General features: G+C 52.2%; 1 protein-coding gene across 1 annotated transcript; it reads right to left on the minus strand.

Annotated features, from left to right (window-relative positions):
• Window positions 1-23,046: 23,046 nt before the first annotated feature.
• PTPRC (protein tyrosine phosphatase receptor type C) lies at window positions 23,047-51,940 on the minus strand. Its single transcript, XM_059677319.1, has 30 exons — window positions 51,737-51,940; window positions 51,166-51,270; window positions 49,860-50,000; window positions 48,757-48,834; window positions 47,503-47,529; window positions 46,174-46,398; window positions 44,433-44,567; window positions 42,685-42,822; window positions 41,340-41,462; window positions 40,640-40,801; window positions 39,064-39,275; window positions 38,049-38,109; window positions 37,046-37,154; window positions 36,336-36,370; window positions 35,779-35,888; window positions 35,574-35,664; window positions 35,134-35,210; window positions 34,738-34,774; window positions 34,547-34,644; window positions 33,632-33,757; window positions 32,915-33,072; window positions 32,602-32,737; window positions 32,067-32,216; window positions 31,126-31,216; window positions 29,603-29,736; window positions 28,302-28,436; window positions 26,995-27,117; window positions 26,363-26,541; window positions 25,201-25,336; window positions 23,047-24,510 (listed from the first exon to the last, which is right to left on the minus strand). The coding sequence occupies exons 1-30, from the start codon at window positions 51,918-51,920 to the stop codon at window positions 24,235-24,237; spliced, it is 3,792 nt and encodes a 1,263-aa protein (XP_059533302.1). The 5' UTR covers window positions 51,921-51,940; the 3' UTR covers window positions 23,047-24,234.
• Window positions 51,941-70,892: the final 18,952 nt, after the last annotated feature.

A 70,892-nucleotide genomic window follows, 5' to 3' on the forward strand; every position in this document is an offset into this window, starting at 1 on the left:
CAGTGGTCGGCAAACCCATTCGTCCACAGAGCCCAATACCAACAGGACAACGATTGAAATTTCTTCTGAGAGCCAAATTTTTTAAACTGAAACTCTATAGGTAGGTACATTGTTACTCACCGAATTAAGGTCCTCCGAAGGCTTAGGAAGAGCCACACTCGAGGGGCCAGAGAGCCGCCTGTGGCTCGAGAGCCGCAGTTTGCCGACCACGGCACTAGGGCCGTGGTTCTCAACCGTGGCTGCCCATTAGAATCCCCTGGGAATCTTTTCAAAATCCTGATGTCTGGGCCTCCTCCTCCGGAAATTCTGTTTCTCTGTTACTCATGTTGTGGCCCCGCCCCATCACAAAGAAACAGAATTTCCGGAGGACGAGGCCCAGAAATCAGGATTTTGAAAAGATTCCCAGGTGACTCTCATGGGCAGCCAAGGCTGAGAACCACGGCCCTAGGGGAAGATCTGAGGAAATACAGTTTTCGGTCGGCCGGACGTGTCCACAGGGAATATTTCCTTCTGTTTCCAGGTTCTGATCTATTCTTCTTCATCTCAGATATTGGAAAGTGACTGAGCTGCTATTGGAAAGAAAGGAGGGGGAGGAGGAGGAGGGGATGGAGGAGGGGGAGGAGGAGGAGAGGAAGGAGGCGATGAGGAGGAGGATGTACCCAGAGGTTTAAGAAGGAGATAAAAAGTTTTATTTGTTACAAAATAAAAAGCATTCAACTCCTCGTCTGGGGCAGAAGAACAAAGGGAAAAGCCATTAAACCTCCAGGCTCTTCGAAGGGACCAGGATGGAGGGTTATGTGTTGTGACAGATTGAGATCAAATGAATTTGCGGGGCGGGCGGCGGGGGGGGGGTGGGGGGGTGGGGGGCTTTGGGGACCTGGGAGGAGAGGTCTGGCTGGGGAGACCACATGGCACCAGTGGTGACCCTGAGCTGGGGGGACTGCCGAGTTCTCGGTTCTTAAACGCACTTTACAAACAAACAAACAAACAGAAAAAGAGATTTAAAACAATTAGAACAGGGGCCTGGCCCGCGTGGCTCAGGGGTTGAGCATCAACGTATGAACCAGGAGGTCAGGGTTCGATTCCCGGTCAGGGCACAGGCCCGGGTGGCGGGCTCCATCCCCAGTGTGGGGCGTGCAGGAGGCAGCCGATTCATGATTCTCTCTCATCATGGATGTTTCTCTCTCTCTCTCCCTCTCCCTTCCTCTCTGAAATCAATACAAATACATATATTTTGAAAAGACTCGTTTTATGCCGTTTCAAGGGTAGAACATGGAATACAATGTGTTCTCCCTCAGCCAGCTCCACCCACCCACGGACATTCACACACACACTCACACACACACACTCTCTCTCACACACACACACACACACTGTCCTAAATAAGAAATGTCACGTTATGGAAAAATATACTATTTACAAGTATATAAATACCCTGCATTTTGGGAGACATCTGTTTTGTATTTCTCAGAATGCCGTGTATATGTTTTCCCATTATTTCTCTTAAAGTTACTCCAGACCCACGACCACAGATGCACATCTAGTTTGAAACGTTTACCGTCCATTCCTGTAAGAAATCTTTAGCAACCGCAGAGCTTTACAAAAATTGTATCTCCAGCCCGGCCGGCGTGGCTCAGGGGTTGCGCGTCGACCTAGGAACCAGGAGGTCAGGGTTCGATTCCCGGTCGGGGCACAGGCCCGGGTGGCGGGCTCCATCCCCAGTGTGGGGGCGTGCAGGAGGCAGCCGGTCCCTGATTCTCTCTCATCATGGATGCTTCTACCTCTCTCTCCTTCTCCCTTCCTCTCTGACATCAATAAAAATATATATATATTTTTTTTTTAAAAAGGAAAGAAACGCAGTTTGAGGCCCAATCTCCGGAGCTCAGGTGACCGCAGCGTCTCCGCCAGCTGCACCGAGAGATAAACCCGGAGCGAGAACAGGCCAGCGAAGCCGCCAGCTCTGTAGACGCGGATGCACCTGCAGTTCATGACAGCCAAGAGGTGTCGGCGAGAGAAGCCTGGAGAATACATTCACTTAGGATATTTCTAAAGGTCGTTCTCACGGTATGTTTTTTCTGGGGGGAAATATCTTCTCGAAAATGATTTTAGTAAAAAAACAAACAGACAAACAAAAACAAACGAGACAGCCAAGTAGTTGGGCGTGCAGGAGGCAGCCAGCCGATCCCTGATATTTGTCTCGCATTGATGTTTCTATCTCTCTCTCCCTCTCTCTCTAAAATCAATAAAGATTTATTCTTATTTTTTTTTACACTTTTTTAAAAAATATATATTTTATTGATTTTTTACAGAGAGGAAGGGAGAGAGATAGAGAGTTAGAAACATCGATGAGAGAGAAACATCGATCAGCTGCCTCCTGCACATCTCCCACTGGGGATGTGCCCGCAACCCAGGTAAATGCCCTTGACCGGAATCGAACCTGGGACCTCTCAGTCCGCAGGCCGACGCTCTATCCACTGAGCCAAACCGGTTTTGGCAAGATTTATTCTTTTTAAATATTTTTTTTTTAAAAAAAATTCTTATAAAGGAGGTTTTGTGGGAGGGAACCAGCATCTGTGTCATGAGTATCAGGACTCAATATCGAAAATGTGTATGAACTTTCCATATCCCCCGACGACAGTACTTTGTGTAAGATTAAAGCCCCAAGGAAGACGCGTTCAGTCAAGAGCTGCCGCTCAACTTAACGTTCTCCAGTTCTGCTAACCTCATTAACGTTAAAACGGCCGCGTAGCCTCGAACCCGAGACAGTTACCGTAACTACTTTTCACATCCTGAATTCTTTTTTTAAAAATTCCTACAGATGGTATTTTGTGATACATTTAAAAAATATATATATATATATTTTATTGATTTTTCACAGAGAGGAAGGGAGAGGGAGAGTTAGAAACATCGATCAGCTGCCTCCTGCACGCCCCCCACTGGGGATGTGCCCGCAACCCAGGTCCGTGCCCTTGACCGGAATCGAACCTGGGACCCTTCAGTCCGCAGGCCGGCGCGCTATCCATTGAGCCACACCGGTCAGGGCTCTGATACATTTTTTTTTAAACGTACTGTTTCTCACCCTTCTTCCGCCATCCTCATCGTGCAGACATTCATTTTACTATAGAGTCGGGTTTCCTAAAAGCTCGTGTCACACACATTGTTCCGCACGGGCTGCGTGAAAGGCCACACGGCCTCCTGATGTCGGAGAGCAGCTGCCGGTGGGACCGATGAAGCTGGGGACGCGTGCGCGAGACCTTCCAGGAATAGCCAGGTTTGCAGATCACCCCGTCCGCGGAGAAGGAGGTGGAGGAGCTGGGGGGGCGGCGGGGAGGGACTCTGGGTGGTCGGCTGCGTTCTGAACGGAGCCTGGAACACGGGACAGATGCCGTCGATATTCTAAAAACACGACGGTAACGCTCGGCCCGTAACGCCGCGGGCTAGAGCCCCGAAGTCACCTCTGATTGTTTCCCAGGAAAAAGCCATAAAACCCCGGCAGGTGTGTTTCGGATTAGGCGTATCCGGGGTCCTCCACGGAGACACTTTTTTAAACAGTCGGATACGTTTTTCCTGGAAAAATGCTTATTGCCTGTGATGCGCGTGTCACTCTGAATTTGCCCAGGTGGAAGCACACGATTTTAAAAATCCCCACGGAACGAGGCAAGGGGTGCTCCTGCCGTGGCCCTGTGGACTGGGGGTTCATGTTGAAGCTATTTTTTGAATATTTTTATATTTCAAATATGTGTTTTTATTGATTTCAGAGAGGAAGGGAGAGGGAGAGGGGGAGAGAAACATCCAGGTGAGAGGGACGACACATGGATTGGTTGCCTCCCGCACGTGGGGACCCTGCGAACGGAGGTGCATGCTCTTGACCTGGAATCGAACCCACGACCCCTGGGTTCCCGGGCGGGCGCTCTAACCATTGAGCCACGCGGCCACTCTTCCTCCCGGAGTAGCCGGAGCCCCATCGTGACAGCGTTTCCTGAGATCCCGCATCCCGGATGGAGGGGAAGCCCTCCAGGGAGGTGGCCATGGACGTCCGACAGGGGTCACGGGAGGGTCACATTCATCTGGGGATTCAGGGAGGGAGCTATTTCCTTCCATGGTGGGGGGTGAGGAGGGGCAGCGAGGGCATTGTTCCCAGGGCTGCCTTCCTCACGATTCGTTTGCATGAACAGGAAACGGACCGGCCCTGGCCCCTGTGGCTCAGTGGTAGGAGCGACGGCCCGCCCCCCAAAGGGTCGCAGGTTCGATTCCCGGTCAAGGGCACGTACCCGAGTTGCAGGTTCAATCCCAGGCCGGTGGGAGCACAAGTGGGAGGCAACCAATCGATGTGTCTCTCTCACGTCAATGTTTCTCTCTCTCTCCCTCCTTCCTCCCTTACACCGTTTCTTTTTAAAAAAATAAAGTAAAAGATCAATGGAAAAATATCCTTGGGTGAAGATTTTTTAAAAAATGAAAGAAAATGAAACAGGCCAACCCGGCTGGTGTGGCTCAGTGGTTGAGCGTCGACCTATGAACCAGGAGGTCAGGGTTCGATTCCCGGTCAGGGCACAGGCCAGGGTTGCAGGCTTGATCCCCAGTGTGGGGCGTGCAGGAGGCAGCCGGTCCATGATTCCCTCTCATCTTGGATGTTTCTCTCTCTCTCTTCCTCTCCCTTCCTCTCTGAAATCAGTAAAAATATGTCTTTTAAATACAGTAAATGAAACGGGTTAAACTCTGAATCTCTCCACAGCTACGCTCTGTCCCGAAACTGTTCAAACGGACGAGAACGAACAATGAACGCCGCCTCCTTCCCCCGCCCGTGTCCGCATCAGCGCCCGCGCGCTCCATGTAGGTCACGGCGGCCGCGGGGGAACGGGCCGGTGCCGGGGAGACGGGAGATGCTCTAGTTCACACGCGTGCCCTCCGGACGGCCCGGAGGAGGCAGCCACTTAGATTACACACGGCCCGTCACACGGGAGGGAGCATCCAGGCCTGAGACGGACAAGTTCAGCGGCCGAGTCCCCGCGGGCCTCCCAGAGGCACAGCCCACCGCTGCCTCCCGCCCCCCTGTCAGCTCGCGTCAGGCTGGCCGTGTGGAAAAAGTGCTATTTCGTGTATTCCGTGACCCTCTGGCTCGAGGCACAGAAATTGCTTTGGTTTATTTATGATCCACTAACCTTAAGCAGCACCGAAATGCCGGATGGTCTCCCAGGCCCAGGGAGGAAAGGGCAGAACTAAAATAAACCTCACGGGGATGCACAATGGTCTTTAAAAAAAATCCTATATAATAAAAGCCTAATATGCAAATTGACTGAACTGCAGAACAATTGGCAGAACAATCAGTTGCTATGACATGCACTGGCCACCAGGGGGCAGACGCTCAATGCAGGAGCTGCCCCCAGCCCGCAGGCCCCAGGCCAGCCAAGGCGGGTGCCAGTGGGGGGCCCCCCAATTACCCCCACAGGTCACCCTATGGCTGGCCAGGCCTAGGGACCCTACCTGTGCATGAATTTCATGCACCAGACTTATAGCATATATATGTATTTATTTATTGATCTCAGAGAGGAAGGGAGAGGGAGAGAGAGATAGAAATGTCAATGATGAGAGAGAACCATGGATCGGCTGCCTCCTGCACGCCCCCGACTGGGGATCGAGCCCGCAACCGGGGCATGTGCCCTGACCGGGAATCGAACCCTGACCTCCTGGTTCATAAGTTGACGCTCAACCACTGAGCCACGCCGGCAGGGCTGTTCTTATTCCCTTTGGAAATGGCTTGAAGCTACCCTGCTGTTTGTCCCCACCCCCCTCCCCTCCCGACACCTGCAGAGACGGGGACGTCAGCCGGATCCTGAGCTTGAGGTTTGCTTCAGTGAACATTCAACGCTGTCGGTGAGTTTGGAATTAGAGTCAAAACCATCGACCGTTGATTGTACCCTATGGCTAACCATCACCTGCCAACCTACCTACCTACCTACCTACCTGCGCGACGGCTTCCAAATCCGCCGGCCACAGGACACCCAAGCCGGGCCCGCCGGGCAGAGACAAGGCGGTCAAAGGTCACAATCAACATTCATTGCTGTCGGTGGGTTGAGCGGTGCGGACGAGCTCACTGAACAATGAATGCAACTGTGGCCCCGTTTTCTCCGGCTCGGAAGACGCGTCGTCCGGAGGGAGAGTGTCAGGAAGAGGTCCCCGGGCTTATGTCCTGGTTTTCTGTCGCGTGTGCGGGATTTGAGGGAAAAGGCCCGCGTTCAGACAAAGAGGAATGATAATTCTCTGCATTTCTGTGTGTTAGAGAGAGAGAGAGAGAGAGAGAGAGAGAGAGAGAGAGAGAGAGAACTTTGGGAGAAAAGGTTGACGTTTTGTGCCGGATCCACCGCATAACCGTCTAAGTTAGCGACCTCGGGGCTGTCGCAGGGGTTGAAGGAGGAGGCAGACGGGCCATCTGAGAGTTAGTGACACGGAGGGTTTATTCTCAGAGCTCCACGGGCAATGAGTTGATTCTCTCTCTCTCTCTTTTTAAAAATAATTTTTATTGATTATAGAGAGGAAGGGAGAGGAAGAGGGAGAGAGAAACATCAGTGATGAGAGAGGATCATGGATCGGCTGCCTCCTGCACACCCCCTTCTGGGGATGGAGCCCACAACCCGGGCCTGTGCCCTGATGGGGAATCGAACCCTGACCTCCTGGGTCATAGCTGGACGCTCAGCCAGGGAGCTAAGCTGGCCACGCCGATATGTTGACTCTTTAAGCGAAACAACAGGTACAATGAACCCTGCAAAGGTAATGCAAGTTGAGGGAGGGGGGGAAAGGGGGGATGGAAAGGTTTGGGGAATGGTTCTAATTCTTTTCCCCGCCATGGACCAGAAATGAAACGCGTGCTTTGAACTTTACAAGAGTTTAAAGGATTTTCTAGGGTTATTTTTGGCTGTGAATGATTCTTCTCTTCGATGCTGACTTTAAAACCCAGCGTTCCCCTGGACCTTAAGGTAAGAAAAATTCCTCATTGGAAACAGATTTTTCTTTTATTTTCGTAAGATTATAAATTATAGCCAGCCAGCAAGAACAGCGGCCATTTACTGAGTGGTCAAATTGGTATTTTTCACGAATCCTTTCTTTTACTTCCACAATGCCGTGACAATCATATAAAATATATATTAATGTATTTTTATTGATTTCAGAGAGGAAGGGAGAGGGAGAGAGAGATAGAAAACATCCACGATGAGAGGGAATCATGGATCAGCTGCCTCCTGCACACCCCACACTGGGGATGGAGGGCAACCCAGGCCTGTGCCCTGACCGGGAATTGAACCCTGACCTCCTGCTTCATAGGTCGACACTTGACCACTGAGCCACACTGGCCGGGCCTCACTGGTTACGATAGAATCCCAGTTAAATAATTTTTCACGCACGCAGGCCTTAAACCGTCTGGAAGAACTGAAGACACGTATTGTTTTTAAATCTTACAAACGGCCAACTAGCAACAAGTCACAGAGCACAGAACTCATCAGGGGTTTTACGAGCTGCCCTAGGCTTGGCTCGGTGCCGGCAGCCGCCTGCCCCAGCCCGGGACTGCTGTCCGAATGGCCAGCTCCAAGCCGGGCCGGAGCCCCCGGGACCCACACCCCCTGTGCATTAATCCCGGAACCGACTGGCATCGCCTCCGGGAGGTGCCCCGTCTCCCCGAGCGACTCCTCGCTGCACCTTTGCCGTCAGGAAACGGAGCGGCCGGCCTCCCTGACCTCATCGGCTCCGTCTCAGGGCATCTGAGCTGCTCAGCAGCTTGTGGGTCTTCGTGAAAAAGAGAAAGAGAACTTGGCAGAGCGGAGCTGGGATGGGAGACACGTGTCGGGAATCGCCCGGCTTTCCGGGTGAGCGTGAACGTGCGGCTGGAACACGCGGAGACGGATGCGGCCGGTGAGCTATGACGTGCCGACAGCGCCATCCTCGCGGGATCACGTCTTCGTGGGCTTGAGCGTCAGGGAGATGCATTTTCCAGAGAAATTCTGTCCTCAGGAGAGGCAGGAAGCCGCCGGTAACCCAAGAGAGTGAGCGTGTGCAAGTGTGGATGGCCCTTGTGCCTGAAAGTGTCTTTTTAAAAATATATATTTTTTTATTGATTTTATTGATTTCAGAGAGAGGAGGGGAGAGGGAGAGGGGGAGAGAGACACATCCATAATGATGACCCCAGAGACCAGGGTGCCGAGTGCACAGACCAGGGTGCCGAGTGCACAGACCAGGGTGCCCAGTGCACAGACCAGGGTACCGAGTGCACACACCAGGGTGCCGAGTGCAAAGACCAGGGTGCCGAGTGCACAGACCAGGGTGCCGAGTGCACAGACCAGGGTGCCCAGTGCACAGACCAGGGTGCCGAGTGCACAGACCAGGGTGCCGAGTGCACAGACCAGGGTGCCGAGTGCAAAGACCAGGGTGCCGAGTGCACAGACCAGGGTGCCCAGTGCACAGACCAGGGTGCCGAGTGCACAGACCAGGGTACCGAGTGCACACACCAGGGTGCCGAGTGCACAGACCAGGGTGCCGAGTGCAAAGACCAGGGTGCCGAGTGCACAGACCAGGGTGCTCAGTGCCAAACCAAGGTGGCAGAGGGGCTTCTTGGGCAGAAAAGGGCCGTGAGCAGAAGGGCTGAGGCAGCAGAAGAAAACTAAGCACCTGGAGGGACTTAGTCCCCCGTGGCCGAGTAGCTCAGTTGATGAGGGCGTCGTTCTGATACCCCAGGGCTGGGGGTTCAGTCTTCGCGCGGGGCACATGCAAGAACCAGCCAATCATGCCTAAGGAAGTGGACCCACAAACGGACGCTTCTCTCGTTCTCTCTCTCTCAAATCAATAAAAAAAAATATATTTATTTTTAAATCTTAGTCGCCATGGCCACAGCCCATAAATACGGGAGGCTCCTCCCAGCCGGGGAGACGGCGGTGCGAGACTTGCCTCTCAACCCCTTGCTCCAAGAATGACGCATTTGCTCCGAATTCAGTCTCGTTCTATTGGTGCGAACGTACGTTTGAGAACAAACACACACAAAACGTGCAGGGCTTTTGTTAGGAGCGTGGAGACTTTTTAAAAACACGCTTCCCAGCGCACGCACTGTCCCGCTGCGGGGCCTGGCCGGCCGGCCTGTCTTCTCGGGCTCCCTGGCCTGTGGGAGCCCTTGGGCCGCTCAGGGCCAGCACTCACCAGGAAGCGTTCGCTTCCGAGAACCCAGGGCCCTGCGTCTGTGTCTCTTGTTTTTACTAAAATCGTCTCTGCTCCACCATAAAAAGAAAGAAGAGGAGAGAAGGGAATACGGCAGTGGTTTCCAACCCTGGCTGCACATTAGAATCACCTGGGAATCTTTTTAAAATCCTGATTTCTGGGCCCTGTCCTCCGGAAATTCTGTTCCTTTGTGATGGGGTGAGGCCACACATGAGTAACAGAGAAACAGAATTTCCGGAGGACGAGGCCCAGAAATCAGGATTTTAAAAAGATTCCCAGGTGATTCTAATGTGCAGCCAGGATTGAGAGCCACTGAAAGAAGGGAACAGGTGGAACAGGGGGTGGGGGGGGATAGAACGCCGTTCAGAAACACTCAGGGGCCAGAGCGAGAGCTGGAGGCTCCGGCGTGAACACCCAGCACCTGGCTCTGCGAACAGGCGCAGCCCCCGATGGCGCAGCTGCTGCGAGGCTCCGAGGGCAGAGAGGAGGCCGCTGGCCGGGCGGACGGACGGAAAGTGATCGCTCCCCATGCACCAGCTCGGGGCTGGCCACCCACCCAAACCCCAAGACCCAACCCTGTACCCGGCGCAGCAGCGAACGCTTCCTGGTGAGTGCTGGCCCTGAGCGGCCCAAGGGCCTCCCACAGGCCGGGGAGCCCGAGAAGAGCAGGCCGGCCGGCCAGGCCCCCCAGCGGGACAGTGCGTGCCTGGGAAGCCTGTTTTTAAAAAGTCTCCACGCTCCTAACAGAAGCTCTGCACGTTTTGTGTGTGTTTGTTTTCAAATGTACTTTCATTGATGTCAGAGAGGAAGGGAGAGGGAGAGAGAGAGAAACATCCACGAGGAGAGAATCACGGATCGGCCGCCTCCTGCAGGCCCCGCGCTGGGGATGGAGCCCGCAGCCCGGGCCTGTGCCCTGACCGGGAATCGAACCCTGACCTCCTGGTTCCTACGTGGACGCTCAACCCCTGAGCCACGCCGACGGGCAAAGCTTCGTACGTCTTAATCTCTGAGCAGAACGGGGGCCCGGGTTTGGGGTTCGTGTAACAACCACGCTCTCGATTGGGAATTAACAGCCCCCGAGCGCACGGGAGTGAACACCTCAGGGCGATTTGGCAAATATCCGGGGGAGGGTTATGCCTGTTTCGAGTTAAAGGTGAGCTTTTCTTGGAGACGGCTGGCCGGCCAGAGCGGTGCCATTTGCCTCCGCGCCCTGAGGCCGGGCAGCTTGCTGCAAATCTAAGGGGGGAAACAGGCCTCCTCCCAGCCCAGGGTGTGTCTGCCCGCACCAGCCATCTGCTGCCTGCGCTGGTCAGCGAGGAGTCGCGGGCGTCCAGCAGGACGGGAGAGGCCTTGAGTGTGTGTGGGACTCTCTCCCGCAAAATCATTCCACCGGTTCCCCCCGGGGGGAGGTGGACAAGGGGCTCTTTCCCTGCAGGTCCTGCTCACGGGGCCCTGGTGGTGGTGATGTTTCCCGTGTGACGTTACCATGCATGGCAACCGAATGCCCTATGACAGCGGTTCTCAACCTCCTGGCCCTTTCAATACAGCTCCTCATGTGGTGGCCCAACCGTAAAATTATTTTCGTGGCGACTTCATCACTGTCATGTGGCTACTGTGATGAATCGTCGTGGAAATATCTGATATGACCCACTGTGAGAGGGTCGTTCGACCGCCAAAGGGGTCGCGACCCACAGGTTGAGAACCGCTGCCCTAGGAAGACACATTTCTGGCCAGAAAGGTGTCCCTTTATTTTAAAATATATTTGTATGGATTTCAGAGAGGACAGGAGAGGGAGAGAGAGAGAGAAACATCCATGAAGAGAGAGAATCATGGAGCAGCTGCCTCCTGCACGCCCCTACTGGGGATCGAGCCCACAACCCGGGCATGTGCCCTTGACCAGGAATCGAACCCTGACCAGGACCCTGGTTCCTAGGTCGATGCTCAACCACTGAGCCACCCCGGCCGGGCAAAAGACGCCCCTTTAAATGACCAAAACAGCAAGTTCATCTTTCCTTTCACTTCCTCTCCATAAAAAGGCACAGCGTCATCACGGACGTGGATATCGCCTTATTTTTTTCTGAGCATCAGGAGGGCTTTGCGGAACCGGGTAGAGTTTAAGCTCCGACCAGGGAAGGACCCCCCGGGAGCCCATCTCGTCTCCTCGTTGCTGTGTTTGCCGCCGTTCGCCTGTTTTCCATGTCGTTTCTGGCTCGCGTTCCTAAATAACACCAGCTCCGAGGAGCGGAGGGAAGCATCTCGGTTTCCCGGCTGCCGGCTTATAAAACCCGCTGATGGCCAGGAATAGACATCAAAGCCGTTTCTTTCTTGATGTGAAATTACAGGGGCCCGCGTTGAAAAAGCACAAGTTTCCCCTTTGAGTCCGGGCAGCCCTCCATCCTGAGGGCTGTAAAGTGAAAGAAAAAAAAAAAAAGGCAGGTCTCAGAGGGGACGCGGGGAATTTCGGGCTCATGAATGCGGCTCTGTGTGTTCGCGTGAAATCGAGGAGCGGTTCAGGCCCCGGCGCGGCTTGCAGGGCCGCTGCTTTCTCCAGCAAAGGCCGAGCCCCGCGACCGTGAACTTGGGGAGCTGAGACTGAGGAGCGCTGGGCTGGCAGGCGCTCGGGCGGTTGGCTCGGCGCGGGGCAACGGAGCTGCAGCATAATTTCGTGCTCATTTGTTCGCAGGAAGCACCAGTTCTGTTCGCTTTTGCCATGCAACCTGTTGGTGCTGTTAATCTGGGGGGAAATTGGGGGAACCCCAGTCCGCCCAGACGCCAGCGGCTCCCAGGCCCCACGTAGACACGGCAGGGTCACCCCCCCGCCCCGCCAGGCCACCTTGGGCGGAGGCTGCAGGGCAGCCGGCTCTGCCCAGACCTCAGCTGAACCCGGGTGCCAGCCAGGCCAGGGCTGCGGTGGGAGCCACGCTGGGGGCTCTGGCCCGGGTGTAGAATGCTCTTGCTGGATGGAACTGGAAGATCCGGGTCCCTCCCTTCAGTTTTTTTTTACTTATTTTTTATTTTATTTTGATTTTTATTGATTTCAGACAGGAAGGGAGAGGGAAGAGAGAGAGAGGAATATCCATGGTGAGAGAGCATCACGGATCGGCTGCCTCCTGCACGGCCCCTACTGGGGATGCAGCCCACAACCCGGGCATGTGCCCTTGACGGGAATCGAACCCAGGACCCTTCATCCCGCAGGCCCTCTCTCTATCCACGGGGCCGAATCGGTTAGGGCCCCTGAGTTTTGCAGGTTAGAAGACTAAAGCCACGGGGTTCGGCCTGGCCGTCGCCAACCCCGATCCCTGCCATCCCCGCCCCAGCCGGGTCCCAGGTCAAAGGCCCTCTGCCCTGCGCGAGGCTCTGGGCGGCCCCTCGGACGGCCTGGCCCCGTGAGGACAGCAGGAAGCGAGAGGCCGCCTGAGCCCCGATCTAGAACAAGCGAGACCCGTGCTTCACGCCGTCGCCATTCTGCGTGCGTGTCCTCGGGTTACATTTGGGGGCTCACCGCGGCTGGGGGGGACAGGGTGGGTATTCGAGGGATAAGAGCGAGAGAGAATCATGGACCGGCTGCCTCCTGCGCGCCCCCCACTGGGGATGGAGCCCACAACCCGGGCCTGTGCCCTGACTGGGAATCGAACCGTGACCTCCTGGTTCATAGGTTGACACTCAACCACTGGGCAACACCAGCCGGGCCCAGTGACCTTTTGAGGGCATCAGCCACGCCTGTAAACACGTCACCTCAGGGAACCGTCTCAGCCACCCCGGGAGGTCAGGGCTCTCCTGGTTTTCTGTTTACAGATGAGAGACCTGGGCGGGGGGGGGGGGGGGTAGGGAGGGGGGTTGGGGTCAGAAAACCGTGCCAACGAGAAAACCTAAAGCGCTGACCACGGGGCTTGGGGCAGCGCCTGGGGGACATGGTCATTGGCAAATTTTTATCCCAATTTTCAAAGTGCAAAAGGGAAGGTACACACAGCTAAGGGGCTCCTCCCAGATCGCATGACCATGTTGGTGGAACGAGACGCACCCTCCCAGCCCGGCCAGCGTGGCTCAGGGGTTGAGCGTCGACCCGTGAACCAGGAGGTCAGGGTTCGATTCCCGGTCAGGGCACAGGCCCGGGTTGTGGGCTCCATCCCCAGTGTGGGGCGTGCGGGAGGCAGCCGATCCATGATGGTCTCTCATCGATATTTCTCTCTCCCTCTCCTCCTCCCTCTCCCTTCCTCTCTGAAATCAAATAACCTCCCAGCTCCCAAGACCTCCCCTCGCCCTGCATCTCGCTTTCAGGCCACAACGGGAGGAAGAGCCCCCTGGACAGGGCTGGAGTGGCCTGTCCGTCAGCTCCCAGAGCTCAAGCAGAGGTCAAGCAGAGGTCGAGGACTCCTCCAGGCCTGACCTTGTCCTTCTCCGAGAGGATGCTTTTGTTGTTCGGTGCATCTTCCCCAGGGCAGCCAAGTGCCTCCGGTCCCAGCGCCTGCCCACCCTCCCGGGCACCGACCCCAGCCGCCCGAGAGCCCCAGGCACGTGGCCTCTCCCCACCTCTGTTTCTGGAGTTTCTGGGCCAAGAGGAAAACCAGGGGGTGTCGGATTGCACGTCGAACGCCTCCCAGACGCTGCCTCTTCCAACACGGCTCCTGCCCAGGAGCCTTAAGTAAACCCGGTGTGTTCCACGGGGGCCACGGGTGAGCCCAGAGATGCCGGGGTCATGGGGGGACCCGTGTGGCCTCTAACCGCAGACGAGACACGAGGCCTTGCCCTCCTGAGTCTCTTTGTGGGTTTTTGTTGTGTGTGTGTTTTGTTTTTTTAACAGGGGGTGGGGATTGTCAATACCCTACTCAGGAAAATAGAGAAAAATCTATGTCAAGAGGTAAATGACTATTTATTTACTAGAGGCCCGGTGCACGAATTCATGTACACGGGGGGTTGGGGGGAGACCATGGGAGATTGGCTGTGGGAGCACACTGACCACCAGGGGGCAGCTCTTGCATTGAGCGTCTGCCCCCTGGTGGTCAGAGAGTGTCATAGCAACCGGTCGTAACAGTTGCTTAGGCTTTTATATAGATAGACTAGCAGCCCGGTGCACGAAATTTGTGCATGAGGGGGGAGGGTCCCTCAGCCCAGCCCGCACCCTCTCCAGTCAGGGACCCCTTGGGGGATGTCCGACTGCCGCTTTAGGCCCGATCCCTCTCGCAATCCAGGACTGCTGGCTCCTAACCACATGCTTGCTTGCCTGCCTGGTCGCCCCCCAACTGCCCTGCCGCCAGCCTGGTCACCCCCTAACTGTCCCCCTGCCGGCCTGGTTTCCTGCCAGCTTCCTCCCTTCCAACCTGCCTGGCTGCCCCCTAGCTGCCCCCCTGCCAACCTGGCCGCCCCCTAACTGTCCAGAAGGAAGTCGGACGTCCTGGAGATGTCCCATCACCCGGTCTAATTAGCATATTGTCCTTTTATAGATAGAGCGGTGCTTCCAGGCAGAGGTGGGAGGTGAAGCCGTTTCTCCGAGGATCCCTGGACGGGCACAGCCGTCAGCAGAGAGGAAAGAAGGTGGGCACAGGAGAGGGCACAGCCAGCGCCGGGGAGACCAACTAAACACTCCCCACGCCTGGCCTCTGTGTTCGTTCGTTCTAAGTCTATTGTGTCTATGTCACACTTTCTGAAGGAAACGGGACATCCCCCCTCTTTTCAAAAATAACTCTCGCCCTGGCCGGTGTGGCTCAGTGGATAGAGCGCCGGCCTGCAGACAGAAGGGTCCCGGGTTTGATTCCAGTCAAGGGCACGGACCTCGGTTGCAGGCTCCTCCCTGGCCCGGGCCCTGGTCAGGGCTCGTGCAGTCGGCAAGCCATCGACGTGTCTCTCTCACATCGACGTTTCTCTTCTGTCTTTCCCTCTCTCTTCCACTCGCTCTACAAAGCAATGGGAAAGCATCCTCGGGGGGAGGGGGGGAGGGGGGGAGGGGATTGAAACATAAAAATAAATAAAAAGTGTCTAACCAGGTGGGATCCCGTCTTAATTTCCTGACTGAACGGCTCCCGTCCCGCCTGCCTGACTTCCCCACCACACGGTGCATTAAACTAAAGGCCTCTGACCGGGGGGGAAGCTGGGGGCAGGCCCTCCTGGGTTCCCCCGAGCTCCCCTTAACCCCCCCCCCCCCCAGAGAGAGAGAGGCTCAGGGGCGTGGGCACATCCTGCTTGCTCACGGAAATGGGGGAGATTCAGCCGGGAGCAGAACAGGGCTGGGCATTTACCTTTGAGCCGATGTTATCGTCTCATCACAAAATCCACATGGACTTAGATGCTCCGGGACCTATGGACCCGGAGGTCAGGGTTCGATTCCCGGTCAGGGCACAGGCCCGGGTTGTGGGCTCGATCCCCAGTGTGGGGCGTGCAGGAGGCAGCCGGTCCATGGTTCTCATCACTGATGTTTCTGTCTCTCCCTCTCCCTTCCTCTCTGAAATCAATAAAAATATATGCTTAAGAGCCCAGCACGTATGAACAGACCCTATAGCTGATCCACATGACAGACACAGGCCCAGCTGGGTAAACCCATCCCTGAGGTCCGAGCGCCACCTGGTGGCCATTCCACATTCCACGCTCAGTTCTCACGCGCCTCCACGCAGACACACCCGTGTTCAGAATATGACCTGATTACTGGTACGAATCCAGTCTTACCATTGTGGCATACGATATTTCATATTTGAGTGTTTGATGGGACACAGTAAATTTGTGTATAATTTAAGACGGATACTCTATTTGCTTCCGAAGATACATAAAACCCATAATTATCAGAATAATAAAGTGACATGAGAGGTCAGTTAGTATATATTTAAAAAAAATACATCGGTATTAACACCACTGTCCCAGAGAAAACAGAGGTCAACCCCGGGAAAGTTAACGATTTGTGTTGCTTCATAATAATAAAATGTAAGCGCACGCCGGTAAAATAAAACCCACGTTTTCTCACCTTTGTGTTGAGCCGGCATTCATTCAGGAAGGAAATATAATTTTTTGGGATGAAAAAGGGGTCCTGGGCTGAAGGCTAGTCTCCTGAGACTTGTTGGTTTTCCTTTGTGCTCAGAGAGTTTGTCGCTTCCACAGCATTCGCTTTAAAAAATGTTTTAAAAGTTAACAACTTGGTCTCCGTCGAAGAAAGAAGTTGGAGCATAAGTTAATGATCACCCATTTCTAGAAAGAGAAATTGCAAATGCATATGAAGACACAGTCCTGAGGTCAACCCTGCATAGGTACCTTTTGTTTCACGACTCAATGTCCATTTAATATCGCGGCATAAACAAGCAAAAATTAACTGGAGAGCGTTTTGGTCTGGTTCTTGTCACCCTCGCATCCAAACCCCAAGGAATTCATTTGTATCGTACAGAAAGGTTATACGCTTATGAAATCTTACAAAAGTTATTTGTAAAACTTTTTAAACACACATGCACACACGCACACACACACACTCACGCACACACACACACATTGTAGAGCGAGGGACACAACAGCTCCTTCGGGTGGGCGAGGGGTCAGGCTGCCGGCTTGGGGAAGATTTATTTCCCTGGATCTTTCAGGGGTCTCACTTCCTCCGACATTTTAGATGATAGATTATTGGGGTCAGAACTCTGTTAACTCTGAGAATTTGGACGCTTCTCCCAAGATTTCTTGAATAGTTTGTGAAGAAAATATTCAACCAGCACGGGTAAAGCAAGGCCAACGTTTCCATATGGCATTCAGTCACCACGAGAGGTTGGCTGTTGGCCGCAATGGAACCAGACCCTCCAGCTCAGGGCTATGGGCCCCAATAGAATGAAAGCCTCCTGCCCAGAGCTGTAGCCCCCAATAGAATGAGACTCTCTACCCAGTGCTGTTGCCCCCAATAGAATGAGAGCCTCCTGCCCCATGCTGTTGCCCGCAATAGGAGCTTGTAATGCCCAGGGCTGTTGGCCCCAATAGAATGAGAGCCTCCTGCCCCATGCTGTTGCCCGCAATAGGAGCTTGTAATGCCCAGGGCTGTTGGCCCCAATAGAATGAGAGCCTCCTGCCCCAATGCTGTTGCCCGCAATAGGAGATTTTAATGCCCAGGTCTGTTGGCCCCAATAGAATGAGACTCACCTGCCCCCTGCTGTTGCCTGCAATAGGAGCTTGTAATGCCCAGGTCTGTTGGCCCCAATAGAATGAGAGCCTCCTGCCCCATGCTGTTGCCCGCAATAGGAGCTTGTAATGCCCAGGGCTGTTGGCCCCAATAGAATGAGAGCCTCCTGCCCCAATGCTGTTGCCCGCAATAGGAGCTTGTAATGCCCAGGGCTGTTGGCCCCAATAGAATGAGAGCCTCCTGCCCCCTGCTGTTGCCCGCAATAGGAGCTTGTAATGCCCAGGGCTGTTGGCCCCAATAGAATGAGAGCCTCCTGCCCCAATGCTGTTGCCCGCAATAGGAGATTTTAATGCCCAGGTCTGTTGGCCCCAATAGAATGAGACTCACCTACCCCCTGATGTTGCCCGCAATAGGAGCTTGTAATGCCCAGGGCTGTTGGCCCCAATGGAATGAGACTCGCCTGCCCCCTGCTGTTGCCTGCAATAGGAGCTTGTAATGCCCAGGTCTGTTGGCCCCAATAGAATGAGACTCGCCTGCCCCCTGCTGTTGCCCACAATAGGAGCTTGTAATGCCCAGGTCTGTTGGCCCCAATAGAATGAGAGCCTCCTGCCCCATGCTGTTGCCTGCAATAGGAGCTTTTAATGCAAAGGGCTGTTGGCCCCAATAGAATGAGAGCCTCCTGCCCCCTGCTGTTGCCCGCAATAGGAGCTTGTAATGCCCAGGGCTGTTGGCCCCAATAGAATGAGAGCCTCCTGCCCCCTGCTGTTGCCTGCAATAGGAGCTTGTAATGCCCAGGGCTGTTGGCCCCAATAGAATGAGACTCGCCTGCCCCCTGCTGTTGCCTGCAATAGGAGCTTGTAATGCCCAGGGCTGTTGGCCCCAATAGAATGAGAGCCTCCTGCCCCATGCTGTTGCCCGCAATAGGAGCTTTTAATGCAAAGGGCTGTTGGCCCCAATAGAATGAGAGCCTCCTGCCCCCTGCTGTTGCCCGCAATAGGAGCTTGTAATGCCCAGGGCTGTTGGCCCCAATAGAATGAGAGCCTCCTGCCCCCTGCTGTTGCCCGCAATAGGAGCTTGTAATGCCCAGGGCTGTTGGCCCCAATAGAATGAGAGCCTCCTGCCCCATGCTGTTGCCCGCAATAGGAGCTTGTAATGCCCAGGGCTGTTGGCCCCAATAGAATGAGACTCACCTGCCCCATGCTGTTGCCCGCAATAGGAGCTTGTAATGCCCAGGGCTGTTGGCCCCAATAGAATGAGAGCCTCCTGCCCCAATGCTGTTGCCCGCAATAGGAGCTTGTAATGCAAAGGGCTGTTGGCCCCAATAGAATGAGACTCACCTGCCCCATGCTGTTGCCCGCAATAGGAGCTTGTAATGCCCAGGTCTGTTGGCCCCAATAGAATGAGACTCACCTGCCCCCTGCTGTTGCCCGCAATAGGAGCTTGTAATGCCCAGGGCTGTTGGCCCCAATAGAATGAGACCCGCCTGCCCCAATGCTGTTGCCCGCAATAGGAGCTTGTAATGCCCAGGGCTGTTGGCCCCAATAGAATGAGAGCCTCCTGCCCCCTGCTGTTGCCCGCAATAGGAGCTTGTAATGCCCAGGGCTGTTGGCCCCAATAGAATGAGACTCACCTGCCCCCTGATTTTGCCCGCAATAGGAGCTTGTAATGCCCAGGGCTGTTGGCCCCAATAGAATGAGACTCACCTGCCCCCTGCTGTTGCCCGCAATAGGAGCTTGTAATGCCCATTGCTGTTGGCCCCAATAGAATGAGAGCCTCCTGCCCCAATGCTGTTTCCCGCAATATAATGAGACGCTCCTGCCCAGGGCTTTACCTACAATAGAATGAGACCCTCTGCCCAGTGTTGTTGCCCACAATAGAATGAGACCCTCCTGCCCAGCGCTGTTGACGCTCCATAGAAATCACAAAACACCAGTGTCCGGTAATATTCCCGAAAAGATATCTTCTGTGGAAATCTCCACGGGATCACATGAAATCATGAATAGCCGACCACGTGTGCTGTCTTGCCATGCTGGACAGAGTTAATCTCTTCCTTTAAATTGCATAAATATCAGGTTCCTTTTATTTCGGACATTCGAATATCCTCTGAGCGACGGGAAGCATCGAACTGAAAACACTCTCAACATCTGTGGAGAGAAACTCCGTGAGCTCTCGCCATGTTGACGACACTTGTCGATGGGGCTGATTTTGACCCTTTTGAACTTCCTGCATTTACATTGTGAAGAAATATTTGGCGACCTCTTGAACGGACCATGCTAGCTTCCCACGGACTCCCATAAAAGAGAAATCAGACGTCTGGCGATTTAATGCTACTTTCAACAAAGAGAAAGCTGCCAGGGCAGGTTTTATTTACAAAAATCATTTGTTTCCTTTGAGAAGTCATCTTTCTCAAACGAAAACCAAGTGGGAGGCCCGAGGAGAAAGCTTAGTCTGTCTCAGGGGGGAAACCCACACCCCTGCACACACTCGGGGAGATTCAGGCCACAGGTGACTGCATTGTATGGAGGGTCTCATTCTATTGGTGGCAACAGCCCTGGGCATTAGGATTCCTTCTATTGCGGGCAACAGCCCTGGGCAGGAGGCTCTCATTCTATTGGGGCCAACAGCCCTTTGCATTACAAGCTCCTATTGCGGGCAACAGCAGGGGGCAGGTGAGTCTCATTCTATTGGGGCCAACAGCCCTGGGCATTACAAGCTCCTATTGCAGGCAACAGCAGGGGGCAGGCGAGTCTCATTCTATTGGGGCCAACAGCCCTGGGCATTACAAGCTCCTATTGCGGGCAACAGCAGGGGGCAGGAGGCTCTCATTCTATTGGGGCCAACAGACCTGGGCATTAAAAGCTCCTATTGCGGGCAACAGCATGGGGCAGGAGGCTCTCATTCTATTGGGGCCAACAGCCCTGGGCATTACAAGCTCCTATTGCGGGCAACAGCATGGGGCAGGAGGCTCTCATTCTATTGGGGCCAACAGCCCTGGGCATTACAAGCTCCTACTGGGGGCAACAGCAGGGGGCAGGAGGCTCTCATTCTATTGGGGCCAACAGCCCTGGGCATTACAAGCTCCTATTGCGGGCAACAGCAGGGGGCAGGTGAGTCTCATTCTATTGGGGCCAACAGACCTGGGCATTACAAGCTCCTATTGCGGGCAACAGCAGGGGGCAGGTGAGTCTCATTCTATTGGGGCCAACAGCCCTGGGCATTACAAGCTCCTATTGCGGGCAACATCAGGGGGCAGGTGAGTCTCATTCTATTGGGGCCAACAGACCTGGGCATTACAAGCTCCTATTGCAGGCAACAGCAGGGGGCAGGCGAGTCTCATTCTATTGGGGCCAACAGCCCTGGGCATTAAAAGCTCCTATTGCGGGCAACAGCATGGGGCAGGAGGCTCTCATTCTATTGGGGCCAACAGCCCTGGGCATTACAAGCTCCTATTGCGGGCAACAGCAGCGGGCAGGAGGCTCTCATTCTATTGGGGCCAACAGCCCTGGGCATTACAAGCTCCTATTGCGGGCAACAGCAGGGGGCAGGTGAGTCTCATTCTATTGGGGCCAACAGACCTGGGCATTACAAGCTCCTATTGCAGGCAACAGCAGGGGGCAGGCGAGTCTCATTCTATTGGGGCCAACAGCCCTGGGCATTAAAAGCTCCTATTGCGGGCAACAGCATGGGGCAGGAGGCTCTCATTCTATTGGGGCCAACAGACCTGGGCATTACAAGCTCCTATTGCGGGCAACAGCATGGGGCAGGAGGCTCTCATTCTATTGGGGCCAACAGCCCTGGGCATTACAAGCTCCTATTGCGGGCAACAGCAGGGGGCAGGAGGCTCTCATTCTATTGGGGCCAACAGCCCTGGGCATTACAAGCTCCTATTGCGGGCAACAGCAGGGGGCTGGAGGCTCTCATTCTATTGGGGCCAACAGCCCTGCGCATTACAAGCTCCTATTGCGGGCAACAGCAGGGGGCAGGTGAGTCTCATTCTATTGGGGCCAACAGACCTGGGCATTAAAAGCTCCTATTGCGGGCAACAGCAGGGGGCAGGAGGCTCTCATTCTATTGGGGCCAACAGCCCTGGGCATTACAAGCTCCTATTGCAGGCAACAGCAGGGGGCAGGCGAGTCTCATTCTATTGGGGCCAACAGCCCTGGGCATTACAAGCTCCTATTGCGGGCAACAGCAGGGGGCAGGTGAGTCTCATTCTATTGGGGCCAACAGACCTGGGCATTACAAGCTCCTATTGCGGGCAACAGCAGGGGGCAGGAGGCTCTCATTCTATTGGGGCCAACAGCCCTGGGCATTACAAGCTCCTATTGCGGGCAACAGCAGGGGGCAGGTGGGTCTCATTCTATTGGGGCCAACAGCCCTGAGCATTACAATCTCCTATTGCGGGCAACAGTCCTGGGCATGAGGATCTCATTCTATTGGTGGCAACAGCCCTGGGCAGGTGAGTCTCACTCTGTTGGGGCCAATGACCCTGGGCTGGAGGGTGTGGTTCTATTGGGGCCAACAGAACTGGGCAGGAGGGTTTCATTCTAATCCAGGCAAAGACTTGGGCAGGAGGATCATTCTACGGGGGCCAACAGCCCTGGGCATTAGGATCTCGTTCTATTGCGAGCGATAGCCCTGGGCAGGTGAGTGTCTCCCTCTCCCTTCTCTGAACTCAATAAAAAAATAAAATAAAATAAAAATAAAATGATCATTGCAGACATTCAGCTAGTCACATCACACATTTTATCTGCAAGGAAATATTAGAACGTATACCTCTTTTCTGCAAATATTTATTTGTAAATGATGTTTTGTGTAAAAATAAATATTTGTAAAAAAAACTAAGCAATTTCTTATCGTGCATTATATGAGAAAAAAGGAATGGCTTGGGGGCTGGATTTTAAGAACTTTGAGAATTTTCTATCTTTTAGTCCCAATGAATTCTGGTACCAAAAGTAAAACAAACTTTAAAAGGGTGTGTGATTCCCGTGTCATTTTCTTTTTTAAGATAAAAGTCAAAGACATAGATAGTCCCATGATCGCGTGCAGGGGAGCCCCCTGGTTGATCCTGGCCGATTCGGATTCATATATATTTGCACAGAGTTCATGGGCCTCCTGCCCTTGAACGCAGCGTCTCTTATGCAGAAGGAAAAAGAAATTTTCCCCAGCTTGCTCCTGCGTTTAAAATAAATCAAACATAACATAAAATGGACATAAAGCAGGCACTGTTGCTTCACTCCGAAATCTATCTAGTAACACCTGCCTAGACCAGTGGTCGGCACGTGGTATTTTGTGGAAGAGCCGCACTCAAGGGGCCAGTTTGCCGACCACTGGCCGAGACGACTGGTCGGCAAACTCATCAGTCCACAGAGACAAATATCAACAGTACGACGATTGAAATTTCTTTTGAGAGCCAAATGTTTTAAACTTAAACTATACAGGTAGGTACTTGTTATTCACTTAAATAGGGTCCTCCTAAGGCTTAGGAAGAGCCACACTCAAGGGGCCAAAGAGCCGCATGTGGCTCGCGAGCCGCAGTTTGCCGACCACGGGCCTAGACAATCATGTCAGGATCCATTGCGAACTTTGTGGGTCTGATAAAAAAAAAAAATTAGAACGGGGAACCTGAGAAGAATGTACTGCAGAGGGAAGAGACAGGCCACTAGAATATGGTATGTCAACTACACGTTCATAGAAATGTTTTTTTTAAATAAAAACAATGAACTCAGTAAGGAGAGAGAAGATACAGAAAACCAAACCAACCCGAACGCAGGGCGGAATTTAGCCAAAGGAGTTTTCTTTATTATTTTTTTTTTGAAACATACCATTACAGCTGACATTTTTTCCTAGAACCTACGTAATGATTAAACTATAGATCTTAAAAAGAAACACCACCACAAACCTTTACACCAGTTACATTGAGCTATAAATGTTAACTGCATCACCTATGTTTTATTTATATGTTTATATAATTCATTCATGAACGTGGAACACTATGTGAAGGACAAGAAAAGACCGGGTTTCCATTTTATTATGATTGATACCACTACCTGATCACAGCGCCAGCATTTGAGAAATCCAGACACCCTTTAACATGGGAACTATGCCTGGGCCACAGTATTATTACTCATATCAAAGTTTCAGTCCACAGATATGGCCATGGGAGGTTAACACACATATCATTTGGGGGGGGGGGGTCGAAAGAAACGAGCGATGAAAGTCCCACCTTATACAGAGAACACGCCCTCTTGCCAAAATATAAACAACCCTGTGAAGATAGGAAGAAAGGTTTTGCTGGAAATTCTTAAATTGGGTGAGATGAGCCGGCCAAAGAGACTGCGCTGACTGCTAAACTGCTAACATATGGGATAGAGGGTTTCCGGACGTCAATCGCATTAACTTTTCTGTGGGAGATAATACACAGTTTTTTACTTTTATGCCTATTCCTGGAAGAGAAACAGCAAACTGTAAGATCTATGTGGATAGAACAGCGAGGACACCTTCAGGTCATTGTAGGAACACACATGTTCTTCTTGCAGCCCGCACACATTCTAGGATGTAAGAAAATAGATGCTCTAAGCTAATACTTTCGGTAACAATATTGTTTGTTTCTTTAAAAAAAACACAGACATACATCCAGGTTTCCCACCAGCCGTAGATGCACTTGAAATCCCCTCACCTCTCTCTCTGCCTCAAGAAACACCACCACATACCCACGAGCACACACGCCAAGAACCATGAAGTTATTTTTGCTGGAAGATAGAACTTTAAAATAAGCAGGAGACTGTACAAAACTGTCTTAAATATTGCCTGCGGTAGCACAACAGAAGCTCCCCACCAACACTGGTCCAAGGCTCCCCCCCCCCCCCCCCCACGAATCCACTGGACACCTGCTTTGTCCTCGTACTTGTAGAAAAACAGAAATCGCCTCGGAAGTGAGGTTTGGCGCCGCCGGGTCCACGCCCCTCCTACGCGCTCTGGGTCAGCGCTGGGCTCTCGGGGCCGTTGGCCGCGTGGTCTGTCCCCGCGGGGCCGCTGCTGGGCTTGGGGTCGTCCTGCTCTTTGCCTTCTGCCTGGACCTTCTCGGGGGCGCCGACCGGACTCACGCAATTAGCCTCCGGTTTGGGTTTGTCCACTTCGTTACTGAATTGGATTTTGTCTTCTCGGTTGGGGTTCTTCTTAACTTGTCCGTTCTGGGCCGGATAGGTGCTGGCGATGACGTCATACAGGAACTGGTACTGCTCCTGGTCAAGGGAAAAGGAAAGAAATTCGGTAAAGAATGCTCCTAGCCCAGCCGGCGTGGCTCAGTGGTTGAGCGTCGACCTAGGAACCAGGAGGTCCCAGGTTCGATTCCCGGTCAGGGCACATGCCCAGGTTGTGGGCTCGATCCCCAGTGGGGGGCGTGCAGGAGGCAGCCGATCCATGATTCTCTCTCATCATGGATGTTTCTCTCTCTCTCCCTCTCCCTTCCAATAGATATTATTTCTGCAGAGCCACCACAAATTGCTGGCAAATTCTACTCAGGTATCTTATATAATAAAAGACTAATATGCAAATTGTCTCCTCGGGAGTTTAACCGGGAGACTGGGAGTTCGATCGCTTGCTATGATGTGTGCTGACCACCAGGGGGTGGCGCAGAACATGGCGGGCAACCAGCAGTGGTGGCAGAGCACAGGCAGTGAGGGAAGGAGGAGGCGGGGAGGCCAGGAGGCAGGGACCCTGAGATTACCGGTGCACAAATTTCATGCACCAGGCATCTAATCTTATTATATTGCCAATAAGTCACTGTGAAATATCATGTAAAAATGGAAGATGAAATAGAGGAATAGCAAAGTGAATAAGAAGAAAAAGGGGAGGAGAAGAGGCTAGGGGAAGACACGGTGAACATAGAAAGTGCAAAACACGTCAAAAGCCAAGGTGAGCGAGGTACTTACAAACGTAGGGACCATTCCTGGCCTGGCCTTGCGCAGAGATTTCACTACTTGGAAAACGTCGATCACGTCTTCCGTCTCGGCGCTTTCCAGAAGGTTAAACAGAGCACAGAACAGTCCTGTTTGCTGCGACCCATCTCTACAGGAAGGAGAAAGAATTTAAAAAAAATAACTCTACCCTTTATGGGCAAAACTGATAACAGAATAAACATTAAAAAGAGCGTCCCCCATAAATTTCACCTCTGCAAACCCGAAAAAATGCTGAGAAGGGCTCAATTCTAGAATATGCGATTCTGATCGTCATGGTGAGGCTTTCTGAGGAATTCTTAATGCATTTTAGTGGATTTCCACGTCTCCCTTATTGTAACGTTTTTATGCAAACACTTGACTGTAGGCCTCCTTCGACCGATAGCGCTCTTTAAGGTGGAGATGAGGCATCTGTCACAGATGGGCCCACCTGCATGAACCAGGACCACCACCTGCATGAACCAGGACCACCCACCTGCATGAACCAGGACCACCCACCTGCATGAACCTGGACCACCCACCAGCAGTGCACCAGGACCACCCACCTGCAAGAACCTGGACCACCCACCTGCAGTGCACCAGGACCACCCACCTACATGAACCTGGACCACCCACCTGCATGAACCAGGACCACCCACCTGCATGAACCAGGACCACCCACCAGCAGTGCACCAGGACCACCCACCTGCAAGAACCTGGACCACCCACCTGCAGTGCACCAGGACCACCCACCTACATGAACCTGGACCACCCACCTGCATGAACCTGGACCACCCACCTGCATGAACCAGGACCACCCACCTGCATGAACCAGGACCACCCACCTGCATGAACCTGGACCACCCACCAGCAGTGCACCAGGACCACCCACCTGCAAGAACCTGGACCACCCACCTGCAGTGCACCAGGACCACCCACCTGCATGAACCTGGACCACCCACCTGCATGAACCAGGACCACCCACCTGCATGAACCAGGACCACCCACCTCACCCACCTGCAGTGCACCAGGACCACCCACCTGCATGAACCTGGACTACCCACCTGCATGAACCAGGACCACCCACCTGCAGTGCACCAGGACCACCCACCTGCAGTGCACCAGGACCACCCACCTGCAGTGCACCAGGACCACCCACCTGCAGTGCACCAGGACCGGCACGTTCTTGTGGTGCTTGCTCCCGTCCACAGACTTCCTCTTGGGCAGCTGTTGCTTGAGGTCCCGGATCATGGAGACTAATTCCTTGGGCGCCGAGGGGAGCTCGTCCGCGCCCCAGCTGCTGTACTGATACTGGTACACGGTGCGGGGTTCTTTCCTCTAAAACCGGAAGCGGGGGGCACGTGAGCTTGAGGGCGGGATGGGGGGCAGCCCCTGGAGTAATTGCACAGTCACACTCTCCGCACCATGTCCTCTCCAGACCCCGTGTCAACCTTTCGTTCTGAACTCGGGACCTCGACGGGCGCTCTGCCCTCATGGAGTCATTGGTGTCCATTTGGACACCAGGTTGTTTACATCAAAGATTTACACCCCGGCCGGTGTGGCTCAGAGGCTGAGCATCAACCCATGAACCAGGAGGTCACAGTTGGATTCCTGGTCAGGGCACAGGCCCGGGGTGTGGGCTCCATCCCCAGTGTGGGGCGTGCAGGAGGCAGCCGATCCTTGATTCTCTCTCATCGCTGATGCTTCTCTCTCTCTCCCTCTCCTTCCATCTCTCTCAAATGAATAAATCATTTTTTAAAAAGGTATGCACCCCACGAATAGTTCATCTACCTTGGAATGTCTCAGCTCGAACACACGGAGGGTGTAGCCTGAAGACGCGGTGGTGTCTTTCGCGTGAACTTCTACGTCTCCGAATGTTTGCTTTCCTTCTCCCCAGTACTGAGCGCAGGCCTCCTGGGTGAGAAAGAACACGGTTCCGCAACAACGTCTACTCCAGCATCCTCCATCTCCCTCCGTCTCCCTCCGTCTCTCTCTCTCCTCTCTTTCCCTTCCCCCTGTTCCATTCAATGGAAAGGACTGATTGCGTTCTGACCCTGAAGGCTGAAAACTCATAAAACTCTAACACCTGTGTTAAGGACGGTGGGCACCCATTCAACCCAGGCGTGGTGTTTCCCTGCGTGGGCCACTGGCACCTGGGAAAACCCGGGGGAACCAGGACACACGGCACAGCCCTGCCGTCTCCGCTGTCGGGCATGGACCTTCCTTCCTCCCGTCCACGCCCTTGTCATCGCCTCTTCCCAATGCGTGGCCTGAGCTGCTGTGGGTCATGACCTTGCCATAAGGCAGGTCTCCCTGCCCCTCCCACGGCCCCCGGAGGAGACACTCCACGTCTTTGGAGCTTCGTCTCTGCGTCTGATGACCAGCTCCCTCGGCAGCTCAACAGACGCTGACTGGACATCTGTCTACAGGGTCGGACTGAAGAGGTGGGTCCTCTCTACAGATGGTTCTCCACCAACTACCTTCCCCCAACGATGGACACAATGGGCAGCTCTGCCTGCACGCCCGGGCCACTGACCAGCTGAAACAATTTAGACGAAGGAAGAGGTTGCTGCAAATGTAAACATATATCTCTTTTAAAAAATCCCACAGCCTGACCGGCGTGGCTCAGTGGTTGAGCATCGACCTATGAACCAGGAGGTCATGGCTCAATTCCCAGTCAGGGCACAGGCCCGGGTTTCGGGCTTGATCCCCAGTGTGGGGTGTGCAGGAAGCAGCTGATCAATGATTCTGATCATTGATGTTTCTCTTTCTCCCTTCTTCTCTCTCTTTAAAATCAATAAAAAACATATTAAAAAAATAAAATCCTATCCTATGTAATAAAAGGGCAATATGTAAACTGTCCCCTCGACGGGAGCTCAACCAGGGTGCAGGGCTGGCTGGCCAACTGCCTAAGGCCCCGCCGCCTGGCCAGCTCTGCCCCCGATTGGCCCTCCACTTACCTATCGGGGGCGGGGCTGCCGGCCAACCTCATATGCCCGCCCTCCAGCCCCCCCTACTCCCGGCCAGCCCGCCTGATTGTTCTCCCCCCTTGCATGAATTCGTGCACCGGGCCTCTAGTGAAAGATAAGCGTGCAAACCTGGTCTCCGTTCTTCAGTTCTGTCAGCATGACGATGACTTTGACTTTCCTCTGGAAGACCATCTGCCAGAAGTCCCCGATGGTGTCCTTGAGGGGCCCTTGAGCCGCAATCATCACTTCAGGTTTCCAGTAACTCTTAAAAAAAAAAGTGGGGGCTCCGTTACTAACTGACAAGAGCCGTGGGTTCTGAAAACAACCATTTAGAAACACAGCCGCTTGCTATGTATATGAATGCTGCTACGTAAAAATAGTGAGACTCTCAGGCCCATGACATAACGTGGTATCTATACGCAAAAGACCTATTAGCCAAAGACGATACTGAGCTGAGCACGTACAGTCAGGTTCGGAACATCCATCACAAAACTAACCAGTTATCCTTCCCAAAATGCCTTGTGTTTTTTTCTCTAAAAAGGTTAATGCGGTTGTAAAAGGAAATCGCATAAGCGTTTCACAGGATCTTCGTTACGTCTCTACTGTATTGGTGTCTACACAGTCTTCAGGTGGCTCACCATTGAGTTAATAATCTATGAAAGGGCTTTAGGAAAATTTGGGAAAGAAGTTAAGTCCGACTTAGTAGATATTCCAAAAGCTTTTACTGAATAACTAAAGGTTTCGTGTTTGAATTTTCGGTTTATTGAAAAGGTATGTGACACGGACGCACCCAATAATTCAGAGGATCTGATGAAAAGTTTTTAACTGTGCAAATATGCGGATTTGGATTGGCTTACAATGTGGGAATCCGAGTAAATACAACCATTTTCAAACCCTTGCACTTGCTCACATTTTATTTTGCAAATGAATACGATTAGAGTTGTGTTGGTCGTAAATGGCAAGTAATAGCATTGTCTTATGTAGTAAGACAACTTGCAAGGTTTCAATATCTTTAGGCCTTTCAATAAGTTAAAAATATAGTATTAAAAATGGAAAGTTTCATGCCAATCAACATCGTTGTTGTGGCTAAGCTCATCATTCTTTTATAAAATCCCTTAAGGCCCTGCCAGCATGGCTCAGTGCTTGAGCGTCGACCTATGAACCAGGAGGTCACGGTTCGATTCCCGGTCAGGGCACAGGCCTGGGTTGCGGGCTCCATCCCCAGTGTGGGGGCTGCAGGAGGCAGTCGACCAATATTCTCTCTATCATTGATGTTTCTATCTTTCTCTCCCTTTCCTTTCCTCTCTGAAATGAATAAAAATCTATTTAAAACATAAATAAATAAAATAAAATCACTTGAGAGTGGCCATAATAACATCGATTGAATGTTTAAAGGGCCAGATTCTGGGCTCTGGAGACGGGGCACCTACCATTACAAACGAGGCGTTGATGTATCTGCCCGCGTCCTCGGTGTCGCTGTCATCGTCCGAGGACTCGTCCGACTCGTGCTCGCTCTCCTTGCTCACGTCCAGCTCGTGCCTGAGCTGCACTCTGTTGAAGTCATCTGCGCACGAGAAATTAGGGGTAGGTCTCCCTTTAAACTGTCGCCTCTCTGCTCGGTGGCCACGTGGAATCGGAAAGCAATTGAGAAGCGACAGGCCGCCTGATGTAAATGTGTTGATCGACATGGATTGAGATCTGACATAAAACTCGGTTCTAATCGATCAGCAAATCACAAAACAGAAATCTTAGAAAGAGAAGGCTCCAAACAGATTCCAGGCAACATACCTGGGACATAGTTCAAGGTTAAACCACACACAGAGGTCATAATTTCCCATGTGATCACTCAGTCTTAATGCATACACCTGAGTTTTCCATGGGACATTAGCAGTTGCTTGATATAAATTAAAAAATACATATATATGATAATAAAATACATGGCTTAGGGAAAAACCTATTTTTTTCTATTGTATTCTATTAACAAATAATTAACATGTCAATGGAATCAGTATCTCCAATAAATTATTATTTAATAAAAAAAATAGTTCTAATTCCTCAGTTTCTCAATGGAAAAAAAATTTAATAGCCCGATCAAATGATCTGATGACCGACATCCCCATCCATTTCATATTCTCCACGGCATTCATAAAGAATTTTCCAGAAATGAACTAGGCCAACCCTGCACTGATCCGACTTATTTGGTCTTCTAATTTATTAGCTGGGGTTATATTTTCTCCAGGTTAGTTTTTAAAAATGTTTTTATTGTGGACAGTATTACAGATGTCCCCCACTTCCCCCCCGCCCCTGCTCAGCCCCTAGCCACCCCCCACCCCCACCCCAGGCCTTCACCACACCATTGTCTGTGTCCATGGGCTATGCAAGTAAGTATACACGTTCCTGGGCTTATTATTTTAGTATATTCAACGGAATAAAATTATAGCCCTCCCAGATGTGGTTCTAGCACTACGCTTGCAGAGTGGAATTCAAGTCTCGAAAACTGTGCGTAGTTTGATCTGCGAAACGGAAGGATTGGCAGTTGACAGGGCGCTACCCACCCCCAGCGATAAGGAGGGAGAAAAAGCAAGCCAGCCTCGCTCTTGGCCAGTTACCCTCGGGGGAAATAGCGGAGATGAACGGAAGGTGAGACAGGTCTGGTGGAGAAAGTGGCCCCCGTTCCCCTCCAGCGTGAGAGGTGACACCTCCCCGACACCCCACTTCTGAGACAATCGGTGGGAAGAAACCAGTGGGCGCAGTTGACCCCCCAAAGTCCCTCACGAATGTCTGGGGTTCAGAGCCGTTGCTAGACCTTCGCTTTAAAGAGCCTGTTGACCAGTGTGCGTGTGTGCGCCTGTGCGCGTGTGTGCGTGTGCGTGCGCGTGTGTCGTCCACCAATCAAATCCCAGAGAGCTTACGAGTCTCTGACACAAAGAAGACGACGACATGAGCCACCTACACGGGATGACGGAGGACGCCCTGTTTTTGCTTTTGTTCTCCTCCTTGTTCCCAGCGTGCTGTGTCCTCCAGCTCCGGTATGACGGGAGTCTCTGTGGGAACCAAACAGAAGCGGTGGGAGCCGCGGCCTCGGTCCCGGGGCGCCACGAACCAGAGCCAGACGCCTGTTTCAAGGCGAGGTGCTCCTGGCCTTGGCAGCCAAAGCTGTGCTTCTCTACTGTTACTTTTAAAAAATATATATTTGTATTGATTTCAGAGAGGAAGGGAGAGGCAGAGAGAGAGAGAAACATCCATGATGAGAGAGAATCATGGACCGGCTGCCTCCTGCACGCCCCACACTGGGGATCGAGCCCGCAACCTGGACCTGTGCCCTTGACTGGAATCGAACCTGGGACCCTTCAGTCCGCAGGCTGATGCTCTATCCACTGAGCCACACAGCTAGGGCTCTATTGTTACTTGTAGCCTTCGCTGTAGACCAGCTGAGTGAGGAATGGTGGACAGCGCTGGCTGTAGAATCAGATTTCTATGTTTGAGCGAGTCTACCCAGGGGCTAGGTGGTTCCCACAGCACGGGAAGCAGCACCCCATGGAGGTCATCTGTACGCATCATCATCATCATCACCATCATCATCATCATCATCACCATCATCACCATCATCACCATCATCATCACCGTTATCACTGTCATCATCATCATCACCATCATCACCATCATCACCATCATCATCACCATCATCATCATCATCACCATCATCATCACCGTTATCACTGTCATCATCATCATCACCATTATCACTGTCATCATCATCATCACCATCATCACCGTTATCACTGTCACCATCATCATCATCATCATCACCACCATCATCATCATCATCACCGTTATCACTGTCACCATCATCATCATCATCATCGTCACCATCACCGCTATCACTGTCCGTACCTGGAACTCAGCCTCCAGTGGGGAAGGCTCGCTGGGCGGGTCCCTCTTCTTCATGTTCGACAGGTAGGGGTGGAACTCGGACAGGCTCACTTCCGTCTCTCCAAACTGGTTGTACTCGACCAAGGCCTGGTGGATCAGGATGTACTGTGCCTACGGTTTCACAGACAAACACAGGTCACGAGTGAATCTACGGTCTTATCCATCCCATTGAAATAGTTACACTTTCCTCTAACTTGGCTCACGGGGGCGGGGGGGGGGGGTGGTGCACGGAAAAGAAAACGTTATCTCCAACATTTAAATATTCTAGAAGTTGTTCTCATAGTTCTTTGGGATATGAGCACGTTTCATGTCAGACATGTGCCCTGACTGGGAATTGAACCTCGACCTCCTGGCTCTTAGGCTGATGCTCAACCCCTGAGCCACGCCGGCCGGCCGGGCCCAGTATTTGGATCTCTTTAACGATCACCGATCCCACCACCAAAAGATGGAGGTCAGGCAGCAAAGGAGAGAACAGAGAGGGAAGGGGAGGCCGTACCTCCACCTGGACCATCAGGCACCTCTGCCTCCGCAGCTTGACCACGTAACCGTACACGTCCACCCTGTTCTCCGCCTCCAGGCCCTCCAGCATGGCGTCGATGCCGATGTAGGTGCCCGTGCGCCCCACGCCAGCGCTGGCGACAGAGACACAGCAGGGGAGGCGTGGTCCCGGCAGGGCAAGGGGTGCCAAGGCGGCGGGGGTGAAGCAGAGGGAGGAGTGTGAGTGGATGCGCCCAGGTGGTCCCCGGCGTGGCCGTGGCCAGAGGGTAGATGCCCGCCCAGCCCTGGGGCATCCCCCGGAGGCCCCTCACCTGCAGTGCACCAGGATGGGGCCGCTGAAGAAGTTGCTGAAGGCGTTGACTCTCCTGCGCAGCTTGAGGAGCAGGTGGGGGTCCTCGGGCACCCCGTGGTCCGGCCAGCTGGTGAACTGGATGTGTGTTACCTCCCGCCCGGCTATCTTCTCTTTTTTCTAGTCGGGAGAGGAGATGTTCTTTGAGCTGATTTCATTTTTCCAAAGCAAAATAAATAAATGGAAGGGGACGGGGGGGTCCGTACAATACCTCCCCCTCTCCCCCCATGCACGCTTCTTTCGGCCATGGCTGCATTGTCTTTCTTTTCTTTTTTAAAAATATATTTTATTGATCTCAGAGAAGAAGGGAGAGGGAGAGAGAGAGAGAAGCATCCATGATGAGAGAGAATCATGGATCGGCTGCCTCCTGCATGCCCCACACTGGGGATCGAACCTGCAACCCAGGCATGTGCCCTGACTGGGAATAGAATCGTGACCTCCTGGTTCCTAGGTCGACGCTCAACCACTGAGTCACGCCGGCCGGGCTAAAGTCAGTTTTTAAAAACCTGTTGATCTTCAAAGAATCAAACTTCCCAACATCAACTAAAAGGACAGTTTTGTTTTTTTCCCCCCTAGCTTTGCAAGTGGGCTTTAGGGATAAGTCGATTCTCAATCTTCCAGGATTGTATTTTTGGACGAATAGTACGAAGACAAAAGTGACGTAGTGAAGCGAACTCACGTTGGTGATGGTGAACTTCTGGATGATGTAATCTGGGCAGGTTTTGTACTCCGTGACCTTCACAAGGACATCCCCATACTCCCGGGCGCTCTCCTCCATCGATGGCCAGTACTCTGCACACTTGTTCTGCAGGTTAAAATAATCACGAACAATTCCGGTTTTCAAAACCGCAAGTATTCATGATTTTTTAAACATTCTTATATATGCACTAGAGGCGCAGTGCACAAATTCGTGCACGATCGGGGCCGGCCAGCCATGGGGGGTTGGCTCCTGCATCGAGCGTCTGCCCCCTGGTGGTCAGTGCGCATCGTAGCGACCGGTCGTTCGGTTGGTTGGTTGCTTAGGCTTTTATATATATTTCTTTTTTAAATTGATTTCAGAGAGGAATGGAGAGGGAGAGAGAGCGATAGAAACATCAACGATGAGAGAGAATCACTGATCAGCTGCCTCTTGCACACCCCCCACTGGGGATCGAGCCCAAAACCCGGACATGTGCCCTTGACTGGAATGGAACCAGGGACCCTTCAGTCCACAGGCCGACGCTCTATCCACTGGGCCACACCGGCTAGGGCCCAAGCTCCGTTATGTTTCAAGTATTCACAGGGACTTGTGAAATGGGCTCACAGAACTTATAACAATACTTACAACAGGAAATAGGAATCACATTTAAGTCCAGCAGTTAAGCATTGACACTGCATTCCCATTTACATATAGGTGCATGTGGACATCTAGGTACACACGTACAAATCTGATTTTTTTTTTTATACGTAGATGAAATGTTTCGATCCAGTGTTCCTCTGATTAAAATAGGGAACCAGCTCTCATCACCAAGCAGGTGACCGTGGCCTTTGGAAATGGGACCCGTCACTCTCTCTTCTCAGCTGCCCCCCCCCCCCAGAGTCATCGGGTCCTCACCCTGTTCCCTTCTTCGCATCGAGTGACCATGACAATGACCGTGGCTTTCTGTTCCCAGATCATCCTCCAGAAATCATCCACCGTCTCCTCCCTGGGACCTAGGAGGGGGACACATGCAACCTAAGACACCCCTTCTTTGACGCGCCCCAAAACGGTGCCTCGCAGAGAATCCGAGACGGTCGGTGGGTTACCTTGTGCAGCGATGTACTTCCTGGGCTCCTTGTAACCCTGTGCAACAGACACAAACAAAGGCATATTGTCAACCGAACGCCCGGTCATTCCTTCATGTGCAAAATCGGGGGGCTGGGGGGGGGGAGGGGCGGGGGAAGGACGGTATTTTGCCACTGTTTCTCGGTTGCAAATTTCGCTGGGCATTTCCCATCAGCGAGGATTGTAATAACTCATCCAGGCATTGGACTGGGCTAACCAGGTCAGGTGGCATTTACAAACAACAGACATGACTGGCGTGTGTCTGTGCTCTGCACCCAAAATGTTGCCGTGGCCAAGAAGGAACGGAAGGCAAAGGTCCGAGGACAGAATGGGGAAGACAGACGTCCCCTAACCCTGGCCGTGGGCGTTGTACTCACATCGATGTAGCTGGCGTTGATGTAGTTGGACCCTGCATCTCCGTTGATCTCCGACAGCTCCACGCGGTTGTAGTCATCTGCCCGGGGAACAGAAACAGGAGTCAGTGATGAAGAACCAAGTCAACGCTGAAGGACCATTTTGGCTCAGCGCGTCGAGCGCCGGCCTGCGGACTGAAGGGTCCCCGGTTCGATTCCCGTCAGGGCACAGGCCCAGAGTTCCTGCTCCATCCCCAGTAGGGAGCGTGCCGGAGGCAGCCGATCCATGATTCTCTCTCATCATTGATGCTTCTCTCTCTCTCTCTCTCTCTCTCTCTCTCTCTCTCTCTCTCTCTCTCTCCCTCTCCCTTCCTCTCTGAAATCAATAAAAATATATTTTAAAAAAATACTGAAGAACTCGGGAGCCCACCCGTCTAGAAACCCCGCTCTCGGCCCCCACATACAGGGCAGGATGTCCACGTAGCGGTTCTTGTTCTGGTTGAAGGACTTCCGAGCCTCCTTGATGGGGAACTTGCTGAAGACCCGGGGGATGCTCTGAAAGAGACCAGGACCCCGCGGTCACGGCAGGTCCCACCAGAGCGGCCTCCCCCTTGCCAGCGGCCGCCGCTGTGGCAGCGGGGCGGCCTGGGCCACGCGTCCTTTTCTCACCTGAAATTCGGCCAGGAAGAGTCTCCCTTCGTCCGCGATCTTCCTCTTGTACGTTTCCAGCAGAACGTCCGCGTGGATCGGCTCCACGTTCATCAGCTGTTTCTCGTCATCTTGAAGCAGAGGGAAGAGTCAGGACCAGCCAGGGGCGTGGCTCCCTCTCAGAGGGTCACACGCATCTCCTTACGTCTACATCTTAGGACTTTAACCCTTGCTGGTTAAGTCAGTAAATGCAAGCGTTGTCATCGTCTCTACCGAGGAGGTCCGGGTTAGATTAAAAAGTGTTGTTTTCTGATTGAAAATGAATGGATTTAGCCCGGCTGGCCTGGCTCAGCGGTTGAGCATCGACCTAGGAACCAGGAGGTCAGGGTTCGATCCCCGGTCAGGGCACACGCCTGGGTTGCGGGCTCCATCCCCAGTGTGGGGCGTGCAGGAGGCAGCCGGTCCATGATTCTCTCTCATCGTGGATGTTTATCTCTCTCTCTCCCTCTCCCTTCCTCTCTGAATGGATTCAAATGTGTGGGGAGCGTAATTCATCCGTTAAAAAAAGGCAAACTTACCCCTTACAACCAGTTCCTGTTCTTCATCCAAATTGCTGGGGAAAGAAGAAACGTACATTTCTATTCTGCAACGTAGCATCCGATTGGCTCTCAACTCATGTTTAATTAATGTGTCACAGGAAGGAGGGAATGGAGGCAGAAAAGATAAAAAGGAGAGAGGAAGGGGTGTGGGGAAGTGGCCCAGGGAGGGAAGAAAGAGGAACGGGGGGGGGCGGGGGGAGAGGAGAGGAGACGATGAAGGAGGAGAGGAGAAGGGAGCAAAGGAAAGACGAGGAAGGAAAACATACCAACGAAGGGCTGCCTGCTCCCCTCAGAGAAGAGACGGATTTATTTGAGTGTAAAACGCTTGTTTTTCATAAAATGTAGCTGCCCCTGGCCAAGGGCATGCATATGCCTTCCCAGGGCCCACCTTTCTTTGGTCCTGGCCATGCCTACGTCCCTCTGGCCCATTTGGCACGGAGATGAATATACTTTTCGTTGGTCGTCATGGAACGGGATCCATGCCGTCATCAGCGAACGTAGAAAATGTTGGTATTTGATATAAACCAATGGGACCAGGCTCAGCGGTGAGCCGGGCGTCATGTGGCCTTGTCACTTGTCCCTTCCCTGGTCCCCAACTGGCCTCCCCGGTGGGCGCCCTCCCCATTCTGACTATTTTAGTATGTCTTTCTTTCTTTTTATTTTTTTCTCACTTAGACATCAACTCTTACCTGGACCTACTCTTGTGCAGGTCGTAGATTTTATAGAGAACGACCATCAGGGCGATGGATGTCACAATGATCAGAAACACCAGGAATCCGATCAGGGCTTTGGAATTATCTAGAAGCGAATTAGAACACGCGGAGAGCGGTTACTGAGAGCACAGAGTTCGCCGGATTCTTTGAATCGTCACCTTCAGAGTGCGACACTTTCATCACGTTCTCACTTCGTTTGAGGTTTTCAATAATAATAATGATGATAATAATAATAATAACAACAACATATTCAGAATGAGACCAAGCACAGGACATGCCCAGTGTTGTGAATTTTGCTGATATTATTCAGAACCGATACAGACATTTTAGGAATATTTGCAAAACATATTTCCAACAAAAGACTTTATCTAGAATATTAAAGAAGTCTGACAATTCAATAATAATAAGACAGGCAATTCAATTTAAAAACAGGCAAAAAGGCCCGGCCCACACAGCTCAGTGGTTGAGCATCGACCTATGAACCAGGAGGTCACGGTTCAATTCCCGGTCAGGGCACATGCCCGGGTTGTGGACTCGGTCCCCAGTGTGGGGCGTGGAGTAGGCAGCCAATCCATGATTCTCTCTCATCATTGATGTTTCTATCTCTCTCTCCCTCTCCCTTCCTCTTTGAAATCAATAAAAATATGTTTAAAACACACAAAACAAACACACTTTGTTGCTAACAGGAACAAGGATCTGACATATAATCATCACTGAATAGTCTATGCAGGTTAATCCGTTTATGAATTATTTTCTGAAATCAACAACCCTTTCATCATTGAATTTCTTAATTTGCATTTAAGAGATTGTGTTTTAATATGACGTTCATCTTTTGGGGCGACTTAAAATACGATGCTGATGAAAAATGTAATTTAAATGTTTCATAGTTAAACATGATATGAATGTAAACTATTTAAGCATGGTAAGTTTTAATATATTTTAAAATATCAATATAATAAATAGCCAAGTAATGACTTACAAGATGTTGATTTAGAAACACTTCTTGGTGGTCCACCATAATTCCCATTGTGGTAGTAAACCTGAATATCCATGATAAAAGAGAAAATAGTTTTCTCATGTAAATTTTATATATCATAATGTAACATAGACATTATTTCTTATACAACAATTTTTTAAATTTTTATTAAGAGTGTACTGGTTATCTTGAATTTAAATTCGAAACTACAAGGTTATGTCAATATCTTATGAAATATTGTTAAAAAAGAATATATTTAACAGTGAACAAGATATAAAGAAATCTGAGCCCATTTAAGCCATAATGCAAGTTATAATTCACAAGAGTAAAGAAACCAAAGGAATAAAACCGAGCAAGCACATCAACACAGTCATAATTTAGAGTCAGATTCCCTAATAAGAGGCGAATGTCTTGGCATTTTACTTAAGATGGAAATATCGTCCATGTTGTGTTAACAAGAGTTATGCATAAAAAGCACACAATGGGTTGGCTGCTTTGGCTCAGTGGATAGAGCGTCGGCCTGCGGACTGAAGGGTCCCGGGTTCGATTCCAGTCAACAGCACATGCCAGGGTTGTGGGCTTGAACTCCGGTAGGAGGCAGCCGATTAATGATTCTCCCTCATCATTGATGTTTCTATCTCTCCCTCTCCATTCCTTTCTGAAATCAATATATGTGTCTGTGTGTGTGTGTGTGTGTGTGTGTGTGTATAAACTAAACTAAAAAAAAATAAAAAGCACATAAGGATGATCTAGAATAGATCAGTCAGATAAAGGGAATATATTGATATCCTATTGAAGCCCAAAAATATTCTGACAAAATTCTTGCTTGAAACCGCTGTTGTTAGCACCAGGGGTGAAAAGTTTGGAGTCAAACTTTCAAGACTTTTGGGGTGTGATGGGGTCAGACCCCAGGGCTTCCCGAGGCCCTGTGAGCGCTGGCCTCGGTAATGGGAGTCCTACAGAGCCCTCGTGACGACGGGGATCCGAGCTCCAGGGGGAACAGAAATGGCCGCCTCACCTCAAAGGTGAACTGTGTTGAGTAGTGAAGCCCCGTCACGTTGAATTTGCACTCTTTCCTAGAGTCATTTTTAAACACTTTGCCCCCTGTTTTGACATCCAATTTGTAGCTACCGTTGTTGGGGCCATTGAATTGTACCGGCGGGACACAGGTTACCTCCATGCTGTTGTCGGACAAGGCCTTCACCATGACGTTCTGGACCTCGCTGGGGTCTGTCAAAAGGAGGAAAGATGGGTTCCTTGTGGGGTCCATGCCTGTCTACGTTACTTGACACTCGACGCACGCGTACAACAGAAGCCGTTCTACGTGTCCGCGTGGGGGTGGGGGTGGGAAAGTGACCACAAGTCCTTCCGTGAAAACAACGGTAACAACACGTCTGAAAATAGATCACCGCTTCATTCGGGGAACAGGAGCTCACGGGTGGTACTGGAAGCCTTGGGCGTTCGTGGCTTCCCGTAGGGACAGAATGGAGAAGAAGAAGAAAGGAGAGGAGAGAAGAGGACAGGAGAGAAGAAGGTAGGGGAGGGGAGGGGAGGGGAGGACAGGAGATGGGAGGGGAGGAGAGAGGAGAAGAGGGGAGGGAAGAGGAGAGGAGAGGAGGGGAGGGGATGAGATGGGAGGGGAGGACAGGGGAGGGGAGGACAGGGGAGGGGAGGGGAGGGGAGAGGAGAGAAGGGGAGGGGAGGATGCTGGGAAACCGAAGGCCTGCGTCCAATCCACATCCTCCTTCCTGGATGAGCTGCCATTGTCCTGGGAGCTCCCACCAGGCGGGACCCTTCAGGAGCAGCTGCTACTGGTCTTTGTTTCCTGCGACATCACAGAAATGCAGGACCCGGACACATGCATGAAGCTCGAGGCCCCGGACTCTTGCGACCACCAGCTCAGGGACGCTGAGAACATCACCGCCACCCCAGCCCAGGACAGGCCTCCTTCCCGAGCCCGGCGCCAGGGAGGGCCTCTGGGGCTGCAGATGCCGCCTGGAGCGCGGTGTCTCGGGTGCCAGGGCCCAGTGGAGCTACCGTTCCCCTCGGGGTGGGTCTAGCTCTGGCCCGGAGACCATGGAGACAGCGGACAGGTGGCGAGAGCCAGAGGCCGTTGAAAGGAAACCCCGAATGGACCATAAGACGCGGACAAAATACTTTTGAGGAATTGCTCAGCCAGATGAGCAGAGGTGATGCTTTGCGAGGGAGACACTGCCATGTGCCGATGGCGCTTACTCCTCTGGGTGACAAAGAAAGCCACAGACAATGGGTTTTTAATCTAAGTTGGCGAGGCACCTTACGGCCCGAAATCTTACACGTTGTCCCGGTGATAAGCCCTCACTCACGCTTCGTGGTGTTTTTGTTTTGTTTTGTTTTATCATTCTTATGATTCTATCTGAAGAACACAGAGAACCCAGGGAACGTTTTTAAATTATTGTGCTCTCAACGATTATACACCCGAGATGTAAGGAAATGGGCCGGTGGTTGTCCTTGCCTAAGGAAGCGTGAAGACAGCTGTACCGTGTATTAAAATGCACATACTTTGCTCCGTGCCTTTCATAGAAAAAAAGAAAGCATTAAAACATAGAACTTACATGTTGAGGCTGTTTGAAATGTACACACCCCAGCAGATCCATTGCGTTGTACTTTTCCAATGACAAAGGCGTGTACTGTTACGTTATAATATGTATAAGGGTTCAAATTGTTCAAATCATATTTGTCCTCATTTTTATTCAGGTTGAAGCAATTTGGGGGACCTCAAGGGGAAAAAAAATGGAAACTTTTAAGTCATTACAAGTCAAGATCACCACGTATTTCATCTGGTGTCTACATGCAATGATTTCTAGCCAACTACAAACGGAGGGACTGAGAAATCAATACATCCTCGCTGTTCAGAAGTACATACAATGACCGGCAATTATATCGTCCTGGACAAACTCAAGCGTTCACACCTCACGGCTTCAGAGGTTGAATTTGGCACGTACACTGTTTAAGAAGTTCACCGCAAAGAGGCCCTTCCTTCTGGGCTTATCATGAACGCCGTGAGCTGTGAGGTTTCAGAAGGACGGCATTTCTAAGCCAGCCTTTTCTCCTAACACTTGGACCCCTGATATCAGCTCCTGTGTGGATTTTAGGTGCCAATCCATCCGGTCACGAATAACCAGGTCTACTCGACAGTGAGCAGACGCGGGTCTAGAACACGGTCCCTGGGCTCCACTCCCTCCACCCACTCCTAGCGCTTTCCAAGTCCTGATTTCCTTTTCCCGACACGGAATTAAATTCTATACAAATTACCTGAATTTGTGGCATTGTAACAAAGATGATAATTATGAAAAAAACGTTGAGGAGATTTCCAGGTAGCCCTTCCATGTGTTGCATCGACAGGTTCACAGGTAACATTTGAAAGTGGGTCTGGAGCTGTGGAAAAAATGAGAATAAGATATAAACCTGAAGCCAGGTGGGAAAGACTCTTCGTATTGTGAGCATGCAGTCTGAATGGCCATGTTTTAATTAATCCTGAATTAATAATGACATTTTTTATCATTTTAACAGTATCATTTCAGAGAGAAGGGAGAGGGATAGAGGGATAGAAACATCCATGATGAGAGAGAATCATGGATCGGCTGCCTCCTGCACGCCCCACAGTGGGCACCAAGCCTACAACCCGGGCCTGTGCCCTTGACCGGAATCGAACCCTGACCTCCTGGTTCATAGGTCGATGCTCAACCACTGAGCCACGCCGGCCGGGCAATCATGACATTTTTAAAAAGACAGCTGGTCATATTAAATTTGCTTTAGAGCTCACTCAACGGAATCACATGTCCCATGGACCGACATTCCACTTGAACACATTAGTGGCAGCCGTGTCTGAGGGTCGCTGGGTGTACACAGACTATCTATCATCTTTGACAGGCTGCCCAGAGTCACTGTGTGGATCCATCGAGCACGGATCTCATCAAATATATGATCAGGTGTGAGCTACAGCCCACGGTCACCACCGACCGTATCATGGCGAGTTTCACTGCCTAATTATTAGCCGGGTCCTAGCCGGTATGGCTCAGTGGATAGAGCGTCAGCATGCGGACCAAAGGGTCCTGGGTTCAATTCCAGTCAAGGGCACATGCCTGGGTTGCAGGCTCATCCCTGGCCCGGGACCTGGTCGGGGTGCGTGCAGGAGGCAAACCCATCCATGTGTCTCTCTCACATCGATGTTTCTCTCTGTCTTTCCCTCTTCCTTCCACTCTCCCTAAAATTCAATGGGAAAATATCCTCGGGTGAGGATTAACAAAAAAAAAAAAAAAAAAAAAAAAAAGGAGGTGGTGTTGCTCAGTGGAGAGGGGAATGAACTGGGCAATGAGTGAACAAGCATCTCTCTAGCTCACGCTCTGTTCCCGCCACAAGCACACAACTGCCTAGAGTTTGCAACAACAGCAGTGGCGGCGGCAGCAAAAGGCTTGACAGGGTTGGGGCGCCCTGCCAGTTACTTCTAAATTCTACTTCAAATGTTGATACAAGAGACAAGGACGTTTTCTGAAACCCTTTCGCCGAATCTATCACATCCGTTTCTGCGACCCTCAAAGAATCATGGGAACATGAAAAGAAAAGAAATATTACAGGTGCATGTCAATGCTACACTCACTTTCGAAATCTGTTTGAATAGTCCTGTTTTCTTCAACAACGAGATGGTTTTCATAGAATACTTTTGAAGAACAAATGTAATTATGGTGGGGCTTAAAGCCTTCTTCTGTAAACAACTTCTCAGTCGAAGTAAAATTTTCTGAAAGAAATAAGTATTGCCTATGAATATCTGAATACAACACTCTGCATTTAACTTTCTTCGGGGATCTCGTATTTGTAATTAACACCCATTAGATTGAAAACCCACACGAGTCATCAAAATGATACATAAAAGATCCTGAAAACGATTAAGACAGTGCCTCCCTTTGCCACGCCCGATCTTAAGGAAAAGAGGAGGAAGCAGAATGGATTTCGGGAGCGTCCCTGACGGAGCCGACGGAGTTAGTTCGCGGTTGGTTCTCAGTTCAGAACAGAGGCCGCCCCAGTCAGCCGTCACCTAACGGGTATTTTAGGTCATTGTTTTCTCACCCGTCGGCTTTCCTCCGGCTGCGTGTGCCACCCCACAGCCGGCCCCATCCCTGTGACAGGGCGAGGGCCACCAGGGGCACCCCCATCCTCTGTGCGTGTCTGTCTCCCCAACTGTGGCCCAGCAGGTGGCTTGATGCAAAGGGAGGGAGAGGCCAACTCAATCGATTCCCGTAAACAGGACTAAGAAGGCGCCCCATCATTACTCATCACAGAGCACCGGCATCTCCATCATTGCTCCTCCCCCCGCCCCCCAACAGGAACCCAAACCCATGTCCCTAGAACAGTGGTTCTCAACCTGTGGGTCGCGACCCCTTTGGCGGTCGAATAACCCTTTCACAGGGGTCGCCTAAGACCATCCTGCATATCAGATATTTCCATGACGATTCATCACAGTAGCAACATGACAGTTATGAAGTAGCAATGAAAATAATTTTATGGTTGGGTCACAACATGAGGAACTGTATTTAAAGGGCCAGAAGGTTGAGAACCACTGATCTAGAAGCTTTGCTTGTGAATGTCGGTGGGGGAGGAGGGGGCTGGCCCAGGGAACACGCGAGTCCTGGGACCTTACGATCCTTTCCCTTCTCCTTCTCGCAGCATCTGCGTCGTCATCATTTTTCTTATAACCCCCTTCTCTGCGCCTTGTGTTTAACAGTTGCCAAGAAAATGGCTGTGATGTACCGGATGTCTACTATTTCGGAAGTTATTTTTCAGGGGGCGTAGTTGTCTATTTTGTAAATTGGGGTGGTGTAGAGAGTACAATGATTTGACTCCAAGCGATGAGAGAGAGAGAGAGAGAGAGAGAGAGAGAGAGAGAGAGAGAGAAAGAGAGAGAGAGAAAGAAGAAGAAGAAGAAGAAGAAGAAGAAGAAGAAGAAGGAGGAGGAGGAGGAGGAGGAGGAGGAGGAGGAAGAAGAGGAGAAAAAAGAAACAGAGAGTAAAAGAAGGAAGGAAGGAAGGAAGGAAGGAAGGAAGGAAGGAAGGAAGGAAGGAAGGAAGGAAGAAAGGAAGGAAATAATTTCCTACCACAAAATTTCTCTAATGGCCCGGCCAGTGTGGTTCAGTGTTAAGCGTTTACCCAGGAACCAATTGGGGGCTGGGGGGCGGGGGGGCGGTCATAGTTTGATTCCAGGTTTCGGGCTCCATCCCCAGTGTGGGGCGTGCAGGAGGCAGCTGATCCATGATTCTCTCTCATCATTGATGTTTCTCTCTCTCTCTCCCTCTCCCTTCCTCTCGAAACATATTTCGTAAAAACATTTTCTGAAACATGCTGTGTTCTTACCACACTGATGGCGGTACTTAATTTTATTTGTGTGACAATCCCTCATTACTTTGTCAGTTATGTTCCACTTTAAACAAATAGAAGTGTCGGCTTTTTCCGCTTCTACACATTCATCTAACTTGAAATTTCCAGGGCCTGTCGAGAGAAGATAGAAACAGGTGATTAGTATTTCGTCGTGTGTCTCCTGTGCTCAGTGATAGTCACTGACCCCATCCTCACGACATGGACTTTCCCAAGCACTGAGGTCACTTGGGGAAAAGTCTACAGGTGGGGTGTTTTTTTGTTTGTTTGTTTCTTGATTATTGTTTGTCCTTTTTTTTTAAAACATCACGCATCTTGGTAGCTGTTTATTTAGAATTTGCGCTCCTGGAGAAAAACAGAACGTAAGCAATCGCCCAGAAAAAAAAACAAAAAAAAAACTGCATTTCCACACGTTTTTTAAAGAACGCCTGGCCCGTTTTGTTTTCGTATTTATATCTTCGGTGTGTTTTTCTTCATTTACCCTTTGATTTTTTTTTTTTTTTAATTATTGAACGATGATCACACAGAGCATGCGGGCTCCCCCGTGGGGAGTGTCTTTTAAAAAAAAAAAAATGCTGTTTTCTGTTTTAATGAATCATGTATTTCAGTACTATGTAGAGAAAATACCTTAAAAAAATTTTTTTTTCCAGAAAAACATCAGACTGAACTCCTTAAATGTCCATGAACTGACGGATCGTCTTAGGTTACCAAGTGGTTAAACCCCTAGTGCACCCCCCCCCCCCCCCCCGTTTCATTAAGATGCGCTTCATTGGAGCAGAGCACGGAAGCTCAGAGGGAAGGCGGGGAGGGAGGGAGGGAGGGAGGGGGGGAGGGGGGGAGGAGGGGATCAACCAAATGTAGGCATAGATGCATCGCCCATGGACACTGACAGTAGGTGCTGACGGCCTGGGGCAGGCTGGAGGGGGTCAATGTGGGGGAAGAAAAGGGGGGACATAGGTAATACTTTCAACAATAAACATTTTATAAAAAAGATGTGCTTTAGGGCATTGGGTGGGGCGGGGGGCGGACCTCAGGCGCCTCTCTGGGCATCAGCTTAGCAGCACCACCTGCCCCACGGCCCTCACGTGACTATAACCCTCGTTCCTTGTGTGAAAGCAGTTCTGTTCTTGCCACAAACATCCAACCCTTGTCGTTGTCACTCCCTTCACTGTGCTCCAGACACACGTGTGTTTGAAACAATAAACATGGAGCACCCTGGCCGGCGGCTCAGGTGGTTGGAGCATCGTCCCGCCCACCCAAAGGCTGTGAGTTCGATTCCCAGTCGGGGCCCATACAGGGGCAACCGATCAATGTCTCTCTCTCTCTCTCTCTCTCTCTCTCTCTCTCTCTCTCTCCAATAAAAACAAGCATATCCTCTGGTGAGGACGGAAATACTTTTTTAAAAAGGATAAATATGCACATGTATGTATTAATGACTCGCATGAAGTGGAAGAGAAAGAATTCTTGTGGATCATAGCTCGGAGGGGTGAGTCCGATCGAATCCGCCCGAACCACTTAGGAGAAGACGGGCGGGGAGGGGCAGGGGGAGCGGGGAAGGCGTGACCGGGTCCCTACTGTTCACTAGGTTAGGGGAGTAGGACGTCCACCCGCTCACGTCCGGCCAGCGTCCTGCCCCTCTGCCCTGTGCTCCTGGGAAGGCTCCGCACGGGAAAACGAACTCTTTTTGCCAATAGACGAGGAGTGATCGATGGGTATTTACCTGGTGGTACATGTAATCCTAAAGTTTTAGGTGGATCCGCACATGACTCATCAGATATTTTAACATTGATCGTTCGGCATTCTGGTAGGCCATTGACCGTTTTGTTGCCACATGTCTGAGGTGATTGACATTCCAATTTACCATCAACATCTACTTTTGCATGAAATGTTTTATTCTCATTATTGTCATACTCGTAGGTCACATTGACGTTCGCAAATTTTTCACCTGAAAGAACATGGCACAGCGAGATTATTTTATTTTTCAGAGCAAATACACCTACGTTAAATGCAAACTCCTTAGCTATCCAATCGCTGGCAAAATCCCCTCCGCACCGCCCCCCCCCCGCCCTGTCCCCCCGAACATGGAGCCAGAGGAACCCCCAGCTCCCCCATGGCTTTCTTTCCTCTCCTTTACAGCTTTGCTAAGGACCCCGGCTGGGAAGTTCCCATGTTGGGGGTGGGGGTGGGGTGTTATTAGGTTAATGTCTGTCCTGCTCTCTGGGCTGTGCACCCCATGAGAGCAAAAGCCAGTCCGTTGGGATCATCACCAAAAACCCAGGTCCTCCCCTAAAACCTGTCACGAGTCGGGGCGCTCGACAGTGACTGGTTGAACTGATGACCCAGTGGGTGATGGTTCTGACAACTTTTTGTTTTCTTGCTTTACAATTTCCTTTGCCTTCGAACACGGCCTTCTCCATGTTCTGTGTCTCCGGACGTGTGGGACATTCATTCTTTGGGGACCCCAGGCCTCATCCTTCCCTGACTTACGTACCTGACTTCATTTTAGTTATTTGTTTATAACACATTTACTGGGGGTGGCATTGGCTAATAAGATTATATAGTTTCGCCCGGCCGGCGTGGCTCAGTGGTTGAGCGTCGACCTATGAACCAGGAGATCAGGGTTTGATTCGCGGTCAAGGGCACACGCCTGGTTGCAGGCTTGATCCTCAGTGTGGGGCGTGCAGGAGGCAGCCGATCCATGAATCTCTCTCATCACTGATGTTTCTCTCTCTCTCTCCCTTCCTCTCTGACATCAATAAAAAATATATATATTTTAAAAAATTATAGAGTTTCAAGTGTCCAACGCTACAATACCCTCATGCACCGCTGGTGGGTATGTAAACAATACAGCTGCTATGGGAAACAGCACGGAGGCTCCTCCAAAAATTAAGACGTCCAAGTCTCCTGCCCCTTTCCCCGCGAAGGACGCTGGCTCTTAAGATCTGGAGAGAATCCCTGCTGGGGTTCTTGCGAGCGTGGCCCCAAGAAGAAAACCATTAAAGTGCTTTTCGGAAGTGACACAGCTCTCCCCGGGGAACGCAAAACTTACCACATGGTTGCTTCGTTGCCGGCGGGGCTGTAATAGATGGAAAAAAACACACACATTCATGTTAGAATTTCTCTGCTACAGTCACTTGGGGGCAGGAATGAGGGTCCTGTAGAATCTACCGAGTTAGGGCTCACGGATCCCACCGGATTCGAAGCATGTAGGACAGTGATGGAGCTCAAAACCTTCAGATGCGATCAAAACGAAAAAGAGTGGGTTCCCTAACACGCTTCCGTGAATCCACCCAATTATCACCACCACTGCGGTCACATTACTATTAAAACGTTTTCGGGCACACGTGTCACTGTGACATGGCGACACACAGCCCAAACATACTCAAGGGCCTCATCCCTTGATTTATCTCCAAGTAGAGTCACATCATCACTAGGGGCCCGGTGCATGAAATTCGCGCACGGGTAAGGTCCCTAGGCCTGGTCGGCGATCAGGGCTGATGGGGGCCTTCGGGCTGCCGACCGGGGCCTGCCTTCTTTCTGCGCCACACCCTGGTGGTCAGCGCACGTCATAGCGAGTGAGCGGTCGAACTCCTGGTCACACTCCCACAGGGACACTTTGCCTATTAGCTTTTTATATAGAGAGATAACCTCTGGACACGTTTGTTGGGGGGGGGGGGGGGAGGGAGTCAGAAACTAGGCAAGGGTGGCTTCATTCTCCAGCTCGGCCGTGGCAAGCTCTTTGCAATAAGTCGCTCTCTCAACCAATTGAGACGCATCTCGTGTGAACAAAGGATCAAGCAGGACCGGGTGGGAATGTGCTCGGTGGGTCTTTGAGCTGAAGAATCGGTGGGAGGCAGTGGCCTCGCAGGCTCGACCCCGGTGATTATGGACAGGCCCCCCCTCGGCGGCCGGCCCGCTGTACCCTGGAAGTCCTGCCTCTGCCCACCGCCCAGGCTGTGTGGCTGGAGCTCACGCCTCCACCACACCATCACCTGGAACGCCCAGCTCATTGATGAAATTGCTTTTTTCTCACACCCACACCTCACCCTACGCTCAAAGAGGCCTTCATCTGTTTGCAGACATGTTCATCAGGAACACGACTCCTGGGGGATGCTACTACAGGGACACAATAGGTTATTGCATCCTCCGAATTCTATACACCCTTCCCTGTTCTCATCTGCTGCCATTCCCGCCCTCGGGTCTACGACCCTCCATTGAACCCCTCAACGAAAGGGCCCTCCCGTGAGCGCGTCCTGGGCGAGTGCGGGTGCCGTGGCTGCGTGACTGGGGGTGAGGCTGTCACCTGCGGTGGTGGAAGGGGTGGTGAGGCTTGTTGTAAAGCGCTGAGTGGGTGTTGTTGGGTGGGCTGTGGGGGCCAAACCTGCAAGGAGACGAACAGAAGAGTGAACGTTAACACGTTTGCCAGGTTGCAGGGCGAAGGGGGAAGACTCTTGAGCAAGGAGGGGTCTCCTAGGCACCCCATCTTTGCAAGAGGAGGGCCCTTATGACTTGACGCTCGCTTGTTTTCCAATTAAGATCATGGACCAAAGATGTATCTACACATGGACCTTTAAGAGAACTAACAGTCCTGCCGGGCCGGCGTGGCTCAGGGGTTGAGCCTCGGCCTAGGAACCAGGAGGTCACGGTTCGATTCCTGGTCGGGGCACATGCCCGGGTTGTGGGCTCCATCCCCAGTGGGGGGTGTGCAGGAGGCAGCCGATCCATGATTCTCTCTCCTCATGGATGTTTCTATCTCCCTCTCCCTTCCTCTCTGAAATCAATAAAAAACATTTTTTTAAAAAAAAAAAAAGAGAGAGAGAGAGCTGACAGTCCCCATAATCGGAAGGCAGCATCGTGTAAGTTGAGAGCCAGGAATTCATTGCTGGCTGGCGTTCCTACCTGGTGTGCGACCCTCAGCCTCCCCCCTCCCCTCCGCTACAATTACTAATCAGGAGGCCCGTTACCCTCTGGTGCTTTCCATGCCCTGCCAGGCGTTTTACACCCTCCGTCCTATAAGAAGAAAACGGGCACCATTGTGCCCAATTTACAGACGGGAACACTGAGACACAGGAAGGGCCAGTCCCCTGGGCCGAAGTTGGCTACGCAGGTCGAAGAGGCTGGATTTGCTTCCAGGGCCTACACGACCTGAGAGGCTCTCACCTTCCTTCTCTGCCATGAACTTTCATAACAAGAAGAAGAAAATAGGAAAACAGGCCTGGAAAAAAGCTGCCTGGCGGGAGTTTCCTTTGCCTGACGTTCCGTATCAACACGCAAACACGCGTGTCGCGGGGGGAACCGGCCCGCAGTCTCCGGCGTGACCTACGGAGCTGCGTTCAAGGTTAAGTGTCCGCTTCGTTATCCGTAACCCAGACCCCCCGACCCCCACCCCTGGCGCCGCGGTCCGACCTGAGGAGTTGCTGGTGCTGTTGGAGGTGCGTGTGGGTGAGTCAGTGTGGTTGCTGAGTGCGGGGCTGGCGGTGGCTGTGGCCGGGACCGCCATGGTGCCTGCAGGAGAGGTGCTGGAGGGGGCTGGCGCGGTTGGGGCACCTGCAATCAGAACGGCCATCAGCTCTGTCCCCGGGCCCTGCCGCCCCCCCAGGGGCCAGGCAGCCGGCGTGGCCGGGATGCGTGAGGCCGAGCCACGCCGCCAGCCACCCATCCCTCCTGTGGGCCCGCAATAGACGCCGTCTGTCCAGCGAGGAGGCCCCGCCAGGCTGCGGGAGGGACGGGCGTCAGGGCTGGCGACTCGGAATCTAGGTGCTTCGTCGCCAGAGCCCACATTTTAAAGGAACCTGGCCCGGCCGGCGTGGCTCAGTGGTGAGCGTCGACCTGTGAACCAGGAGGTCAGGGTTCGGTTCCCGGTCAGGGCACAGGCCCGGCTTGCAGGCTCCATCCCCAGGGTGGGGCGTGCAGGAGGCAGCCGGTCCATGATTCTCCCTCCTCATGGATGTTTCTCTCTCCCTCTCCCTTCCTCTCTGACATCAATAAAAATATATTTAAAATAAAATAAAAAGTAACAGGACAGGAGGCTATAGATGCCTGTCATTTGGGCCGCTTCACCGGGAAGCTGCAACTTTACACTCCCCAGGGGTCCAACAAAGGGAGACAGACAGTAAAGTGGGGGGGGGGGGTGAGGGGGGACAGGGGCGGGACTAAGGAAGGTGCTCACTGTCAGTCACACCTGAGAACGAAGGTCATTGGCCACTGCAAGCTGGTGAAGACCGGGGACCCTCACATCCCTGAACAGACGCTCGCTCTCTTACACTCTCTTACCCTCTTGGTTCCTCTTGGCACGCGTGGCTCACGGCTCACGCCTGGCCTCCTGGCACCCGCCCACGTGGCCCACAGCCACGCGAACCCCACGCACCATGGGCTCAGGGCCTACAGCCAGCCGGATGCTGAACGGGACCGTCTCCCACGGGGAAAGGGCATCCGGCCACTGGCTTCGCCTCTCGCTGCCCCGAAACCCCAGCTACACTTCGCCAGGCCTGGACTCGGGGTGTCATTCCACCCAAATAAAGATCACGCGGTCCCCCTGGGCACGGCTCAGATCTTGAGAATCCCACCCCCGGCGACACCCATCGAGGAGAGGGCGCCCCACTGCGTCCGAGGCCACCTCCCCCGGAGCAGGCGGTGGCGTCCCTGCACCCCGTCCTTCAACACGGGCGGCTTTCACGCCTCTGCACGTGCCCCCACGTGAGAACCCGCCCACCTGCTGTGCCATTGCCGCCCGGAGCCTGGGTGCGTGAGGGCGAGGGGGCCGTGCTGGGTGCCTGCGGGTCTGTGGGAAGGAGAGTCATCTGCGTGGAGGTGGGTCCTACGGGGAGAAAGGGACACATTCCATCAATCAGTGTCCCCCACGCAGGGGGCGGACACAGGCCAGGGGCGGGCACAGGCCAGGGGCGGGCACGGCGCCCACGGCTCCCATCGCCAACCCGATTCTGAACTGACCCGACCTGCTAACCCCACGTCTGCCCGCATGGAATTATTTTAGTTAATTTTTAAAAAATGATACAAATGGCCCGGCAGGTGTGGCTCAGTGGTTGAGCATCGACCTATGAACCAGGAGGTCAGGGTTCGATTCCCAGCCAGGGCACAGGCCCGGGTTGTGGGCTCGATCCCCGGTGTGGGGCGTGCAGGAGGCAGCCGATCCATGAGTCTCTCTCATCATGGATGTTTCTCACTCTCTCCCTCTCCCTTCCTCTCTCTTTAAAATCAATTAATAAAAAATTTAAACAAAGACAAGTTCCCCTCCTCCCGTCTCAGGTGACATGGGTGCCAACCTGCCACGTCCGTCTGACTGGCATTTTTCTCCGGGCCCACGGGTGTCCCTATGGGAGAAACCCCGGTACTAGGCGTTGGCGTGGCTGTCGGGGGGCGGCTGCTCTCCGGCTCGGAGGTGCTTGCGGGTGAGAGTTGCGTGGTGCTGGCGGGTGAGTGGGAAGCTGTGGGCTGAGCCTCGGGCATCCCTGTCGAGTTCGGAACTGTGATACCGTGGGAAACGGAGGAGGAGAAAATCAACAGGTGAGCCAGGCCCCGAGACCTCTTCGCACGGGAGTCCAGCGACTTCCCCGTCCCCGGGCTGTGTAAGCAACACAGAGCCACGCGCGTGCCCGTGCCCACGCCACCTTACGAGACGAGGCTGACGCGTGTCAGAGCTTGACTCACGTCCTTCATTCGTACCGCCCGCCGCACGATTGATCGGGGAATCAATGGCGCATTTTCAATAACGGTAACACTGAAGGGGAGCGATTTCCTTTTCCCCAAATGCAACCTGAGGTTTCTCTCTGATTTGGCACGTGACTTAAATGGAACTTGTCCGAGGCTCAGGATGCTTGTCAAGACAAAATTCAGGTGCGACCGTCGAGTTTGGAAATAATTAGTACAAAATGCCCGGAAAAGTCTCAAAGTGTTTCTCTGGACGGAATCTATGCCTTACGTATGATTTTGTTTTAAAATTCTCTCTCATTTTCTCAGGGAATTCCTTACCCTGTTTTTTTTAACTGTAACGCTTCGTGATCGGACTCGATTTCTTTGGCGTGCTGACCTTTTAAAAGAGATTGGAACCCTGCCCCGAGTTTAAGAAAAGCTGCACTTTACACGCGATAATACGCACAAATAGCCATGTGTGCGGGAGGTTCTCCAACGTCCTATCTTCTGAGCAGACGTGTGAGGGACAGGAGCACATTCAGCTCCTGAAAGGGCGCCCTCACACAGGGATCCCATCGGGTAGTGACGGAAAAACTCTACCAGCGTTAAGTATATAAACTTGGCAACGACAAAATAAAATCAGCAAAATGGAAAGATGCAGTCTTACCAGTAGTAGCAGTAGTAGTAGTAGTAGTTTGGCCATTTCCTGCAAAAAAGAAAAAAAAAATCCTCAGAAAGTCTCAGACTTCATACATACATATGTAAGTATTAGTTAGATGTATACATATATGTCTCTATATGGACATGTGTGTATATATATGTATATAAATATGTATATATATATTTCATATATATAAAATCTCCGTCAGTTAACATTCACAAAATGTCAATTTTCAGCACCTTTTACCCCAATGAAACCCCATCCCTTCTCTTAATGTTCTCTTTACAAAGCCCAAGTCTGCCAAAACTACGCTCAACGTTTTTTAATTATCAGGTAAAAGAAGAAAAATAATAGGATAAAGGGAACTACTGGGACTTATCGCAAGCCTGCGAAAGACTTGGGCGAGTTTCTCCCCAACGCATCATTTATTTGGGGCAGGGGCGGGGGGGTGATGATTAGTTATCGAGTCCCTACTGTGCGCTAGACAGTGTGCCACCTTCTAGGGATGTCATATGACCAGGATGGAGCGATTCCCTGCCCCAAATCAGCTCAGTTCAGTGTGGAATTTAGACCAACACCAACCATAAAAACGCCAGAGAGTAATTTAGGCACCAGGCCACGGCCAGGAGGTTGGATTTCCCCGGAGGGACACGCGCCGTGGGCTCTGGGACGCGGAGGAGAAACCTGATGGTAGGTTTGATGGCAGAGAAGAAGGGAATGTGCCCCGTTGCCCGTCCCGGCTCCGTCGCGAACTCCACAGACCACTGCGCTCGGTGGGTCTGGCTGACCCCCACCACACCACGGAGGGAGCGCTTTGTAAGAAGGAATGGAAATCCGCCACGTCTTTACGATGGAAACGAGAACAAGAAAGCCGGGGCCAGGAGGACGCTGTTCCTTTTTCAACATCAGAGCTGTGACGACGAGAGGAAATGGACCAGAAGTGCTCCCGCCCCGTAGACACGGCGTCAGCCCACACGCCCTCAGTGCCTGCCTCCGGGATGTGAAGAGAATGCCAACTGGTTAAAACGCGATGCGTCGTTATAAGGAAACACGTGCTGTGACGTTATCTTAATGCACATTTTGAAAAGGAGGGCGAGAGAACAGGATAGTTCGTTATCTGCATATCTCTACCTTTACCCATCTCTACCTTTACCCATATGTCTCTATCCATATCTATAGTTCTATCTACAGTTACATCTATATTTCTGGCTGTCATGCCTCCATAGTCAACATTTCTCCATGCCCTCGAATCTCTAAGGCAATGAAACGTAGCCCCTGGGGAAAACAATATATAAAGATAAATCCCATTTTCCTTTCTTCTGTGTTTTTTTTATGGCGACTTCCCCTAAGGGCTTCTCCGACGAATATGCATTTTCTTTCACACGCATTTATCTCAGACTCCGACTCTGAATTCCTCCACCGAGCTATATCAAAGCACTGGAGCCTAACCTACTTTTTATTTCGTTTTCTTCACAGAGTAAATCACACACACACACACACACACACACACACACACACACACACACACACCGCATCTCAGTTTAGGACGTAAGCGGCTTGTTCTCACAGTTGCAAAATCTTTATCACAGTCACATCTGTATGATACTGAGTCACACCATACAGACATATGCAAATTACTGAGGCACTCAACATTGCAGAAGCACCCTAAAATAATTATATTTTAAAAAAAAAAAAATGCGAGCCACTCCCAAAGTGAAGCCGGCACCTGGAGGTAAGATTCAGGGGCTCCGGTAACGTGATGCGAAACAACAACTTGACTCCAATAAGCCATAGCCACTGAACTACATAGTTTTTTAAAAATTTAGTTGTTTGTGTTTTTTTATAAATTTGTATTGATTTTTTACAGAGAGGAAGGGAGAGAGGTAGAGAGTTAGAAACATCGATGAGAGAGAAACATCGATCAGCTGCCTACTGCACATCTCCCACTGGGGATGTGCCCGCAACCCAGGCACATGCCCTTGACCAGAATCGAACCTGGGACCCTTCAGTCCGCAGGCCGACGCTCTATCCACTGAGCCAAACTGGTTTTGGCTAGTTGTGTTTTTTTTTTAATATAAAAAGTAACTGCAGGTCTCCAACGAGGAGCGTGAATTCCAGGTGTGCGATAATAAAGAGACGGCATCCGTATCTCTAACAGTATGAGCCGTATTGAACGCTCTCTGACCTTCTGTAATCGCACCGAAAGATTTAATAACACAGAGTGCGGGAATAACCTTGGTGTTTTTATATATTATCCTTCGGCAACTCTTCTAGGGACTTTTTTTTAAAAAAAGAAAAAAAGAACATGTGGCCCTAACCGGTTTGGCTCAGTGGGTAGAGCGTCGGCCTGCGGACTGAAGGGTCCGGGGTTCAATTCTGGTCAAGGTGGTTGCGGGCACATCTCCAGTAGGGGGCGTGCAGGAGGCAGCTGATCGATGTTTCTCTCTCATCGATGTTGCTAACTCTCTATCCCTCTCCCTTCCTCTCTGTGAAAAAAAAATCAATAAAATATATTTAAAATTAAAAAAAAGAAAAGGAATCTATCTCAAAATATATATATATATATGTGCTGAGTTTTCATTTAGACCAAGGAATACCTAACTTATTCCAGTAGGTGGCGCCATCACACCAAAAATCCGTCCGTCATTCGCCAGCCCCTCTGGCTGCTGAGAATTAGAATCGCCAGCAGAACTGACAAGGGCTGTGCAGTTACAGATGAAAATGCGGGTAACAGGGCGCCTGATCCGCAAACGCTGCGTTGTCCTGACACACGTCCGGGACTGAGCTCACCTCGCCGGCTATGCTTCGTTTACAGCTCGGAACGTTCCAGCGCCTCTTAATTCAAAGCCACCTGGAAGGCAGGCCCCCGAGTCCCCATCACAGACTTCAGCGAACACGGGGATTCCTCCCAGTGACGATGGTGTTTCAAAAGATGCCCTCGGCCCCTCAATACCACCTTCCCGCCCGCCCCGCCCCGCCCAAGAGAGAAACGGAATGCTATTCCCAGGGGGTTTACACCTGTCAGGTTCGACAGATCTAAGGAAAGCACGAGGTCAGAGGGGTGGGGCGACACCGATGAAATAAATGAGGGTTCTCAGCATCTCCCATGAAAAAAAATGCGGAAAGGGCCCTGGCCGGTGTGGCTCAGTGGATGGAGCGTCGGCCTGCGGACCAGAGGGTCCCGGGTTCGATTCCCGTCAAGGGTGCGGACCTCGGTTGCTGGCTCCTCCCGGGCCCCGGCCCTGGTGAGGTCGCGTGCAGGAGGCAACCCATCGATGTGTTTCTCTCACATCGATGTTTCTCTCTGTCTTTCCCACTCTCTTCCGCTCTCTCTGAAAATCAGTGGAAAAATATTCTTGGGGGAGGATTAAAAAAAAATTGCAAAAAGCAAATCAAGACAAAAATCAAGGACCAGCTAAAAACAGATATGCACGGGTTTCCTTGCTCAGAAGGCACGCCATAAAAATCCAAGACATAAATCAAAGGAAAGGGCCTGAACCGGTTTGTCTCAGTGGATAGAGCGTCGGCCTGCGGACTGAAGGGCCCCAGGTTCGATTCCGGTCAAGGGCATGTGGTTGCGGGCACATCCCCAGCAGAGGGTGTGCAGGAGGCGGCTGATGGATGTTTCTCTCTCGTCGATGTTTCTACCTCTCTATCCCTCTCCTCTCCTCTCTGTAAAAAATCAATAAAATATGTAAAAATAAATAAAGGAAAGGGATCCACTTTTACGCACTCCGTAAACCTGATCGATGGTCCGCAGACAGCCGGCCCAGCATGCCACATGCAATGACGAAGTATTCACGCAGTGAGTGCTCTGGGCAAGTGACCAGCTCTTATCTGGGCTACAGAAAGCCAGAGAACTGGTCTTCCCTCCTCCCCTCCTGCCCCCCCCCCGCTGGTTTATCAGTGAAATATGATAATAATACACTATTATAGCAGCGTTATCATGTACCCGGCAGATGCAAATCTCTCCCCCTGCGGTTCTGCATGTAAACATCCCGCCAGCCCATGCGTTGGCCACGCGTTTTCCTACTTGGTAGGGAGGGAATGACCGTGAGACTGAAAGAGGTGGGTGCGCGGTGCAGTCACAGGCCCCGGAAGCGTTAGACGCAGAGGACAGGGTGTCCGATGACAATCCTCTACCTCCTGCTTATGGGGAAAGGTTGGTTGTGTTGTCGTCATGCCCGGGATCCCGCGGATATGACAGGCGGTCGTTTTGGACACTTCGACGCGCATAGGAACAGAGCACGCTGCACCTGTGGACACGGCGTTCCTCTCGTAGACCCGATGAGCCGGAATGCCTTTCTGGCTTCATGCCATTTGGGAAGGAAGGCCTGTGATCTGCAAGCCCGCTGGTCACCGCAGAACATCAGCGTCCCTTTTGGGGGTCTTGGCTCCTTATACACTAACTAGAGGCCCAGTGCATGAAATTCGTGCACTCGCGGTCCCTCAGCCTGGCTTGTGCCCTCTCGCAGCCCAGGAGCCATCAGTCGGACATCCTTAGCGTTGCCATGGAAGTGGGAGAGGCTCCTGGCACCGGCACTCTGCTCCCCTGCCGTGAGCCTGGCTTCTGGCTGAACAGAGCTCCCCCTGTGGGAGTGCACCGACCACCAGGGGGCAGCTCCTGCATTGAGCATCTGCCCCCTGGTGGCCAGTGCAGGTCACAGCGACCGGTCATTCCGCCCTTCAGTCGATTTGCATATTGGCCTTTCATTATATAGGATGGGCATCCAAGGAACGCCAGACCGAGGCCACAGACAAGAAAGCCAGAGACTGAGAGAGACAGAAGAGAAACTGAGTCAGCTCAGGAGCAGGAGAAACCCAACTGGTCAAATATGCATCAAGCAGCGAAACGTCTCGATTATATCCATCCCTTGAACATGCGTGATTGCGTCGCGCTCCCGTTCCTCCAGGGTAGAGAGTAAGGGCATAGGGAAAGGGCTGCAACGAATCACTGTGCCCGTGGCGAACGGCTTTACTCGTGTCTTTGGTGCGGAGAATAATACGTACGAAGGAATAACCAGCTACTGCGTGGACGGCGCTATGCTAACTAAGTCTACCTATGACGCGAGTCGTTACAGAAACCCTGCCAAGTGGATACCTGGAGTCCACACATGAAGGTTCGAAAGGAAAGGAAGGAAGGAAGGAAGGAAGGAAGGAAGGAAGGAAGGAAGGAAGGAAGGAAGGAAGGAAGGAAGGAGAGAAAGAAGAGAGAGAGAGAGAGAGAGAGAGAGAGAGAGAGAGAGAGAGAGAGAGAAAGGAAGAAAGGAAGGAAGGAGAGAGAGAGAGAGAGAGAGAGAGAGAGAGAGAGAGAGAGAGAGAGAAAGAAAGAAAGAAAGAAAGAAAGAAAGAAAGAAAGAAAGAAAGAAAGAGAAAGAAAGAAAGGAAGGAAGGAAGGAAGGAAGGAAGGAAGGAAGGAAGGAAGAGAAGAAAGAAAGAAAGAAAGAAAGAAAGAAAGAAAGAAAGAAAGAAAGAAAGAAAGAAAGAAAAGAAAGAAAGAAGAAAGAGAAGAGAAGAAAGAAAGAAAGAAAGAAAGAAAGAAAGAAAGAAAGAAGAAAGAAGAAAGAAAGAAAGAAAGAAAGAAAGAAAGAAAGAAAGAAAGAAAGAAAGAAAGAAAGAGAAAGAAAGAAAGAAAGAAAGAAAGAAAGAAAGAAAGAAGGAAGGAAGGAAGGAAGGAAGGAAGGAAGGAAGAAAAGAAAGAAAGAAAGAAAGAAAGAAAGAAAGAAAGAAAGAAAGAAAGAAAGAAAGAAAGAAAGAAAGAAAGAAGAAGAAAGAAAAAGAAAGAAAGAAAGAAAGAAAGAAAGAAAGAAAGAAAGAAAGAAAGAAAGAAAGAAAGAAAGAAGGAAAGAAGGAAAGAAGGAAAGAAAGAAGGAAAGAAGGAAAGAAGGAAAGAAAGAAGGAAAGCTTTGACCACGGTGCTCGCACAGGAGGGCTGTTTGCACAGCTCGGAGCTCCGCGGCCGGGCCTGCTCTGCGGTCTCTCCTCCTCCGGGCGCTTCTGTTTTCTTCTTCTGAGTCTTGACAGGAAAGGAAGAGGTGTGGCTCTTGAGGTTAAGCCCGCAGGCGCTTCCACATGGTGCCAGGGTTGCCATGGCGCCAGCGGCCCCAGTGCTACCTGGGGTGAAACCACAGTGTCTCCCCGTTGAAGGTGACCCCGTCACGTGAGACTCCGAGCTGCGTACCCAGAAACTGAATGTCGGGGTCGCTTGTGTGTGTGTGTTTTGTCTCAATGAAAGTGCGTTTCGGAGAGAAGGGCGCCTGGCACGAGGGGGATTCGCTTCACTTTGGAAACTGTTCATTTTTAAAGATATATATATATATTTTTGTTGTTGTTGATTTCAGAGAGGAAGGGAGAGGGAGGGAGAGAGAGAGATAGAAACATCCATGATGAGAGAGAATCATGGATCGGCTGCCTCCTGCACGCCCCCCAACTGGGGATGGAGCCCGCAACCCGGGCACGTGCCCTTGACCAGGAATCGAACCTGGAACCCTTCAGTCCGCGGGCCGACGCTCTATCCACTGAGCCAAACCGGCCAGGGCGGGAAACAGTTCATTTTGAAAAGCCTGGGCCGATGATATTTCTGTGGAAAAAGAAAACGAAGCCAATCTTGTCTTTAATAACATTGACAAGGAGCCCTCTCGTTGGCCAGCAAGGAAATGGGGGTGATCGAGGCCATCATGAAACTTGGAGACGACAGATAACAGAGGAAAAAGCAGGGAAAACGTGCTTGAGAATAGAGTTCGCGTTCCTTTGACCTCAAGATGATAAGACGGCCAGAGTCAAGGCCAGCCTACGTCACCGGGGAGCAGACCCTTCTATCACCACAGATGGGCATGACTCCCTCCCTGTAGGACATAGCGCGTCGGGTCCTTTGCAAGCGAATGTCCTGAGCTCAGCAAGCCGAGCGACTTCCCCAATATCACACTCCAGTCCCACAAGGAGAACTCTCTGAGCACGGACACGTAGGACCCTGTGGTCCCTTCCCATGTTACCACGTGGCTATGCCCGGATGGTGACGACTTTCCACCTTGAGTATGTCTCCCAATTGTCTTATTTTTTCACGAAAAATAATCGTTTCCTGACACAGCAAATGTTAGGATAGTCTATGAACCCCATAGATTGTAAGCCCTGGGGAAGGGTCGCTGTGAAACAGGACAGCGTTTGTGAAGCGTTTAGCCAGGAAGCACGGAGCGCTTCCTCACGTGGGAGCCCGCTCAGAGGCAACCATCCCTGTCGCCATCGTCGTCATCGCCATCGCGAGCGTCACCTTTGACACTTGACCTGTGAACTCTGCGTGTTTCTGCAAGGCACCGGCGATAGAGGGACCCTCGTACCCTACACAGGCTCCGGCTTATGGGAGATTAATGATAAATATTGGCGGTCTCCCAGGGTAACACAACTCTGAACAGCATCCTTCTGAAACTCATGGTAAGCTGTGACATGTGTCAGTCTTGTCGCATAAGATGGCATCGCGTTCCCCGCTGGCGAGCTCACGTGCCTTCGCATCTTCACGCGTGTCGATGTCATGGCAACGAAGAGCGGAACACCAGACGACAGCCAGCAGGAGCCGGGCCCTGCACTGTCCCCGGCGTGGTGTGGGGTCCAGCCCAGCCAACGGGACCTTGTGCGGGGAACAGCATATGGGTGACCTGCTTTACGTAGAGACAGAATGACCCTACCAGTGTTTGGAGGGGGCGCCAGGAGGGTCAGGTGCTCACAAGACACATAGCAGGTATGTTCAAGACCGTTCATCCCTCCGCCTGTCCACGTGGCGGCCGTGGACAGTCACAGCTTTCAAGGAAGGTCCGGAATGCAGCCACAGCTACAACGATCATGAGACGTTATCGGGGAGGAGTCATCTATCCGTTTCATCGGCGCACTCAGTCGCCTTCCGTGTTGAATTGTGAGCTAGGGACGGGTCTCTATCCGCCAGGATTTTTGCCCGTTTTTCTACGGTTACGCACTGTGCGCTGGGCCGCGGGAAGAGGAGACGCTGGGTCACTATCCCAGATTCTCGTTTTCCGTGGGCCCCTCAGCAGGAGCGTGCTTGTCTTGTTGGATGCTGTGCTTTCTCACGTTCCCCTCGAACTTCCCCTCGTCCCTCGGACGGCTTTGAGGAGACCTTATCGCAAGCAGAGCTCATCTCTGTCAGCGACAGCTGTTTTCATGGCCAGGGACACAGATTGGAAGCGGGACATGGCCGGCGACAGCAAGGCGAGCGCGCGTGGCGGTTTGGGAGTGTCTGTAAGGAAATAGGTGATCGCGGGCGTCCGTGGAAGGGAAGCTATATGTGAATTTCACAGAGAGGTTGATGCAGTACAGGGAGCTCCCTGTGCTAATATAGCAATGTGGACACTACGACCTTAGGACTCACAGAGCTCCGCTGTGAAGATTAAGGGACACATTATTAGTGATCGTATTGCAAATGACCCAGTCCTAAAAAAGAGTTGGTTTGAATCATAAAGTTCTCACCCTATTTGTGGCTCAGTGGGTAGAGCACCAGCCTGCGCACTGAAGGGTCCCAGGTTCAATTCCAGTCAAGAGCACATGCCTGGGTTTTGGGCTCGATCCCCAGTAAGGGGGGGCGTGCAGCAGGCAGCCGATCCATGATTCTCTCTCATCCTTGATGTTTCTATCTCTTTCTCCCTCTCCCTTCCTCTCTGAGATCAATAAAAAATATATGATAAAAAAATAATAATAATAAAGTTCTCCGGAAAGTTACCCAGGATTAGCATCTGTGTTCGAGGAAGAGTTTCAGAATCCGATTTGTAAGTCGGACACGCCCAAATTCTCAGACATTCTACCAAATATCTGACCGGGCAGTCACTCTTCTGAAGTTTCCTGATCGTGAAAACCAAGGAAAGACTTTAAAAATCTGTCCCCGACCAGAGGAGACGAAGGAGACGTGAGGGATTATCCCACGTGGCAGCTGGGATGAGCTCCTGTCACAGAAAAAATGACCTTGGAGGGCGGGCTGGGGACCTCGGAATGGGTGTTTCTTCGTTTGGGCCAATGCACCGCGGTCAACGTCAACATGAGAGGAAGCTGAGAATCAGGGGAATGGGAAGGGGCGTGGCCGCTGCTGTTGATCTGAAATTATTCCCCCATGAAAGGTTATTTTTAAAAATCTAGTATTTATAGCTCAGAGGAAGATGAAGTAGCTTTTCTTTCATTTCCAAACTAGAGGCCCGGTGCACAAAATTCGTGCAAGGGGCTCAGCCCTTGCAGCCCCGGCTTCATCCGGAAGGTTGTCTGGACGGCCGTCTGGAAGGTCACCCGGACGGTTGTGCATATGTTTCTATAAAATTTACCCCACTGCGTCTTCACCTTTGATCCGAGCACCTGCAATGCTCTTTCCACCAACACCCAGGTGGCCGACGCGCCATGTCTGATCTTTGCCCAGCGTCCCTGGAAGGCCATGCGACCCCTCTATCGGCCAGTCTCCCACGGTGATGACAGCACGTTGACAGCTGTCTCCTGCCCTCGGCAGGGGCGACCCTCCACGTCCCTGTGTCATTTTCCAACCTTCCCTCGCTCACTCTGCAAACAAGTAGGCCGCCCACCCTCTCCCTCTCCCCTGTGCATGTTCATTCCCATGCTCTCTCCTTCCGTGTCGGCCCCAAGTGCCCATCACACGGAGACTACGTATCTGAGCCTTAGGGTTCAGATTCTATCGACCACCTGAAAATCTCTCCGAGCGTTGCAGCTTCCACCGACGTGTGTTTCTCCTCGTTTCTGTGGCCTGTTGGGAACTGCTGGGTTCTGGCCTGGGTCCGTGTCTCGCCCCACGAGTGGAGGAAACGGGTTTTGGGGGCCGAGACCCAGACTCTCTCTTTGCTGTGCTCTCTCCCCAGCGGGGCGCTCCCTGCTTTGCGGTCCGTTCGCGCTCAGTAACAGCCGGCATGTGTGAGCGAGTGAGGGAGTGAAGAGTGAACGTCCCTGCCCTTCGCTGTCCATCAACGGCGCAACCACGCCAACATCTCGGCTCTCCAACCCCCTTTGGCCAGAGACGTGGGCGTCTTGCATCACCACGTCTATTATGAGACAGAATTATTCCCGTCTGAGGCAGGCGTACGGCGTCCCTTTGATCTCTGTACACGGGGGAGCTTGTCAGATCAAATGGCCTCATTCAAACTCAACCCCACAGAGTGCTGACCAGCTGTGTCCACCGGCGGGCGCCGTCCATGCTCCGAAGCTTTTCATACTCCCAGCATCGCTTGTCTGTCTTTACCGGAGAGGCCGGGAGGCTAGAATATGTGCTTTCTCAGCGCCTCCCGCCCTCCCCCTAAAGCAACCAGTGGCCGTAGGCTGTGTTTCTGGCCAATGAGGGCAGGCAGAGTCTCTGTGGAAGGCTTCCATCCCAAATAAAACAAGTCAAAGGTCGCCAGAGAAACAAAAGTCCCTTGCCACTCGGCCCTTCCTTCTCCTCTCGCTGGAATACAGATGAAAGGGCTGGATCGCTGCAGCCGCTAAGGGGTGTGAGAGCGCAAGCGTGGCCAAGGCCAGAAGAATCGGGTGGAAGAGGTGGGCCTTGGTGCCGGCCAGTCAGGGACTGACTTCCTCCCAGTCTCTACCGTGTACCTCCTCTTTTTTTACAACATATTTTTATTGATTTCAGAGAGGAAGAGAGAGGGAGAGAGAGAGAGAGATAGAAGCATCCATGATGAGAGAATCATGGACCAGCTGCCTCCTGCACGCCCCCTACCGGGATCAAGCCCAGAACCCGGGCCTGTGCCCTGACCGGGAATCGAACCGTGACCTCCTGGCTCTTAGGTGGACGCTCAACCCCTGAGCCACGCCGGCCGGGCTATTCGGCCCGTTTTGATGTCAAAACATGCTCATCGCGTCTCTAGTGAATAATGAGATGCACTCCCTTGTGAAACAGGATATTCAAATGGTTTATGAAACTGCCCCAAAAGGCTGCAGGGAAGTCCCCAACGTGCCCCCCCCTCTCCCCCCGTCCTGGCTCCAGTCCCACTGAGATGCAAAGATCCTCTCTGGACGGGGGGGGGGGGGGGGGGGGGCGCGGGGGGTAGCCTCTCTTGTCCGGATGGGCCCCAGAGCAGCAGCCTTGGTGGGGGAGGGGCAGAGGGAGCATCTGTCTTTCCCTGCGGATCCTAGTCCACCGTTTGAACGCTAGGCGTCACCGGCTAAAAAACGCTGACCACGCCTCTCCTCCAGGCTAGACGCCACGGAGCACACGGGGGCCTGGGCAGGCGGGTGCACGTCCTTGACCCGCAGGGTGGCGGCTCTCAAGGTCACAGGGCCTCCAAGGGACACTTTTGTCTCTCCCACATGCTCTGCTCCACGAGTGACTGGACTAGTTGGCAAAGGTCCCGGCTGGTGTGGCTCAGTGGGTTGGGCTTAGCTAGGCCCTTGCACCAAAAGGTAGCTGGTTCAATTCCCAGTCAGGACCCATGCCCGGGTTGCAGGCTCAATCCCCAGTCGGGGGCGTGCAGGAGGCAGCAGATCGATGTTTCACTTCCTTTTTTAAAATATATTATTACTATTATTATTTTTTTTTTTATTTATTTTTTTTTTTTAGAGAGAGAGAGTGGGAGAGAGACAGAGAGAGAGAAACATCAACATGAGAGAGACACATCGATGGGCTGCTTCCCACACGCGCCCCAGTCAGGGATCGTGCCTGCCACGGAGGCACGTGCCCTTGACCGGACTCGAACCCAGGACCCTCTAGTCCATGGGCTGACGCTCTACCCACTGAGCCAAACCGGCCTGGGCTGTTTCGCTTTCACATCCATGTTTCTATCTCTCTCCCTCTCCATTCCTCTCTCTCTCAAAAGAAATCAATTAAAACATCTTTTTTTAAAAAAATTACTCGTTGACAAAAGACAAGAAAGCAGGTGATTCCTGCAGGGAATGGGTTTCTGCGCCGGGCCCAGGAGGTGGGTCCGGGCACCGGGGGAGCCTCGCGGCCTCTGGACCCCGCTCCTGGGGGAGGTGGCCGGGCTGGTGCCCCCCCACACACGGTGTCTTTCAGCCTCTGCCTGTCAACCCGGTGACTTCTCCCGCCGCCATGCGCTTCCCAGCCGCCACGGAATTCACAGCGAACAGCCGGGCGGACACTTCCCTTTCCGAAGGGGAAGGCGCGGTTCCCTTTCTCACAGCTGCCCGGACAAGGCTGTCTGCAGGGAACAAGCGAACCCCCCCATCCCCGCCCCGCCCCGCCCCGCCCCGCCCCGTCCCGCCCCGCCCCGCCCCGCCCCGTCCCAGCTGAAGAGCCACAGCCCGGCCGCTCAGACACAGACGCGGATCCGAGTGCAAACCACCTTAGCTCAATCCGCTTCCCTCCTGCAATCCCGGGAGAGTCTTGCTACTTGTAGAACACCCCTTCGACGGCCTAAAGACATGGGGGGGGGTGGTGTTAGCTCCAAAGCATCGGAAATATTTATTGCTATTAAGAGGAATAAGAAGAAAGAGATCAGCCCTGGCTGGTGTGGCTCAGTGGATAGAGCGTCAGCCTGAGGACTGAAGGGTCCCAGGTTCGATTCCAGCCAAGGGCACATGCCTGGGTTGCGGGCTCCATCCCCAGTAGGGGGCGTGCAGGAGGCAGCCGATCCATAATTCTCTCTCATCATGGATGTTTCTCTCTCCCCTCCTCTCTAAAATCAATAAAATATATATTTTTTAAAAAAAGAATAAAGAGAATAATAACAGCCATCATCATCACCGCTGACATAGATTCATACTTTCTTATTTTATTGTTTTTAATGTACATTTTTATTGATTTCAGAGAGGAAGGGGGAGGGAGGGAGGGAGAGATAGAAACATCCATGATGAGAATCACGGATCAGCCGCCTCCTGCACGCCCCCTACTGGGGATGGAGCCCGCAACCCGCAACCCGGGCATGTGCCCTTGACCGGGAATCGAACCCGGGACCTCCTGGCTCACTGAGCTGCACCAGCCGGGCTGGGCTGGTCAAACATTTCATAACTCGCCTGAATGCCTTCCGCTGTGTCTGGAAGCTCGTGCGTCCCTCACACTATTCCGACCCCGATAGATGGCTCCCTCCTCCTTCCACCACCCCTGTCCCCCTCCCCCTCCCCCGCCCTCTCCAGTGCACAGAGAGTTTAAGCTCATTTCAGGAGAGAAAGGAACCTGGTGGCCAAGTGCTCCCTCCTCGGAACTGCCGTTTCTAAAGGAAGATGAAAAGGTGAGGACGATTGTGATTCAAATGGCACCTCCAGCGGCTTGGCGAGGCTCCCTTAATGGAGTGGAAAGAACGCCATTCAGCGGGGCTCGGAGGAGGCAGGTGCGCCCAGCGGGACAGGGCCCGGGGAATTCAGATCCGCACAGAGGGCGGGAGTCTGAGTTCAGCCCCGCCCGCCGGGCCATTGTGAGGGGAGAGAGTCTATTTCCCGGGGGGAGAGCGATCACAGACTTGGGAGTGGGCTGCGCTGTCCAGGGGCAGGGACCTGGGGCGTGGGGCCTGGAAGCTCCCATGGCAAGGGGCTGGGGCCATGGACACGCGGCCCCTCCGTCCCCCCCCCCCCCCGCCCCGTGACGGCGCAAGGGACACAGGGCGTCCTGACAGCAGCTCAGGAAGTGGGCTGGACGGGGAGCCCTTGGGGTTCAAGAGGAAAACATCACCGTCCCCCAAGTCCTACGCGGACACCTGGGGGAGACAGGGACAGAGGCAGGCGTGTGAAAGGCGCAGGAACATACGGCCTGAGAGATGAGACACGTATGTAAAGCTGTCCCGAAAAAGGGCAGCGTGGGCCGGTCCAGGTGTGCAGCGTCTCTGCTGAATTTAAAGGAGAAGAAAAGGCCCTGGCCGGTGTGGCTCAGTGGATAGAGCGTCGGCCTGCGGACTGAAGGGTCCCGGGTTCAATTCTGGTCAAGGGCACCTGCCCGGGTTGCAGGCTCGATCCCCAGTAGGGGATGTGTGGGGGGCAGCCAATCCATGATTCTCTCTCATCGTGGATGTTTCTCTCTCTCTCTCCCTCTCCCTTCCTCTCTGAAATCAATAAAAATATATTTAATAATTTTTTAAAAAAAGGAAAATTCTTCAGGGCCTGGAGTTCTATTTCGGAATGGAGTTTATTTTATTGTTACGGTTGTTTTCGAAGGAGAGTGGAGGCAAAAACATTTGAGAGCCACGGTTTCAGCCACACTGCAGGAGATTTCGAAACCACACATTGGTACTAATTTGAGCGGCTCGCCACGAAGCTAAGCGTCTCTTTTCTTTTTGTTAAGGTGGCCTTTAGAAAATATTCAAACGGGGGCGGGGGGCTGTGTGTGAAGGGGGTGCGAGCATGGGCGTTCATGGCCCCTAAGTTCTTTCTCAGCTCGGGTTGCGCAATGCCCTGCGGAAGGAATTGCAAAGGGGCCTCGCCGAGGGTATGGTTCTCACGAAGCTGGTGAGAAAGTCAGCAAAGGCCTGTGGTTGCAGGGGAGGGGGAGGGAGGCGCGAGCGGAGGATGCGGGGCGGGGGGGGGGGCACCCCGAGCCCCATGCTGGCAAGGGAACGGTGAGGCTCAGGTGCTCACTGCCCAGGTCACCCACATTTCAGAGAGGAAGGGGGAGGGGGAGAGAGAGAGATAGAAACATCCATGATGAGAATCATGGACTTGCTGCCTCCTGCACGCCCCCTACTGGGGATTGAGCCCGCAACCCGGGCATGTGCCCTTGACCGGGAATCGAACCCAGGACCTCCTGGTTCACTGAGCTGCAAAGGAATTTTGCAGGACACATCTGCTAGGACACAGGATGTGTCCAGGGGTGACTGGAAAGAGAATAAGGCAAGGTCAAAGGGCAAGGTCGCAGTATGTGTCCAGGCAAGGTCAAAGGGCAAGGAAGCCGGGACGTCCTTCCTGGCTTCCATGGTGGTCCCACCCATCTCCCCTGCACATTCTAGACACGGAGAGTTCAGAGCTTTTCAGAGAGAAAAATGGGCAGGAACACAGAGGTTCCTCGTCTGGACGATGTCACAGCTGACACCCTGGGCGCCTCCTCTCGCTGTCCTGGCTCCACCGTTTGTGTCAACTCTGAAGCTAGAGACTCCTGGCCCATCCCAGGCAACTTCTCATCAAACTCTGAACAGCTGCCCGGAAGACACACGGGCAATGCGTGTGAACGCAACTTACAGGAGGAACGCCAATCGATGGTAGGGACATGAAACACACACACACACACACACACACACACACACAATGCCAATCAAATGGCGTGCAATTCAGAAATTTTGAGAAATACCTTGTACCTACAGAAGGAGCACTTATTTGGAAACAATCGGGGGGGGGGGGGAAAGAAAAGAAAAGAAAGAAAATGTCATATGATTGAAGTCCCAGCAAATATATGTAGAAGGAAACTCATATATAATCACTAACCACACATCTGCTAGGACACAGTATGTGTCCAGTGGTGACTGGAAAGAGAATAAGGCGAGGTCAAAGGGCAAGGAAGCCGGGACGTCCTTCTCAGAGACGGAAGACTCACGCAGACACCCCCCCAGGCCCACGTGTCTCCATGGTCCGTCTGCATCGGCCTCTGGGTCTAACCTTCAGGAGACAGAACCTCAAGCTCTCAGAGTGCTCGTCGTGCTGGAAAGAGCTCGGTCCTTCGCTGTAAGGTCATCACCTAGAATCCTGAAAAGGTTGAAGGATCTGGGAAGGCAAGCCTTGTTCTCACTGGCCGCCACGAAGGCAGAAGGCAGAAGGCTGCCTCCCCGTGCGGTCCTTCACTGCTCGCCTCTGCAAGGTAGACCAGGTGGCTTGTTCAACCCCACATTCCCAAGTGGTTGGAGTGAAACAAACCACTTTCTCTTCTAAAAACTTTCTCCAGAGAAAAGGGAGGATGGGGTTTCTTGAAGAATTGTTAGGAGCCCAGCCGGTGTGGCCCAGCGGTTGAGCTTGGATTTATGAACCAGGAGGTCGCGGTTCCATTCCTGGTCAGGGCCCAGGACCAGGTTGTAGGCTCCATCCCCAGGGTGGGGCGTGCGGGGGGCAGCCGATCAATGATTCTCTGTCATCATTGAAGTTTCTATCTCTCTCTCCCTCCCCCTTCCTCTCTGAAATCAATAAAAAAATATATATATTTTTTTTTAAGAAAAGAATTTTTATGAAAAACAACCACAAAATTACGCTACTCTTTCTAAAGTCTTTGCAGGGGGCATGAATGATCATGATTTTCAAGAAACTAGCGCATATGAAGAACAGAAGAGAAATTCCATCAAGTCTTGTGTGTGTGTGTGTGTGAGAGAGAGAGAGAGAGAGAGAGAGAAAGAGAGAGAATTTCCATTATGCCAGGTCACAAATACCAAAGTGTTAACCACCTTTTTGGGGGTGAGAGAGACAGGAAAGGGTGGAAGAGGCATAAAAAAGTGTCCCCTTCGTCTGCAAAAGATCCAGAAAAACTTCGTAACATGTACCACTTCCCAGCCACCAGTCCTCCCTGCCCATGTCCTTCTGTCTCAGGAAGTTAAAAAAAAAAAAAAAAAAAAAAGTTTTGTCAGAATATTTCTCAACTTCTGCTTCTGTTCTGTCAGAACCCGGAAGTAATGAGACAGTTAAAAATGAAAATTAGTGTTCTTTTTTTTTTTTTTTTTTAAAGATGAAATTAAATGTTCTTTAAAATCCACAACACTTGGTGTACTTCATTCAGGTGCGTTTGGGATTTTCGGTGACTATTAACCATGAATCTATTTTTATTCAAAATGAAAGCCTAGTTTACTCTTCGCAGCCTTTAGCTTAGCTTGGGGAAAAGTGAAATCACCATGGTTTGACTCCAATAAAAACAGAAAATGGTAAGGCTTATAAAGTTGGATTCCAATAATCATCATCATCATCATCATCATCATCATCTAACGCCTAGTAACCTAGTGACAGTATTCAGTATCAGAAAGGGTTCTGTTAATATATATATTGATTTCAGAGAGGAAGGGAGAGGGAGAGAGAAATAGAAACATCCATGATGAGAGAGAATCACGGATCGGCTGCCTCCTGCACACTCCCCACTGGGGATCAAGCCCGCACCCCGGGCCTGTGCCCTGACTGGGAATCGAACCCTGACCTCCTGGTTCATAGGTGGACGCTCAGCCACGGAGCCACGCTGGCCGGACCAGAAAGGGCTCTTTTCTCCAAGAACATTTCACCCCCAAGTCAGCTTGGGAAAAGTTAATTTTCTGAAAGATTAACGATCAACAGTGCGATTAGGAGAAAGACCCAGCTACTTTGAGGGGCTCTCGTAACCAAAGGTGGCGGGTATCGGCCCAAAGCCCGCTCTCCCGGGAAAAGACGCATCGCCGTGTCTCTCCCACGGCCTGTGTACCGCCGGTGCACGAGGATCCGAGCCGTGTCCTGGTGGAATTCACGTGTTCCGTCCACCCAGGAAACGGATCTCCCCACGCAAGCAGGACGGCTCCCGCTGGCTCCTGGAGGCGCTGCGCCTGGTGACCATCACGCTCACTCCCCCGTAGAGGCCGGCCTGCTCGCACGAGGCCTAGTCACAGGATATGGCTGCCTCAGCTTTATCTCCATCTGGCAGAGCCTGAGCAGCCTATTGGGGCACTCGGCTCCCACTGCGCAGCCGCCCCGCGTTCCCCGGCCGCCCACCCCCTTCCTCTCCCCCCTCTGTGACGTGCATTTCTCGTAAAACCACAAGTCGGTCAACTTCCTCAGGGAGCTGGCAAGGCCTGGCGGCCGAGGGACCCTGTGGTGTGCGGCCCGGTCCACGGTGGCTCTCGGGTCTGGCCTTGTGATGACCAGACAAGAGTGTCCGACGGCCCTGCGTGGCCCAGACCCTGTGTCTACATGAGGCGCTCACTCACCGTCTACTGGCAGGTGTCAGCACCCAATGGGGGGGGAGGGAAGGGGAGGAGATGAGGGTGAGGGAGCAAAAGAAAGCAGCCACAGTATCTTTTCATTGAAAAGCAGGCCAGGAAGTGTCTCTCTCTCCCATGTGCAGAGGATGAAAATACATGTATGACCTTTTTTATTTATTAAAAAAAAAATTTATTGAGTTCAGAGAGGAAGAGTGAGCGAGAGGGAAAGATAGAAACATCAATGATGAGAGCAAATCATGGATTGGCTGCCTCCTGCACGCCCCACACTGGGGATCGAGCCTGCAACCCGGGCACGTGTCCTTGACTGGAACCGAACCCAGGACCCTG

Source organism: Myotis daubentonii, chromosome 20, assembly GCF_963259705.1.
Source record: "Myotis daubentonii chromosome 20, mMyoDau2.1, whole genome shotgun sequence".
Taxonomy (NCBI): Eukaryota; Metazoa; Chordata; class Mammalia; order Chiroptera; family Vespertilionidae; genus Myotis; species Myotis daubentonii.

Excerpts from the sequence above, each read along its gene's own strand:
- PTPRC (XM_059677319.1), bottom strand. The coding sequence starts at position 51,920 with ATGCCCGAGGCTCAGCCCACAGCTTCCCACTCACCCGCCAGCACCACG. Across the intron at positions 44,568-46,173 it reads AGGATTACATGTACCACCAG|GCCCTGGAAATTTCAAGTTA; the intron begins GTAAATACCCAT and ends TTCTCTCGACAG. Across the intron at positions 24,511-25,200 it reads CAGGAATGGTCCCTACGTTT|GAGCAGTACCAGTTCCTGTA; the intron begins GTAAGTACCTCG and ends TCCCTTGACCAG.